Source organism: Lethenteron reissneri, unplaced genomic scaffold (assembly GCF_015708825.2).
Source record: "Lethenteron reissneri isolate LAM-NWPU_2019-01 unplaced genomic scaffold, ASM1570882v1 scaffold_641, whole genome shotgun sequence".
Taxonomy (NCBI): Eukaryota; Metazoa; Chordata; class Hyperoartia; order Petromyzontiformes; family Petromyzontidae; genus Lethenteron; species Lethenteron reissneri.
The window spans coordinates 1-53,953 of NW_026892163.1; the positions used below are offsets into that span (position 1 = coordinate 1).

At 51.7% G+C, this 53,953-nt stretch overlaps 2 protein-coding genes across 2 annotated transcripts; one reads left to right on the forward strand and one right to left on the reverse strand.

Annotated features, from left to right (window-relative positions):
* Positions 1–12,266: 12,266 nt before the first annotated feature.
* On the forward strand, positions 12,267–14,619 carry LOC133340017 (protein Wnt-5a-like). The gene is made up of 3 exons (XM_061548108.1): positions 12,267–12,362; positions 12,822–13,014; positions 14,522–14,619. The coding sequence occupies exons 1-3, from the start codon at positions 12,267–12,269 to the stop codon at positions 14,617–14,619; spliced, it is 387 nt and encodes a 128-aa protein (XP_061404092.1).
* A 306-nt stretch (positions 14,620–14,925) lies between these two features.
* On the reverse strand, positions 14,926–24,004 carry LOC133340018 (protein LSM14 homolog A-A-like). Its single transcript, XM_061548109.1, has 7 exons — positions 23,884–24,004; positions 23,208–23,365; positions 22,234–22,342; positions 20,662–20,886; positions 19,994–20,087; positions 18,762–18,907; positions 14,926–14,984 (listed from the first exon to the last, which is right to left on the reverse strand). Exons 1-7 carry the CDS (start codon positions 24,002–24,004, stop codon positions 14,926–14,928), a joined length of 912 nt encoding a protein of 303 aa, XP_061404093.1.
* Positions 24,005–53,953: the final 29,949 nt, after the last annotated feature.

A 53,953-nucleotide genomic window follows, 5' to 3' on the forward strand; every position in this document is an offset into this window, starting at 1 on the left:
GGTAATGACAAGGGAGTAAGCCTGCAGTGTGAGTGGACTAGTGGTCATGGGAGGTGATGACAGTAGAGTCAATCTACGGTGTGAGTGGACTAGTGGCCACGGGAGGTAATGACAGGGGAGTCAGCCTGCAGTGTGAGTGGACTAGTGGTCACGGGAGGTAATGACAGTAGAGTCAATCTACAGTGTGAGTGGACTGGTGGCCACGGGAGGTAATGACAGGGGAGTCAGCCTGCAGTACGAAGGGACTAGTGGCTACAGGAATGATTGAGGATAAGAGCGTGGCCAGGTGACGGAAGAGGACGGTGGAGTCTGCTGGTGGAGCGAGCGTCTAGAACCAGCGAGAAGGTTCGGGAATGGGGGCGTGGCCTCGGACCGTATATAATGGAGATGCACGGGAGACTCGGGGCTGTTGCAGTGGGGGTCTCCGCCTGTTCGAGTGAACGTGTCTTCAATCAAATAAACCATCTCAAGAAAGTGTATCAAGCCGTCGTTACAAATTGGTGTGCTAAGGGCCTTTGCCCATAACGTCGCCTTATTTATATATTTCTTCCTTTATGGCTAGAGTGTTCGTAACGAATGTGTTGAGTTTTTGTTGTGATTCATTATTATCTCGTCAATAATCTACATAGGCTGTGTCCGCAGCTGGAGGTTTTGTTCATGAAATTAAAGGCGATAATGTTAATCTATTTCTCTCTATACATGACGTCACTGTATATGTATCAAAAACTAGCAACGTTGTGCCACCTAGAAAGGGAGTGAAGTCAAGGATGTAATCAATGGAGAACGGGAAAGGAACGGGAGAGGGAAGAGAGCGAAGAGAAAGAGTGGAGAGTGAGAGGAAAGGAGCGGAGAGACGGGAGCAGAGGGCTCAGGAGAGGTGATGCCACCGCATGGCCGTCACGGCGTGCCGAGGGCTCCACCCAGCAGCGGAGAGATCTTGACCGATGGCAACTGTCATGAAGAAGATGAAGATATCCATCAGTACATTGGCGTGGCTGTACATTCTTATGAATGACGATCATTTTAAAGGGGGGGGGGATGTCCCCACCCCTCTGCTCCATCGCCCCCCCCCTGTGGATAGAATGTCTGGGGGAGGGTGGCTCGGTGGGTGTTCAGTGACTGAGGCCGGGTGGTGGTGGTGGTGGGTGGTGGTGGTGGTGGGGTGGTGGTGGTGGTGGGGTGGTGGGGGTGGTGGTGGTGGGGGTGGTGGGTGGTGGTGTGGGGTGGTGGGGTGGTGGTGTGTGGTGGGTGGGTGGTGGGTGGTGGTGGGGTGGTGGTGGTGGTGGGGTGGTGGGTGGTGGGTGGTGGTGGTGGGGTGGTGTGGTGGTGGTGGTGGTGGTGGTGGTGGGTGGTGGTGGTGTGGTGGTGGTGGTGGGTGGTTGTGGTGGTGGGGGGGGTGGTGGTGGGGTGGTGGTGGTGTGGGGTGGTGGTGGGTGGTGGTGGTGGTGGTGGGGTGGTGGTGGTGGGGGTGGTGGTGGGTGGTGGTGGTGGTGGTGGGGTGGTGGTGGTGGGGTGGTGGTGGGGGTGGTGGTGGTGGTGGTGGGGTGGTGGGGTGGTGGTGGTGGTGGGGTGGTGGTGGTGGGGTGGTGGTGGTGGTGGTGGGGTGTGGTGGTGGTGGTGGTGGGGGTGGTGGTGGTGGGGTGGTGGTGGTGGTGGGGTGGTGGTGGTGGGGTGGTGATGGTGGTGGGGGTGGTGGTGGTGGTGGGGGGTGGTGGTGGTGGCGCGCGGTGGTGGCTCCGCTGATGCTCGTGGCTGTCTGTGATCCAGCATTGTGGAGGCAGGAGCAGCAGCAGCAGCGAGGGTTGGTGGGTCACCGCAGGAATCTTGTGAAACTCCCTTCTTCCCGTGGGCGCCGAGGAGGGACCATTCCCCTGGCTCGCCAGGTAGGAAGGCGGAACAGCACCTGGACTAATCACCGTCTGTTGCAATCTGTACGGGATAGGAGGGTTGTCATCTCACCACGTGGTATAAGAAACACAAGCTCATCATTAATTGGCTGAAAACATCTTACAAATAACTAAACAAAAACACTCGTGAGAAGCAGCAGCAGCAGCAGCAGCAGCAGGACTCTCCTGCAAATAAAAAACAGTCACACGACTCAGTGCTGCTGTCCTGGATAGATGATAGATAAATAATTGTAATAAATAAACATGGCCTGTGCCTGGCCGAGTTGTCCGCGTTGGCTGGAGTCTCTGCTGCAAGTGGTTTGCACTGCCGCCCTCCCCCCAGCGCTCATCTCCTCGCTACGGCGCATGGCGCGGTGTGGGGGGGGTCCCTGTTCCGTGCCGAGGGGGCCCCGAGGCGCTGTCAGACCCACGGGCTGAAATCAATTTCCTTCAGGAAAGAATAAATTCAAAGTATTGGGGGTCTTTTATCTTTGCGGGCCGCGCCTGCAGGCAATCTATAGAAACTGCTCTAGAAAATGTTTGATTAAGGCCAAATGCACTGCCGGTGCTGTCACTCATTTTGCTTCGTTAAGCAGTTTTTCTCTCTCTCTCTCTCTATTCCTCTCTCTCTCACTCTCTTTATTTCTCTCTCTCTCACTGACGCTCTTTCCCTTCCGTGCGCGCGAGGGCTGCACGGCGCAACTCCCTTCCCGACCCCGCGTCACTCCTCCTGCGAGGCACACTGCCTGAGCCGCAACACTCTTAGCCGGATGACTTCGCCGGATGACTTAGACGGACTAAATTTCCACATCACTCGTCTCACTTCAGCCACAATACCGACCCGTCTCAGCCTCCAAGGTTCACGGTTAATAACATCATAATTAATAATCCCTTTTAAACCCTTTGCTACCCCCACGCCCTGTCATCGAACCATACTTTACCACGCCAGTGAAGACGGGTGTTAGCTGTGACCGGGATTGGAACTTGGGTGAATTATGTTAAGTCAAACTAAAATCGCCATTAACTGTGAACGACAAAATCTTACCTCTACCCGACAGCCTTGATGGGCATTGATTTACTTACGAACTGATAGGCTTTTAATTGAGCGTCTCCATCCAAGTCGGATCAAAGCGGCCTCGCGGGCGGCTAAACAGCGACGCCCGAACGCTCCGTGACACCCCCTCCCCCACCTCCCCTGGCCCTACCACTCCCATCTCATCTCAGCGCCACCACCGCATGCGGACACTGTCCCTGTGCCTACTCGCGCCCTGCGGCGTCTTGGCTCGAAGTGTGTTTCTCTGAAACCGAGAGCGGCAACGCGCAGTCTCGACGCGTGACCTGCAAACCCATACGCATTGCCCCGCATTAATTATGATTATTCTATAAAGAGGTAGAGATGCACATTGTTTGCCACGCAGCGTCTAATTAAGATTGTACACGCCACTAAGTCAATCGCTGCTCATGACATCGGCACGCGGAGTGTCTGGGACGAGACCAGCTGAGCCACGGGGTCTTGGGAACGGAAAACACCCCTCCCCCATTACCCCCCCCCCCCCGCCCTTCTACTGTGGTCCTGGTCTGTGAGTGATTGAGAGAGTTGCCGCGTGTTGAGTGACAGCGGGACACAAACGCGCGACGCTGCGGATATGCGGGTCCGTGTAGATACGGTTACCTCCTGTGTGTGGCAAGATAGTGGCGTCACGCAATTCTCGTGCCCACCACAAGACCATTACCCCGATGGTACGCATACATTCACGGTGGCCTGGTATACAGGAGGTCGTGGGCTCGATCCCGACCCTCACGTCCCGATATTTGTTCTCTTCACCCCCCGTGGTCGCGTGGATTGTTCTCCAGATCCTCCGGTTGTTTTCTCTCCAAATTCATCAGCGTGCGTTTTAGAGCATTTGGTTGCTACTACAAATGTCCACGTGATAAGCCACTTCGGTGAGCGATCATTTGTGCCCAGTTCGCTTCTGAAAAGAGCTCTATAAAATATCGTGTGTTTAGCACGGAAGCTTTCGCGACCAATACATCTATTTACGTGATTTAACTCCAGAAATTCTCTATTATGGAGAATATAGTTTATACCATCTTTAAAATGGCTTATGAATTGTTGATGCTTTCCCGAGTAATCATCTGCCCAGCGTGTTTCAAGGTTATTTGCCTTGTTCATTTAATAATGAAGCATTGCAAATCCTATGATGCACGCATTGCAGACGGATGGCTTGGCAAATGAGTTGTATAGGGGTCGAGGGGAGAGAGTGGCAGACTTGTGTTCAGGTAGCGATGGGCAGGCTAAGAGCCTCCCAGTTCAACCAGTCTACACAACAAAGGCTCATTCCTAGCAGCAGTTTCAGCCGCACCGAACCTCACAATGGCTCCTCCCACCCTCAACCAGTATATATACAAAGACTGTTTTCTTGGAATTTCTCTCACTTGATACAGCTGTCGTGCTGTGACGGTTCCACCTGAAGACAGTAGCTTGTGGTGCCTCCGAAACGTCGTGATTTTTATTTTATTTTACTTTTATTAATTTTAAATTTTTACCTACCTGGTGACTTTACCGAAAAACACATAAGAATAGGCTAAGAGCGCTCACTGCATTGTTCCAAAACACCTCCAAGAGTTGTCGAATGTTCACGCGAAAGAGAAGAAAGGCACGATCACAAAACGATCAAAACCATCTGATTCGTGATGAAGCTGACGAGTACTAAACTGCGAGTTGCTATCAACGCTGATTAAAAACGGCACCGGCTTTTAACGGGATGTATTCATTCTAATAAGCAGCGTCTCGTGGCAGGATGTCAACTCGTGTGTTCTCTCACTGCTCATCAAATACTATTCAGAGCAGCTCCTCTGGGTGCACAATTAGCGCAGAAATATCGAGAAACCAAAGGGGGGGGGGTTGTATTCTTGGCTCTTTCGGTAAAGTCACGTAGAAGGGAAATACTAAAAATAATAAAAGTATTACATAGATAAATAAAATTAAAAGTTCATGAATTTGTATTTAATTATTCCTTTTTTGTAAAATTTAAATATCAATTAAAATAAAATCGAAACTCAAGGGGATTTGCTCAAAGCGTCTGCCGTGCATAATTCTCACATTAGGCGGGACATGTTATTGTTTTCGCCCGGCATTAGCCATGAACATGTCAAACGCGAGTGACATTTCAGGTGACTGCTGCACACGGATTCAAGGCGAGCTGCAGTAACAATCATCCTCCACCAAACGAAACATTCAAACAAACTCCAAGTCACAGTGATCGGGCAGGATGCCTCTTGTTTGCGAGGGACGCGCGTGTGTGGGATTAGATCATCACGGGAGCACGTGGGATCTGACTCATCACAAGCAGCACGCCCTGCTGACTCATCATGACTAATACAACAACAACAAGGCTACCCACTCGATAAAAGAGCTTGCCACAGACACTGCAGTGGTGGTGGGGAGTTCATTCCTCACCTTGTGCTGCCAGCCAGCCTGCCTACCTGTATACCAGCCTGCCTACCTGTATACCTGCCTGTCTACCTGCCTGCTTGTCTACCTGTCTACCTGCCAGCCTGTCTACCTGTATGCCTGCCTGTCTACCTGTCTACCTGCCTGTCCTACCTGCCTGTCTACCTGCCTGTCTACCTGCCTGCCTGGGTCTACCTGCCTGTCTGACTACCTGTCTACCGATGCCTGTCTGTGTACCTGCCTAACCTACCGACCTCCTGCCTGCCTGCCAACCTGTCTACCTGCCAGCCCCGCCAGCCCGCCCGCCTGCCAGCCTGTCTACCTGCCCACCTGCCTGTCTACCTGCCTGCCCGCCTGCCAGGCTGCGTGCCTGTCTGTCTACCTGCCAGGTGAGATGGTGCCGACGACGGGGAAACTCGTTTGCGATCGCCGTCTATTGATTAGGAATGGGGCACATTGCGGATGCGGTTTCTTTTCGTCTTCACGCGAAAGGATTCGTTCCCTTAGCCGCTTCGCCCCGAAGGTACGTTGTGTGTGTATGTGTGTGTGTTATAACACTGTGTGTGTGTGTATAACACTGTGTGTGTGTATAACACTGTGTGTGTGTGTATAACACTGTGTGTGTGTATAACACATTACCAGTGTTGTGTGTGTGTGTGTGCAAGTGTTAGGTTCGATTCCCGCTCATGGCCAACACCGGTGACGATTATCTGAACCGGTCATGGGCCTCCCCTAGGTCTACTCGGCCTCATGAGTGCCTGGTACGCCACTGGGTGTGTGTGTGTGTATAACACTGTGTGTGTGTATGTGTATAACACTGTGTGTGTGTGTATAACACTGTGTGTGTGTGTATATAACACTGTGTGTGTGTGTGTATATATATAACACTGTGTGTGTGTATATATATATATAACACATTACCAGTGTAATGTGCTATTCAGTGGCCTAAAATAAAATGTTTCGCTCCGGATGATCGCTGCAAAGTATAACCTGTGGTTTTGATTTAGTGTGCTGATCTTAAAGGTGCATTGAAAAATGTTGATACTCCGATTGATGCTGCTGCTGTTGTGGAGTGACTCATGCAGCAGCCAGCTGTGGCTGCAGGGTTCTGGTGGTACATGTTTATGTCGTTTACTAGCTGTACTACCCGGCTTCGCCCGGGACTTGTATCCACCACGGCCGGCCGCCTTTGTCTCCCCCAGTGGCGATGTTAATACGCCACACCAGTTACTCGTTTTTGCGGCTGAGTCCCCTCCCTCACCACTCTCCTACCCTCACCACTCTCCCTCCCTCACCACTCTCCCTCCCTCACCACTCTCCCTCCCTCACCACTGACGCACGGCCGCCTTTGTCTCCCCAGTGGCGATGTTAATACGCCACACCAGTTACTCGTTTGAGGCTGAGTCGACCTAGGGGAGGTTCAAATAATCGTCACGGTGGTGGCCGTGAGCGGGAATGGAACTCGGTTCGCCGGGTTGGTAGCGCAGCGTAGCGTTAACCACTACACCCACCGCTCCTCACAACACCACACACGCACAGACACACACACAGACACACACACAGACACACGCAGACACACCACAGACAGACACACACACACAGACACACAGAGAGCACGCTAACCACTACACTAACGCTCCCCACACACCACACACGCACACACACAGACACACACACAGACACACATACACACACATACATACACATACATACACACAAACACATACACACACATACACACACATACATACACAGAGACATACACATACACACAAACACACACATACATACACACAAACACATACACAATACACACACACATACATGCAGACACACAGACAGACACATAACACACATACATACACACACATACATACACAGAAACACATACACACATACATACAAACACACATACATACACACAAACACATAAAAAAAACCGACATACATACACACACACATACAAACACACAAACACATACACACACATACATACACACATACATAGAGACACACAGACATACACATAAACACATACACACATACACATGACCCGGCTTCGCCCGGGACTTGGATCCACCACGCCCGGCCGCCTTTGTCTCCCCAGTGCCGATGTGAAAACGCCACACCAGTTACTCGTTTTGAGGCTGAGTCCCTCCCTCGCCACTCTCCCTCCCTCGCCACTCTCCCTCCCTCACGACTCTGTAGAGGACGTGAAACTTTTATGAATTTACCTTAGATTCGCGTGGTGGGTGTCGAGGCCTAGCACCGTGCAGAGCCTCCCGCCTCGCCTGATTTTCCCACCCGGCTGACGCTGGGTACGGGTGCCGGTCCCCCCCCCCCTAGCGCTCGAACAATACTGAGTAATGGCTATTATTTAATTAATTACGGAGCCTATGAAAGTGGCGAAGGCGTGGCTAGCCATTGGCAGGGGCAACCGCCGTCCAATGAAACTGCAGCCCTTGGCGAAGGCGTCGCTAGCTGTTGCCAGGTCCAATGAAAGCGGCGAAGGCGTCGCTAGCGTTGGCAGGGGCAACCGGCGTCCAATGAAAGTGCGTATGGTCCGGAGACACACAGACACACAGACAGACAGATAGACAGACAGATTCACGATTTATATATATAGATTGTGAAAATTCCGTCACAGTTCCTATGATCACTGTTTCATTGCTTTTATTTTGGTGATTTCGAAAAGTTTACTGGTTTGACCACGTTTGTTGTAGTACGGAGTAAGACTGATGGCCTTAATCTAAGTTGTCTTGTGGTTGTTGTTGTTGTTTGACTTGCATCCCACTGGGATGTTTGCACAGCGTTGGTGTAACGGTGTTTTTCTCTGCAACATTTTGCTGTCGTTTCTTGGATTTTCTGTTTGCACTTAGTCACATAGTCACTTTAAGATGTTTTCTTGTTCATGTTTTTGTCTTTTGTTTGTTGCGGTTGCACCCAATTCAAGAGCCGAATGGCTCACAGCGCTACACCTAGTACTTGAACTTGAACTTGAGATGTTAACTCCTTGCCTGGTACGCAAGCGGTCGTGGGTTCGTTCCCACGTACCACACGGGGTCATTAACATCTCCCAGCCACCGTTATGATGATGACGATGACGATGAGCGAGACATGAAAACTAAAAAGATACGGCAGCAGGCATCGTCAGGGTCGGGATCGAACCCACGACCTTTTGCGTACCAGGCGAGGATGTTAACATCTCCCAGCCACCGTTATGATGATGATGACGATGATGATGAGTGAGACATGAAAACTCAACATATACGACAGCAGGCATCGTCAGGGTCGGGATCGAACCCACGACCTCTTGCGTACCAGGCGAGGGCGTTAACATCGTCACGGCCCGCGTCTCTTCTGCGCAGCGCAGCTGACCACGGGGATTGCGATGGGCTCCCTGCACTGCATGGACTGCTGCCCTCTGCTGGGTCTCTGCGTCTTGACACAGCTGTGGGCAGTGGGCAGCTCCTCTTGGTGGTAAACGCGAGACGCCAACGCTGCTGTCTTCCGCCTCACTGCTGCGACGATCGCACAAGTTTCGACGTTAAGCAACCTTCTTATCTCGCCAATATGTTGCACACCCCATACGGTTGTTGTACGGGAATGTTTGTTTTATCTCGTGCGCGTGTGTGTATATACACTAGGTACACAATGTCTAGCGGGCACCACGGTGGCTAGGAGATGTTGACTACCTCGGCTGTTATGCAGGAGGTAGTGGGTTCAATTTCGACCTTATAACACGCCGTATAGTTGGAGTTGCTATGTTTTCCCCGTGATCGTATAAGCTTTTTTTTTTATTCTGTGGTCCTCCGGCCGGGTACGTGTACCCGTTTGCGACCCTGGTGCGGCTGAGTACGGGTACGGGTAGGCCGTGAGTCACTGGTGAGTCACCGTTTGTCACTCATTTCCCAACGTCTTGTCTCTTCTCACAATTCAAGTTCCTGGAATCAACCCACCCGCGCCTGCAACATGGCTTCATCCCAGAGGTCGCAATCGGGTATCCGTACCTGTACCCTACCCGGCCGGGTACGGGTAGCCGGGTATCGGGTAGGGTACGGGTATCGGGGTACCCGGTTGCGACCTCTGGTGTGTGTATACATGGCGTAATAATATTCACATTTAAAACCTGTAGAAATTCCACAGATAGCTCTTTGACATTGTATATTGTAGCTCTCTCTCTCTCTCAGGAGTGGTCTGTCTGTCGCACATTGTAGCTCAAGGGAGTGGCCGATATAAATGACCACGTGATGATGATGATAGCGGCAGCCGGATTAGCCCCAAACGCGTAGAGACGTTGATTCTAAATGCGAAGGAGGAGGAGGAAAAACCAGAGGGACCTGGAGAAAAAATCCACGCGACCACGGGGAGAGACACACAAACTCAACACGTACATGCAGCAGCAGGCATTTTTAAAAATCCTTTATATTAAGTTCGCGTGCTTGCTTGCGTGCTTGCTTGCTTACGACCGTGCAAATCTTTCGCTCGTTTTTGAACCCACTTCCCGTGATCCAATCGAGCTGACATTTTCCACACAGACTCGTTGTGTGTGACAAATAATTTTCGTGAAAAAAATTTTCCAAAATTTTACACTGTTTAGGGAAAACAAATTAAATATTTAATTACCAATTGCTTAATGGTGGCAGACAATCATCTGACCCATAGGTGGCAGCCATCTCAAGCCAGAGGACGAGAAGACTCTAGCCGCCACGCATATAAAGGATTTATAGTGAAAAACTTTGTTTTTACGGGTTTACTTGTAAGGGGTTGGGATCGAACCCACGACTGCCTGCGTACCAGGCGAGGTAGTTAACATCTCCTAGCCACCGTGATGATGATGAGAGAGAGACACGCAGACTCCAAATATACAGCAGCAGGCGTCAGGGTCGGGATCGAACCCACAACCTCCTGCACACCAGGCGAGGTAGTCAACATCTCCTAGCCACCGTGATGATGAGAGAGAGAAACACGCAAACTCCAAATATACAGCAGCAGCAGGCGTCAGGTTCGGGATCTAACCCACGACCTCCTGTACACCAGGCGAGGTAGTTAACATCTCCTAGCCACCGCGACTCCCACCCCTCTGCAGGCCGCTTGCGCAGTGGGCCCTCCACTCTAACACCACCGAGTATCGGCCGCTGTGCATCGGGGCTCCGGGACTATCCCCCGTGCAGCGCAAGATGTGCCTGCGCCGCCTGGACCACATGCACGCGGTGGTGCAGGGCGTCCGCCTGGCGCTGCATGAGTGTCGCGACCAGTTCAAGGGCAAGCGGTGGGACTGCACCGTGCCTGGCGCGGAGAACGCGCCGGACCCCGAGTCAGGTAAGGGGACCGTCGCCCCGGGTCGGAGCCTCCGCCGGCAACAAGCGAGTTTCCCCTCGACGTTGACGTTTGTTCGCCCGCCACGTCCACTCGCACCTAGGGTCTCCTGCCGCTTCCCCGAGGCGCACACGAGCTGCGTGGGGGGGTGAAGGGGGGGGTCGTCCAGCTCCCCATCGCAACTCTCCACTTCAGAGTTGCCGCGTCCCTCCTCCACGGGGGTCCCCCTCCCCTACGCCACTCGGCTTTTGGTGGTGGTGGCAGTGACTTGACGATGGTGGTGGTGGTGGTGACGATGACTGTGGTGGTGGTGGTGGTAGTGACTTGACGATGGTGGTGGTGGTGACGGTGGTGACGATGACGGTGGTGGTGGTAGTGACATTGACGGTGGTGGTGGTGGTGGTGATAGTGACTTGACGGTGGTGGTGGTAGTGACATTGACACGCTGCTGACAGGCAGCGTAAGAGGGATAGACAGAGAGAGACACGCGCAGCCACGTGGCAGCCTGGACCCCCGTTCTTGCGTGGCCCCCTTCCTCCGTTCGTTCCCGTTCTGACCACGTGTTGTTCGTCTCCACCCCTATTTAATACCCGGGTCACGTGGTACGTTTCCACCAATCCCGGTTAGCCTCCATGGAATCTTCCAGACTCCATCGTAGGCTCCCGGGACCACGCCCCTGACTCGTCTCCCCATTGGCTGTGGCCAAAGCCAGCAGGGCCAATCATCTACAAACAGCTGTCACCTTGCCATGACGTCAGGGCCACGCCCCCAGGCTTCCCCCCATTGGCTATGGACCAGGACCGGCAGAGCCAATCATCGTGACGAGTTGTAATCCGTCAACGACCCGGATGTAACCTCACGTTACAAATAGCCGACGTTCCCCCCTACACCTGCTCGGCATGTCCTCCTCCTCCCGCCGCCCCGGCAGGCTTTACGCGCTACACCACGGGAGTGTTCCCCGGCGTGTCCCCCGGCTCTCGCGAGGATGCGTTCCTCTCCGCCATCGTCGCCGCCGGAGTGTCCCACGTGGTGGCGCGCGGCTGCCGCCAGGGGCAGTTCCGGGGCAGCTGCTCCTGGGTCGTTCCCGACGCCATGAGGCTACCGCCGCGTGCTCGGCGGGGCGGCTCATCGGACGACGTCGAATACGGATACCAGTTCGCCAAGTGGTTCGTGAATGTGGGCGATGGCAGTCGTAGCAGGCAGAGAGGGGAGTCTTTGGCGATGAATTTGCACGACAACGAGGCGGGTCGGCTGGTGAGTGTGTGAACGGGGTGGTGGGTCGTTGTAGATGTTGTCTTTTTTTTTTTTATAATAAAAAAAAGTTACTCCATGCTAATTAGGTTTGGCCTCCTTGCCTAGGGTTGTATTACCAATCGTGATTAACGCAATGGTTCTCGCTTGAACTTCTACCGGTAATGTTTTAGCGTAATGATGTCTGGTGGTGGTGATGACGGTGGTGGTGGTGGTGGTGATGACGGTGGTGGTGGTGGTGGTAGTGACATTGACGGTGGTGGTGGTGATGTCTGGTGGTGGTGATGACGGTGGTGGTGGTAGTGACGCTGGTAGTGGTGGTGGTGGTGCTACAGGCGGTGTACAATCTGGCGCACATGGACTGCAAGTGCCACCTGCTTTTTGGCCGCTGCATGCTGAAGATCTGCTGGCAGCAGCTCGCCGACTTCCACCAAGTTGGGAACTTGCTGAAGGTGAGCTGCTCACAGCTGCTGGGTGGGACTGCCCCCAGAGGGAGTGTGGGTGTGACGAGGATTCATCCATTGGGGGGTTACAGGCGGGGGGGGGGGGTCCCTAACAGCTAAGGGAGCTCCCCGCATTCACTCGACAACCACCACATCCCCCGATGATGGTGGTGATGGTGATGATGGTGGTGATGATGATAATGATGATGGTGATGATGATAATGATGATGGTGATGATGATAATGATGATGGTGATGATGATAATGATGATGATGATAATGATGATGGTGATGATGGTGGTGATAATAATGATGATGGTGATGATATTGATGATGATAATGATGATGACGATGGTGATGATGGTGGTTGCAGCACAAGTACGACACAAGTTCCGCCATGCAGCTGGTCCGCCACAACAGCAGCAGCAGCGTTGCTGGTGCCACCCGCTGGTCCCGCTGGCGTCTGGAGCCGGTGAACGAGCGCTTGACGGCGCCCACGGCGAGCGAGCTGATGCATGTGAGCGCCAGCCCCGGCTACTGCGAGCGCAACGACGCCAGCGGCATCCCCGGCGCGGTGGGGCGGCGGTGCAACGTCACCTCCGAGGGCAAGGAGGCATGCTCCGTCATCACGTGCTGTGACAGAGGATACGACATCTCACAAGGTGAGCCCCTCGCCCCTCACCTCTCCCTAACCCCCCCCCCGAAAATTAACTAAAACTAGTCATTAAAAATTAACCCGTAAAAACAAAGTTTTTCACTATAAATCCTTTATATGCGTGACGGCTCGAGTCTTCTCATCCTCTGGCTTGAGATGGCTGCCACCTATAGGTCAGATGATTGCCTGCCACCATTAAGCAATTGATAATTAAATATAATTTTTTTTCCTAAAAAGTGTAAAGTTATGGAAAAAAAATTTCACGAAAATAAATTGTCACGCACAACGAGTCTGTGTGCAAAATGTCAGCTCGATTGGATCACGGGAAGTGGGTTAAAAAACGACCGAAAGATTTGCACGGTCGTAAGCGCGCAAGCAAGTGAACTTAATATAAAGGATTTAAAAAGCAACAACTATTTCATATTTGACCAGGCAAGGGCCAGTGAGCTACAGTGAGGGAAAAAACTATTTGATCCCCTGCTGATTTTGTACGTTTTCCCACTGACAAAGAAATGATCAGTCTATAATTTTAATGGTGGGTTTATTTGAACAGTAAAAGACAGAATAACAGCAACAAAATCCAGAAAAACGCGTGTCAAAAATGTTATAAATTGATTTGCATTTTAATTGTCTCCACGCATGCACCAGTCTCTCTCTAATCACCCTGTCCCTATACCACTTCACACTGTTCTTCACCACTATACAGTACCGTACACCCACGCAATCACACCGTCCCTATACCACTACGCACAGTCTTCACTACTATAAGTACCGTACACCACGCAATCACACCGAAAATGCATTTCTGTAGAACTGCTTTCCGTGATCCTTAGGTCGCTCGAAGGGATCTCGTCGGCAGTGGCTCTGCGACGGCCGCTTCCCGCGGGTCATTCGCAGAGGTCGCAAACGGTTCTGATTCCTTACCCCTCGTACCCGGCCGCACCAGGGTCGCAAGCGGGTACCCGGCCGTACCCGTACCCTACCCGTACCCGGCCGGGTACGGGTAGGGTACGGGTATCGGGTACCCGATTGCGACCTCTGGGATGAAGCCATGTTGCAGGCGCGGGTGGGTTGATTCTAGGAACTTGAATTGTGAGAAGAGACAAGACGTTGGGAAATGAGTGACAAACGGTGACTCACCAGTGACTCACGGTCCACCCGTACCCGGCCGCATCAGGGTCGCAAACGGCTATGGGTATCGGGTAGGGTACGGGTATCGGGTAGGGTATTGGGTAGGGTAGGGTACGGGTATCGGGTAGGGTACGGGTATCGGGTAGGGTATTGGGTAGGGTACGGGTATCGGGTAGGGTACGGGTATTGGGTAGGGTACGGGTATCGGGTAGGGTACGGGTATTGGGTAGGGTACGGGTATCGGGTACCCGGTTGCGACCTCTGGTCGTTTGACAACGTCGGGAGGAGAAGTGCGCGGAGATTTTGTTAACCTCGACGTTAACGGCGGTCGCACAATAGCGACGATCTCGTGAGCTCTCTCCCCTCTGCTGTTCCCTCCCCAGTCACGCTGGAGACGCAGTGCGGATGCAAGGAGCAGCTCAAGGAGAACGTCAAGTGCAAGCTTTGCCCGTGGACCGTCGATCAATTCGCTTGCAAGTAGCCTCCAGCCCCAGTCTAGGGGGGGCCTCGACTGAAATCGCGACCCCCACAAAGCTGTTTAGGGCATCGACATCCAGCGTGTACCCCTCACTACGAGCTGCGTTCTACTATATACACTTCACTCGCGTGCGACACGCCACAAGCTACACTGCACTATGCACTACCCTACTACACACTCTGCATGCGCTTCATCTTCATGATGTGGAAGCGCCGTTGTTTTGTGACGTCGCCACTTGAATGCGCTTAGCGACCAAGTGCCGTTGTTCCGTTTATTCCGTTGTTCTCGTTAACGCCGCGTTTGCCAAATCTAGGCAACGTTCACTCGGCGCTTGTTGGGATTCACAGCGAGGTCCGTCGCACCCTTCCCTGCGAGCCGCGTCACACTGAATCTACTACTTCACACGACTTCGCACTGATGAAAAAAAATCAGTTTCCTTGTAATTTGTCTGATGATAAAACAAAAGATTCGTAATTAGTGCAGATTAAACATTTGAGTAAATAGTTTAACCCTGCTAAATAACCACCCACTCACTCACCCACTCACTCACTCACCCACTCACTCACCCACTCACCCACCCACTCACCCACCCACTCACCCACTCACCCACTCACTCACCCACTCACTCACCTACTCACTCACCCACTCACCCACCCACTCACCCACCCACTCACTCACCCCACTCACTCACCCACCCACTCAGTACACACACAGAGTAGACACACAAAGTACAGACACACAGTACACACACAGAGTACACACACAGTACACACACACAGAGTACACACACAGTACACACACACAGACTACACACACAGAGTACACACACACACAGTACACACACAGACTACACACACAGAGTACACACAGTACACACACACTATACACACTAGCAATCTAAAGCAACGCAGTAAATTCAAAGAAGCAATGTTCTAAAGCCAACAGCCGGTCAACTTTAATCTTCGCCAGACACTTCACCACGGCCAATGCGCCAATATAAATCCCGCAACATTTAATGCTGCCTTGTGAAATACAAACACAACTCAATTAAATTGTCATGTCCATGCTCATTTCAGATTAAGACCGGTCGCACAAAAGCACCCATTTCAGGAGACAATTTAAAGTCCGACTTAACAGACATGTTTTACCTTCACCCATTAGACTAAAGTTCAAAACTTTCTTTAAAATTATAAACGTCTAAAGTGTTCAACCAAACGCGGTGTATACCTTGTGTACACACCATAAACATTGCAAGAATCGCGTATCAATTAACAAAACCCACATGCAGACTTTTGGTTCTTCCGGTAAAGTCACGTAGAAGGGAAATAATAAAACATTATAAATTACAATTCTCACCACATTTCGGCCACAACGCAAGCAGCCGTCCTCAGGTGAAGAACAGGTCTGTCGGAAAGACAGCGTCTGAATGAAACACCACCAGGTTTGGCAGCGTATATTGCTGTGTATATTGCTGCCAAGCTTGGTGTGTTCATTCAGACGCTGTCTTTCCGACACACCTGTTCTTCACCTGAGGACGGCTGCTTGCGTTGTGGTGAAGAACAGGTCTGTCGGAAAGACAGACGCTGTCTTTCCGACAGACCTGTTCTTCACCTGAGGACGGCTGCTTGCGTTGTGGTGAAGAACAGGTCTGTCGGAAAGACAGACGCTGTCTTTCCGACAGACCTGTTCTTCACCTGAGGACGGCTGCTTGCGTTGTGGCCGAAACGTCGTGAGAATTGTATTTTATTATGTTTTTATTATTTTATTATTTCCCTTCTATGTGACTTTACCGAAAGAACCAAGAAGATGAATCCCTGCAGTCACGAAAGAATCTTTAAATCGAAACCCACATGCAGTCCTTAACGTAACGTTTCTTCAGACCCAACACTATTTTTTTTTTTCAAATCAAACAAACCCCCAATATGTGTACGCTCTGGGTGGGAGCTGTGGTTCTCTGCAACCTGCAACAACAACAGCAGCAGCAGCAGCAGTGAGCGGCATTAGCGACGTCAAGAAGCAACACGACAGATCGTGGTCAAACCCCGCAAAGGGCTGGATTGTCACTTGGAGAATTGCCGATTGTGGCCGACATTTCTCCGCGCCATCCAATCTCTAACGTGGGGCACGAGAGCGTTGACAAGCGACTGCCGTTTGAAACAAACTCCTCCACATCTTTGTGTGAGCGCTCGTTGATTTAGAAGAGTTGTTCACGATGCAATACACAAATTGTATCGCACTGGTCAACAAACAAAACAACAACATGTAGTTCTGGCCTGGACTTTTGCAGTTGTTCTGGACTAATTTCAGGGTGCCGATTTCCAAATCTGATCTCAAGATTTGCTCCATCACATCTCATTTTTAAATCCTTTATATTAAGTTCGCTTGCTTGCTTGCGTGCTTGCGTGCTTGCTTGCTTACGACCGTGCAAATCTTTCGGTCGTTTTTTAACCCACTTCCCGTGATCCAATCGAGCTGACATTTTGCACACAGACTCGTTGTGCGAGACAATTAATGTTTGTGAATTTTTTTTTCCAAAATTTTACACTGTTTAGGGAAAACAAATTAAATATTTAATTACCAATTGCTTAATACTGGCAGACAATCATCTGACCCATAGGTGGCAGCTATCTCAAGCCAGAGGACGAGAGGACTCTAGCCGCCACGCATATAAAGGATTTATAGGGAAAAACTTTGTTTTTACGGGTTATACTTATTATGCTATCGGCATACCCCATGAAATGGTCTCTCTCTGATCCTCCACGGAGCAGCGTGTTCTCACGGGGAGAACCTCACAAGCAACATCAACAGACTTCCGTTATCGTGTTGCAGAGAGCCGCCCTCACCTGCCGGGAAGACAGCGTCTGAATGAACACCGCCAGGCTTTGCAGCGTATATTTAAGCTGGGTTAGAGGAGGAGAGCGCCTTGACAAAGGGACTCACATAACAGAGGAATGTAGTTTATTTGTGGAAAATTCCGATATGGGATTAGTCACTACTTGTGGAATGTGTAGGAGGTGGGCGGGGGGGTTTTCAAAGTCATATTATGCAGGATTAGCAGCATCGAAGGGAGGGAGTAGGGGTAGCATTAATAAAGGGAAGGAATCATATTCTTAGGTTTTTTCGGTAAAGTCGCATAGGTAAAAAAATTAAAATTATAAAATAAAAATCACGACGTTTCGGAGGCAACACAAGCTTCCGTCTTCAGGTGGAACCGTCACAGCCACGACAGCTGTATCAAGTAAATGTAATCTCGTAAATGTAATCTCTCATTTACTTGATACAGCTGTCGTGGCTGTGACGGTTCCACCTGAAGACGGAAGCTTGTGTTGCCTCCGAAACGTCGTGATTTTTATTTTATTTTACTTTTATTAATTTTAATTTTTTTACATACGTGCCTTTACCGAAAAAAACCCAACAATATGAATCCTCGCAGTCACGAAAGCTTCAAATCTAGAAAGGGAAGGAATGTTAATAGTACGGTAGCTGCAGCAGCTAAGCTACCACGTAAAAAAAACGTAAATTTAAACTACATCAGTGTCATCAATATACTAAATATACTCTCCAAACAGGTCCCTGCGGGGTGGGCTGGTAGGAGCGAACAAATACGATACGAAGGGAGAGTTTGAGGCCTAGTTCTAGGCTTTAGGCCTAGCTGTAGGCTTTAGGCTGCTGTGAGTTAATTTTTAATTTAAATGTTTTAATTAAAAACTATCTCAGGGAATTATAAGGGAATGTTACACTTGTTTAGCCAGGAAAGCCTCACTGAGTCTAAAGGTTTTTGTAGGGTCCTGCCAAGTGTTTGCAGTAGGGGGCGATGTTGCTACACCTAATCGGACATCGGACGGACGATATAATCTATTGTAGGCTGGTCCACTTCGTTCCTACCAGTATAAGCCGAGCTACTGTCACCGTCACCGTGGTCGTCACCTGTCTAGGCTGGACCTCGGCCGGCGGAGAAGGAGGAGGCTGCCCCCCCCCTCCCCCCCCCGGCGGCTTTGGGCGCGACCGTAATTATAAACTACATCAGTATCATCAATATACTAAATATACTCTCCAATAAGCTGAGCTGCTGTCACCGTCACCACGGTCGTCACCTGTCTAGGCTGCACCTCGGCCGGAGGAGGAGACTGCCCGCCCCCCCCCACCGGCGGCTTTGGGCGCGCACGGCCGCCCGTCCCCCCCCCACAGGGCCCCGCATCGGCGGGAGCGGCGAGCGAGCGACATGGAGAGGTCCGCCCCGAACGTCGCCACGTTCAGGCGCCACTGCTCCGCCAACGTCACGCGGCAGTTCCTGGCGGGAGGAGGAGGAGGGGGGAGGGGCGGGGGTGGGGGGGTGAGCACGGCTGGTCAGAGGTCGCAGACGGGTTTTGATTTCTTACCCGTACCCGGCCGCACCAGGGTCGCAAACGGGTACCCGTATCCTACCCGTACCAATACCCTACCCGTACCCTACCCGGAATGAGTGACAAACGGTGACTCACCAGTGACTCACGGCCTACCCGTACCCGGCCGCACCAGGGTCGCAAACGGCTACCATTGGAACCTCATTTGCCAGCAAAAAATATTATAATTGTTTTTTTACCCTTTTATCTGGCAACAAAACTGACACCTTTATTACAAGGAGTCATGTTTGCATAGACCACAATACCTGCAGCCGTAATGCGTCATCTGTTCCAACCCATGTGAGACTAGGCTCTAAGGAAAGCTGTCTCGGGTATGGACCAATCAACTTCAAGGACAGTGCATATATTATCATTCTGACCGCAGGTATTGTGGTCAATGCAAACACGACTCCTCGTAAAAAAAGGTGTCAGTTTTGTTGACAGATAGAAGGGTAAAAAAAACAATGATCATATTCTGCTACTGCTGACAAATGATATTCCAATGGTCTAAACCCGACATCAGAGAGGTCCCTGCACGGCTCCACGCCATCCTGCGTCTAGACAAATGTTCGTCTGGTGCCCAGTCAAACAGTTGCACGTCCTTCTCTTATTCTCGGGGCTGGGATTTTTTCCGAATCAAGTGCAACTACGCAATTCACGCGGCGTGCATTTGTTTTGGCGCGCCGATTCAAGTTAACGTCGCGCATTTTTGCGACGCCCAAACTTTCCAGATGTGCCAGGAACGGCACAAACAATTTGCCCAAGCTCTGTCATCCTATATTGGGATGGTTAGGCCAACTCCGTTTGTGAGTTTCTATACACGAGGTGGGGGGTGGGGGGGACAGCAACACCATCTCCGCACAGACGGAGACGGAGCCCGCTTGCTGTACTGCCGCCTCCCCCATCGCCTCCCCCAGCAGGCGTTGCACTTGAAGGCGAGGAGATCCAACAAGAACACACACACACCACGAGCGAGCGGCAGAGACGGCCGTTACCTGGAAATGTTGTCAAAGAAGCTCCTGGTTTTGTCGTAGAAGCAGCCGTCCAGGAAGACGGGGGAGCTCGTGCGGGGACCCCTCAGCTTGTCCGCTGCACAAGGGGAGACGCAACAGCAGAAGTGAGGGGGTCGCCTGGACAATTAAACACACAAAGATCCGCCCCCCCACCCAACCCAGACTCCACTGGTCAACACACATTCAGGCGCTGTCTCCTCGACAAACCTGGTCTTCGCCTGAGGACGGCTGCTTGCGTTGTGGCCGAAACGTCGTGAGAATTATTTTATTTCCCTTCTACGTGATGACTTTACCGAAAGAACCAAGAAGATGGTCAACACACTTTTCCTGGCATAAGGTATTCCAACGATTTTAAGGTAATTTAGTTAGTCAACATCTCCTAGCCACCGTGATGATGATGATGATGAGAGAAACACACAAACTCCAAATATACAGCAGCAGGCATCGTCAGGGTTGGGATCAAACCCACGCCCTCCTGCACACCAGGCGAGGTAGTTAACATCTCATAGCCACCGTGATGATGACAAGTTTGCAGTCGGTACCACATTGGGAAGTGTGTCAAAATTGAGTGACAAGATTTCTATTTTGCCGATACAGCAGCGGAGGAAGTGAGTTGTTGGGTGGCGGCAGCGTGTGAGTGAGTGCCCCACCTTCTCTCCGCTTGGCCTCCCTGCCCCGGAACTCCCTATCCAGCGCCGCACGGTCCAGCCGAGCGTTGGCGCTCGCAAAGTCAAACTCCGCGTCCAACTCAACGCACGGCTCCGGGGCCCCACGGGGAGTCTGGGCGGCAATCCGCTTCGTGCTCTGACACCGTCGCTGCTGACGCTGGGGGGACGTCTGCACCCCCCGCTCCACCGTGGCGCTCTTCCTCGCGGCTGTAGGAGATAGTGCAGCTGCGTGTGAGTGTGTGTGTGAGTGTGTGTGAGTGTGTGTGTGTGTGCGTGAGTGTGAGTGTGTGTGTGAGTGTGTGTGAGTGTGTGTGAGTGAGTGTGTGAGTGTGTGTGTGTGTGAGTGTGTGTGAGTGTGTGTGTGAGTGTGTGTGAGTGTGTGTGAGTGTGTGTGTGTGTGAGTGTGTGTGAGTGTGCGTGTGTGCGTGAGTGAGTGTGTGCGTGTGTGAGTGTGCGTGTGTGCGTGAGTGAGTGTGTGCGTGAGTGTGTGTGTGAGTGTGTGTGCGTGTGAGCGTGTGAGCGTGTGAGTGTGTGAGTGTGTGAGTGTGTGCGTGTGTGCGTGTGTGCGTGTGTGTGAGTGTGTGTGAGTGTGCGTGTGTGCGTGAGTGAGTGTGTGCGTGTGTGAGTGTGCGTGTGTGCGTGAGTGAGTGTGTGCGTGAGTGTGTGTGTGAGTGTGTGTGCGTGTGAGCGTGTGAGCGTGTGAGTGTGTGAGTGTGTGAGTGTGTGCGTGTGTGCGTGTGTGCGTGTGTGTGAGTGTGTGTGAGTGCGTGTGTGCGCGTGTGTGTGTGTGCATGTGTTTTTCACTATAAATCCTTTATATGCGTGGCATCGGTTTTATTTTATTATTCATTTCTGTTTTTCTTGAGTAAGAGTTTCATTTTTATCACATTGGTATTTTAAATTAAATATGAATTTTTTTTTACGAACATTAATTGTCACACACAACGAGTCTGTGTGCAAAATGTCAGCTCGATCGGATCATGGGAAGTGGGTTAAAAAACGACCGAAAATTTTGCATGGTCGTAAGCGCGCAAGCAAGCAAGCTAACTTAATATAAAGGATTTAAACAAGTATAACCCGTAAAAACTAAGTTTTTCACTATAAATCCTTTATATGCGTGGCGGCTAGAGTCCTCTCGTCCTCTGGCTTGAGATGGCTGCCACCTATGGGTCAGATGATTGCGTGGCAGCATTAAGAAATTGGTAATTAAATATAAAAAAAAATTTACCTAAAAAGTGTAAAATTTAGGAATTTTTTTTTCACGAACATAAATTGTCACGCACAACGAGTCTGTGTGCAAAATATCAGCTCGATTGCATCACGGGAAGTGGGTTAAAAAATGACCGAAAGATTTGCACGGTCCTAAGCGCGCAAGCAAGTGAACTTAATATAAAGGATTTAAATAAAAAAAACATCGGATTTCCGTACGACGTCAGGATAAGCTCCGTTAGCGAGCACCTGCAAAGGCTGCTGGCTGCAAGAGGGGGGCGGGCGGGCAGGCGGTACAACGCCCGGCCACCTTTGCATCCCCAGCGTTTACCGCGCCGCCCGTACCTGTGGCTCCTCCGTGTGCAGGCCGCCGCCCGTCCGCCGTGTCCCGCACGAGCCGGCGGGCTCCGCGCTGCGTGTCCCGCAGGGGGCGGGCGCCCCGTGACGAGGAGGACTGGACGGGGGCGAGGGTGGGTGGTCACGCAGCGACGGGATCAATCGTAGCGTGTCCAGTAACAACAAATATGATAATTGGTTTTTTTATCCTTTTATCTGGCAACACAACTGACACCTTTTTTACAAGGAGTCATGTTTTGAGTTGTGCGCCTTTTGGCGTCATCTGGTCCAACACCATGTGAGACTGGCCTCTAAGGAAAGCTGTCTCGGGTGTGGACCAATCAACTTCAAGGACAGTGCACATTATCAGAGTTATGTTTTTGTTTGCATTCCAACTGCAGGTATTGTGGTCTATGCAAACATGACTCCTTGTAAAAAAAGGTGTCAGTTTTGTTGCCAGATAGAAGGGTAAAAAACCAATTATCATATTTTTCTACTGGCAAATGAGGTTCCAATGGTGTAAATGCTTTACCCCGAGCTCTCATACTCTGATGGTGCATTGTCTTTGAGTTGTGCGCCTTTTGTCGTCATCTGGACCAACTCCATGTGAGACTAGGCTCTAAGGAAAGCTGTCTCGGGTATGGACCAATCAACTTCAAGGACAGTGCATATATTATCAGAATTAATAAAAGTAAAATAAAAGTTTTTTTTATTTTACTTTTATTAATTTAAATTGTATTTTTTACAGTCACCAAAGCTTCAAATCTCGAATCATTATCAGAGTTGGGTGTTTTTGTTTTGCATTCCGACTGCAGGTATTGCGGTCAATGCAAACACGACTCCTCGTAAAAAAAAGTTGTCAGTTTTGTTGCCAGATTACAGGGTAAACAACCAATGATCAGAGTTAAATATCTCGGTGGGATCCTGCCCGCTAAAGTAACCAACCAGTTTGGCGGCGAAGAGAACGGCTGCCCCCCTCTCACCTGCACGACGGCCAGGTGGGGGTGCAGAGCGGAGAGCGGGCACCCCAACGCCGCCAGGTCCTTGATCTCGCTGGCACGGAAGATGATGTAGTCGTAGATCTCCTCGCGAGGGGCGACGGCTCGCTCGGCGGGGCGACCCTCCGTGCCGCACACACGCACTGCGCACGCACAAAGACGACGCTAACGCCGCTAACGCTGCCGTGGTGGTGGTGGGTGTGTGGGCGCCACCGTGGTGAGAAGTGAACCACCTCGCCTGGTGTCTATCGGAGGTCGCGCTTTTCATCCCAACCCTGGCGTCGGTTTTTTGTCCATCACGTCGGGTTTTTGAGATGATGTCAAATATTGTTGCATTTTCAATAAAAACTTGCGGAAGAAAAATATTAAGTGAATGTGGATATCTACGTAAAATGATATTGTAAACACACTATCCTAAAAATACAGCACCGTATTTTAACACTAAAGCAGTCACTGATTTTTTTTCGATTTAAAGCTTTCGTGACTGCAGGGATTCATCTTCTTGGTTCTTTCGGTAAAGTCATCACGTAGAAGGGAAGTAATAAAATAATAAAATAAAACATAATAAAATAATTCTCACGACGTTTCGGCTACAACACAAGCAGCCGTCCTGCTGTTTAAGCCCTCACCCCCTTTGACCCGTGACCCTCCCGTGCGTGACCTTTGGCCAAGGCGACGGTGCAGTCGTCCGAGTTGACCCCGCTCAGGGTGCCCTCGTAGCGGATGCCGGCCATGGAGATCAAGCTCGTCCTGCTGCCCAAGCACAGCGTCCACGTGGGCATGATGCTGCTGCTGATGATGCTGATGATGATTCTGCTGATGATGATGCTGATGATGATGCTGCTGATGATGATGCTGATGCTCACTGATGATGATGATGCTGATGATGATGCTGCTGATGATGCTGATGATACTGCTGCTGATGATACTGCTGCTGATGATACTGCTGATGATGATGCTGATGATACTGCTGATGATGATGCTGCTGATGATGATACTGCTGATGATGCTGCTGATGCTGCTGATGATGCTCCTGCTGCTGCTCCTGCTGCTGATGATGATGCTCCTGCTGCTGCTGCTGATGATGCTGCTGATGATGATGCTGCTGCTCCTGCTGCTGCTGCTGCTCGTAGCCGCCGCCGGCTCGAGCTACGGGAGACGACGAGAGGGGAGGGTGGGGCCGGGCAGGAGGAGGGGGGGTCATGGTGGTGGTGGTGATCGTGGTGGTGATGATGGTGGTGGTGTTGATGGTGGTGATGGTGTTGATGGTGATGATGGTGGTGTTGATGGTGATGATGGTGGTGGTGTTGGTGGTGATGGTGGTGGTGATGATGTTGTTGATGTTGGTGGTGATCACCACCCACGATGCGTCCCGCGTGTTCACGCCGTTTGAACTGAGCTGCTCACCGAGTCGCGTCGTGCAAAGGGCGCCAAATTGTGGGGGAGGGGATTTATTTCCCTCTTCCTGTCAACGGGGGGTATTATTTATTTATTTGTTATTTTATTTTTTTGTATTTTATTAAATTTTTATATTTTATTATTTTTATTATTAATATTGTGTTCCCTATCTACGCGACTTTACCGAAATAAACAAAGAATTGCGCTCAACGTCTGTCGGGTCACTTGAGTTCACCCTCAAACCCGCCCCCCTCACCCCTCGCCCCGCCCCCCTCGCCCCTCGCCCCGCCCCTCTCGCCCCTCGCCCCGCCCCCCTCACCCCTCGCCCCGCCCCCCTCGCCCCTCGCCCCGCCCCCCTCGCCCCTCGCCCCGCCCCCCTCACCCCTCGCCCCGCCCCCCTCGCCCCTCGCCCCGCCCCCCCTCGCCCCGCCCCCCTCGCCCCTCGCCCCGCCCCCCTCACCCCTCGCCCCGCCCCCCTCGCCCCTCGCCCCGCCCCCCTCGCCCCTCGCCCCGCCCCCCTCGCCCCTCGCCCCGCCCCCCTCGCCCCTCGCCCCGCCCCCCTCGTCCCTCGCCCCGCCCCCCTCGCCCCACGACTTGCTCTTATCCACTTCCTGCCCTCCGCCCCCCTCCCCCCTCGCCCCCCTCCCTTCACCCCTCGTGGTGGTGATGATGATGATGTTGATGATGAGGATGTTGGTGATGATGGTGATGTTGATATTGATGATGTTGATATTGATGATGAAGATGTTGGTGATGTTGATGATGATGTTGGTGATGTTGATGTTGCTACAAGAGCTAACGCGTGATGCTTATCAGTGTTATGGTTTACACTGCCCTAGACTTATCAGTGTTGTGATTTACACTGCTCTGTACTATTTGAACCCGAATAAACTACGAGTGGAGACCGCCAGAGGCTCCGCGTGTCTCCGCCTCCCCCCCCTTGTCCCCGTGTCTCACCCCGTGTCTCCCTACCTCGCCCGTGTCTCCGTGTCTCTCTCTCCACCCGTGTCTCTCTCCCCGTGTCTCTCTCTCCACCCGTGTCTCTCTCTCCACCCGTGTCTCCGTGTCTCTCTCTCCACCCGTGTCTCTCTCCCCGTGTCTCTCTCTCCACCCGTGTCTCTCTCTCCACCCGTGTCTCCGTGTCTCTCTCCCCGTGTCTCTCCACCCGTGTCTCTCTCTCCACCCGTGTCTCTCCACCCGTGTCTCTCCACCCGTGTCTGTCTCACCCCGTGTCTCTCTCCACCCGTGTCTCTCTCTCCACCCGTGTCTCCGTGTCTCTCTCTCCACCCGTGTCTCTCTCCCCGTGTCTCTCTCTCCACCCGTGTCTCTCTCTCCACCCGTGTCTCCGTGTCTCTCTCCCCGTGTCTCTCCACCCGTGTCTCTCTCTCCACCCGTGTCTCCACCCGTGTCTCTCTCCCCGTGTCTCTCTCTCCACCCGTGTCTCTCCACCCGTGTCTCTCCACCCGTGTCTCTCCACCCGTGTCTCTCCACCCGTGTCTGTCTCACCCCGTGTCTCTCTCTCCACCCGTGTCTGTCTCACCCCGTGTCTCTCTCCACCCGTGTCTCTCTCTCCACCCGTGTCTCCGTGTCTCTCTCTCCACCCGTGTCTCTCTCCGTGTCTCTCTCTCCACCCGTGTCTCCGTGTCTCTCTCTCCACCCGTGTCTCTCCCCGTGCGTCTCTCTCCACCCGTGTCTCTCTCTCCACCCGTGTCTCCGTGTCTCTCTCTCCACCCGTGTCTCTCCACCCGTGTCTCTCCACCCGTGTCTCTCTCTCCACCCGTGTCTCTCCACCCGTGTCTCCGTGTCTCTCTCTCCACCCGTCTCTCCACCCGTCTCTCCACCCGTGTCTCTCTCTCCACCCGTGTCTCTCCACCCGTGTCTCTCTCTCCACCCGTGTCTCTCCACCCGTGTCTCCACCCGTGTCTCTCTCCCCGTGTCTCTCTCTCCACCCGTGTCTCTCCACCCGTGTCTCTCCACCCGTGTCTCTCCACCCGTGTCTGTCTCACCCCGTGTCTCTCTCTCCACCCGTGTCTGTCTCACCCCGTGTCTCTCTCCACCCGTGTCTCTCTCTCCACCCGTGTCTCCGTGTCTCTCTCTCCACCCGTGTCTCTCCCCGTGTCTCTCTCCGTGTCTCTCTCTCCACCCGTGTCTCCGTGTCTCTCTCTCCACCCGTGTCTCTCCCCGTGTCTCTCTCCACCCGTGTCTCTCTCTCCACCCGTGTCTCCGTGTCTCTCTCTCCACCCGTGTCTCTCCCCGTGTCTCTCTCCACCCGTGTCTCTCTCTCCACCCGTGTCTCCGTGTCTCTCTCTCCACCCGTGTCTCTCCACCCGTGTCTCTCCACCCGTGTCTCTCCACCCGTGTCTCTCCACCCGTGTCTCCGTGTCTCTCTCTCCACCCGTGTCTCTCTCTCCACCCGTGTCTCCGTGTCTCTCTCTCCACCCGTGTCTCTCCCCGTGTCTCTCTCCACCCGTGTCTCTCTCTCCACCCGTGTCTCCGTGTCTCTCTCTCCACCCGTGTCTCTCCCCGTGTCTCTCTCCACCCGTGTCTCTCTCTCCACCCGTGTCTCCGTGTCTCTCTCTCCACCCGTGTCTCTCCACCCGTGTCTCTCCACCCGTGTCTCTCCACCCGTGTCTCTCCACCCGTGTCTCCGTGTCTCTCTCTCCACCCGTGTCTCTCTCTCCACCCGTGTCTCTCCACCCGTGTCTCTCTCTCCACCCGTGTCTCTCCACCCGTGTCTCTCCACCCGCGTCTCTCCACCCGTGTCTCTCCACCCGTGTCTCTCTCTCCGCCCGTGTCTCTCCACCCGTGTCTCTCCACCCGTGTCTCTCCACCCGTGTCTCTCTCCCCGTGTCTCTCTCTCCACCCGTGTCTCTCCACCCGTGTCTCTCTCTCCACCCGTGTCTCTCCCCGTGTCTCTCTCTCGATGTCTCCGCTGTGTCCGCTGATCTTCTCCAAGTCATTAAGGTTTCGAGGCTGACGTTTGGCAACTCGAACCTTCAACTCCCTCCACAGATTTTCTATGGGATTAAGGTCTGGAGACTGGCTAGGCCACTCCAGGACCTTAATGTGCTTCTTCTTGAGCCACTCCTTTGTTGCCTTGGCCGTGTGTTTTGGGTCATTGTCATGCTGGAATACCCATCCACGACTCATTTTCAATGCCCTGGCTGAGGGAAGGAGGTTCTCACCCAAGATTTGACGGTACATGGCCCCGTCCATCGTCCCTTTGATGCGGTGAAGTTGTCCTGTCCCCTTAGCAGATAAACACCCCCAAAGCATAATGTTTCCACCTCCATGTTTGACGGTGGGGATGGTGTTCTTGGGGTCATAGGCAGCATTCCTCCTCCAAACACGGCGAGTTGAGTTTATGCCAAAGAGCTCCATTTTGGTCTCATCTGACCACAACATTTTCACCCAGTTGTCCTCTGAATCATTCAGATGTTCATTGGCAAACTTCAGACGGGCATGTATATGTGCTTTCTTGAGCAGGGGGACCTTGTGGGCACTGCGGGATTTCAGTCCTTCACGGCGTAGTGTGTTACCAACTGTTTTCTTGTTGACTATGGTCCCAGCTGCCTTGAGATCATTGACAAGATCCTCCCGTGTAGTTCTGGGCTGATTCCTCACTGTTCTCATGATCATTGCAACTCCACGAGGTGAGATCTTGCATGGAGCCCCAGGCCGAGGGAGATTGACAGTTCTTTTATGTTTATTTCATTTGCGAATAATCGCATGAACTGTTGTCACCTTTTCACCAAGCTGCTTGGCGATGGTCTTGTAGTCCATTCTAGCCTTGTGTAGGTCTACAATATTGTCCCTGACATCCTTGGAGAGCTCTTTGGTCTTAGCCATGGTGGAGAGTTTGGAATCTGATTGATTGCTTCTGTGAACAGGTGTCTTTTATACAGGTAACAAGCTAAGATTAGGAGCACTCCCTTTAAGAGTGTGCTCCTAATCTCAGCTCGTTACCTGTATAAAAGACACCTGGGAGCCAGAAATCTTTCTGATTGAGAGGGGGTCAAATAATTATTTCCCTCATTAAAATGCAAATCAATTTATAACATTTTTTCCTGGATTTGTGTTGTTATTCTGTCTCTCACTGTTCAAATAAACCTACCTTTAATATTATAGACTGATCATTTCTTTGTCAGTGGGCAAACGTACAAAATCAGCAGGGGATCAAATTTTTTATCCCTCACTGTATGTTAACCACACTGTGTGTGTACACCTATGTTAACCACATTGTCTCAACGTTGCATGTGTACTGGGTTTTAATTAAAATTTAGTTTTCTTGATGAAGTAATTTCTGCCCCTTTATATTTTTCAACGCTTCTCACTTCACGTGATATTCCTCTGTTTGTCGTGGCCAACATCTCGTAACAACATGTTTAGTCTACTTCCTGTTGTCCAATCCACGAGACTGTGTGCTCACTGTGACAACGTACTGCCCGCACACCAATCAGACGCCACGTGCCTCAGGCTCACCTGCGTCGAAGTGCGTGCATCACTCTAAATAAAAAACACCTATTTGATAAAGCAATCAATAAAAATCGGCGTCAATCACTTAAGCGTCTCTTTAAAAGCGTGGACGTCTTATTAATTAAATATCTATTTGCCCGCCGGGAATCGAGAACGCCGCGGCCCCTGAGCTCTGGAATCGCGTCGCCCACGAAGCTTCTCAACACGCGGTGAGCGCCGAGCGCGTGTCGCGCAACTCAAAGTTGTTGTTTTATTATTCAACTTCATTCGTTCCTCTCTCTCTGTGTGTGTGTGTGTGGCGCGCTCAAGGCTCGTGGTCGAAACGTCGTTCACTTCCACGTTGTCCGCTCGACTTCTTAAAAAAAAAAGTACAATTTTTTTAAATAAAAAAAAGACATTTGTAATAAAAAAATTTTTTAAGGAGTTTCTTTTAGTGGGTTTACCTATACAATGCATGTGTCTCCTTGCATATCTAAATTATATTTTATTATTTGGTTCTTTCGGTTAAGTCACGTCCAAAGATAAAATAATAAATTAAATAATAGCATATTACGACGTTTCGATCGCAACACGAGCAATCATCATCAGGCATAATGAAATAGCGACATAAAATCTAACCAGAAAACTATAGACAGACATATTAGTAGACAGATATCACCAAGATATGTCTGTCTATAGTGTTCTGGTGAGATTTTATGTCGCTATTTCATCACATCTGCAGAACTTCAATTTGTGTCCCCCCATATACTACGAAAACAAAGATCTAGTTAAGTCCGTCAGTCTATTGGCTGAATGCATGTGTGTTGATGACAACATCTTCCTCGACACAGTGAGGTGGCTGATTGAAATAATGGCAAGATAACGTGAATGAAGCCAATTAAGACTGTCACGCAGTAGATTGCATGTTGTGCTCAAGGAAGCTACCATCTTCGATTATTCCTCCGAATGTGATTTGCCGAAATTGGAAGAGAACCAATTTACATAATAATAAAAATATACTAATATAACAAGCAACCCCTCGGACATAGCCCTAATCACGTGTCGTGTTACGGTGGACTGCAATGCCATAAACACACGTTGTGCATGGCCGTGTTTCGTTTATTTTTGCACACCGAGTGAAATGTGTATCTTGTCACATCCATCAAGATATCTGCTGATGTGTATCGGCAACACACCACACTGCATAGGCAACTGTTCATCGACTAATCGTTTACTAAAGTATTCCTATGCTAAACTGTTCCCTCTGGAAACATGTTTATAATATAATGACCATCAGGCCACATCGAGTAAAGCGCAGTTTCCAACCCTTATTATCCACTCTATTTCTCTGGTCCCTCCATTTATGTTCTATTGCCTGAAACGTCACATAGTTTATGAACTTTTCCTTTAAGACAACCGTATTGTTGATACATTCGTTGAGTTGTTTTGTTATTTGTGCTCGTGCACCGATGCCCATCACCGAATAGAGTTCAGTTCAGTGTTCATTCTACACAGTCCTGCGTGTATTTGTTAAAAATGTTAAACATTACTTCTTTGGTCCTGAAAGTTCCGTATTCTGGGTCACCTGTGTGTTTTATGGGAATTTTTTTTCCTCCCTCTCTACTTTTTTAAAGTTGTTGTTATTAAAAACAGAATTATTTTAGGAAATGTTTTACAAGTAAAGAAAGGTTCAGTTAAAGTTGTTGTAAATGTGTATTCCTTGGACGAATGCCAGAGTTTAGTTTCCACAGACAACAATGGATGGTAGAATTGATTCATCATCGAAATGGAATTTCTTGAGCGGGAGCTTCGGGAGGTGTGGTGGCTGTGGGGTAAAGCAGCTTAATGATAAAACCAAGCAAAACAAAAGTTGGTGGAAAAAAACCCTCCCCACCGTGTTGATTTATACGTCTGCTCTTTTCCGAGTTAATTCATTTTTGTTTGGGTCTGTCGCTCATTTCGGAAAGGATTTTGCCGCCACCCAAATGATCTGGCCAGATGGCCCCTCCCGAGCAGCCGACTCAACTCTGAGTTTGAAGGTTGCGAGTTCAAATCCCTGTCGAAGGTTGACGCAGCCCATCGTGTCTGCAATGGAACTGTCGAAAGTCGGACCAATGTGGATGGACTGGTACTGTGCGTGGAAATGTGGAATTTCCAATGTGTGCTCAGGGCCAGCGAACATGACTATGTTACGAACGTTGAGACAGAAGACAACTTGACTTGAGGCTAAACTTCGCCCTCAATATAAAATCAAAGTTAACCCTTACGTAAACAAAGTACACAGAACTCTGTTCACCTATCCACATACAAATTTAATATTGTGTAGTCTCTGTGCCTGTGAACTTTCCAGACCAATATACACTTATTACCCACAATAATTTGCAACAGTGCACAATGGGCTATTATCACATGTATCGATACATATTGTCTGCTCAATGATTATTTCATGTGATTTTTATTACAGTTGCAGAGTTTGGTCATTTATTTAATAATGCACGTGATTACGTAGCAATGTGCCTTCACTGCACCTTATATCTTCCAGTTATCGCAGCTCTGGACGCAATATTCAGCTGGGTTCAGCTACGGGGCAAGGCGCTGCTGGGATCTTTCCCAATGCCCTTTCAAAGGGCCCCATCCGATGAACAAGAGAGCACCCTCTGTAGATCCAGATAAAAATCTCTGCTGGTAGCTGTTTATACACCGCCAAAGCCAGCCGTAGCAATAGCCACAGTATCCTCTTTAACGCCCTGTTTAGTACCATAGCGAGACTACATGGTAAAGTGTTCCTTTGCTCAATGGGAATTCCACGTTCCTGTAGTGAGTGCCAGTCTCTTTACAAGGTAGCCACTCGCTTTCAACTCCCCATGTAGTAGTGCTTAATTTATTGACCCTAAAGAGGTGATGGTTTTATTGTGAGTTGAATGTGTGAGCCAGTCCCACCAGGCCAGGTGTTTTTGTCCTCTAGGACAGTTTGATAGGCGACGAGGATGAACTTGAAATTCATGGTTTTTGTCTCGCATTTGTTGAATTGCAATTTTACATAAATGGGTCATTCTTTCACCTCTTTACATGCTTCATGTCAGTCAGCAATCTTATCACACGATCCTTACTGTGTTTCTTCCCTTTCGCAAACCCCCATTGACCATTATGGTGAAGTATGGTCAGCCAAGCCCCGATAACCGCCACGGTGTGTATATGCTTTCACCTAGCATTCGATTGACCAAAGCATAAATAGTTGTCCTTAGCATTATATATACTTAATATTTGGAGTATTTGAAAATCTATCATATTTAGCAAAAATAAACCTCTCAATGTGAAATCGAAAACGTAAATAATATAGCACTACACGGAACTCCTCTTATCCACGCCTCCTATTTTCCTCGCCATTTTTGTTGCGAACAATTTGTATCAATTGACAGATAACCCCGAGGATAATTGGGTCTGTGATATGCGTCCCACTATAGGGTCTGTAATATGGGTCCCGCTATAGGGTCTGTGATAAGGGTCCTGCTATAGGGTCCGTGATATGGGTCCCACTATGGGGTCCGTGATATGGGTCCCACTATAGGGTCTGTGATGTGGGTCCCGCTATAAAACGGAAGTGATGCACACGTGAGTCACGTCACTCATTTCAATGCGTTCTATTTCCTTAACATTTTAAGTGGGGGGGGGGGGGGGGGGGAGTATTAAGATTAAATCTTAAGGAACAAAAAAACCATCACAAACAAGATTATACAATGTTTTTTTTTCTTGTAGACCAACATTTAGATGTGAATTTACGAGTCCTTATAGCGGCCTACGGCTCACGGACCAATTGTAGCCGAGTTGTTATTTGTTGAAAAGAATGTGCAGTCCAATACAAAACAAGCCATCGGGCTCCAAGGAAATCCTTGACCAATTGCCTAAGGTAACTTCGAGTGGCGCAGTAACTTAGAATCGAAAACTAATTATTTTCATAGCCACTCGCAGCAGAAGCCTTACCGTCAAGTTTACCAAGCAAATTAAGCGATCTTATATTTGATAACCGAAAGTATGTCGCATTTTCCGCTAGGCTATTGACCCCAAGCGAATCTTGGAGATAAAATTGTGGAATCCCGTGTATTTCAAGCTTCCTGCGAATTCCTCTACACATAAACACTTCTCATAAGTGGTACCAAGTCTAATGGTTTTGCCAATATTCTTGCCAAAAGCACATGCCATATTTGTGCTGGGGATTCTTTCTTTCCATAAAATAGTTCGCTTATGAAGAGGTTAATTTTTTTTTACTTCGTGCACTGAGCTTTGTGCCTGTGTGTGTGCTTTGTGTGTTGCGTATGTTTGTGCTTGGCCCGTTTTCGGTCGAGAAACTAACATGGAAACAATTTAATGAAGCACCGAGCCACTTTTATCATGCAGTGGCGTGTCCAGAGATTATGAATTCGAGAGTGCCAAGGGGTAAACGGTGGGAGAGGAGGAGGGGTACGTCTTTGGCCTTTGGGGAGAGGAGATTATTGCTGGGAAGTTGACAGCGCGTTTATTTCGTCTACACCATTCCTCGGTCAGGTACGCAACACACAGAGACATCGTGATGAATTCAATCACTGGTGGATGGTCATTTCAGCCCATCAGCCTTCCTGGTGGTTCAATTAAAATAAGTACCACCTTACTGGAGAGTAAGCAGTGGTTGCCCTATGGATAACTTAGTTCCCACCACCAGAATGTGATATTTTCACCACTGGTCCAGGTTTGCGAAATATCTATACTGATTTGAGCAGAGACAACTTTTCTTTTTACCTTCCGAATATTGCCAATGAAACGTCAAGGAGAGCCCTGCTTGGGATGTTTTACAAATAGCTGTTTTCAATTACCGGAGAAAACTCGCACACCTACAAGGATATATCTAACCTATAAACTCTGGACACGTCGGTATGGAAGCTACTTGCTCCACTGCCTGCTACATGCACCTCGTTTTCATGCAGGTGGCTGTCTCGCACACATTCTCTACGCGGATGACGTCCTCCTCTCAGATGAAGAGAGAGGAGAAGTGGAAAGACAAACGCGCCTGTGGAAGGAACGTTTGGACGAAAACGGGATGAGGTTCAACATCAAAAAGACGGAGTATATGGAGTGTGGCCCCCAAACCGACGGCACCATCAGTATTGACGGAGAAGATCTGAAGAAAGTGACGGACTTTAAGTACCTGGGCTCCACCATCAGCTCAGAGGGTAGCATCACGACTGATGTGAGGTCACGAGTCAATGCGGCGTGGATGAAATGGAGGCAAGTCACCGGAGTCCTCTGTGATCGGAAAATGCCGGATAGGCTGAAGGGAAAAATATACAAGACCATCGTCCGACCGGTGGCACTCTATGGATCCGAGTGCTGGCCAGCCACAACTGTACACGAACAAGCTCTCCACACTATGGAGATGAGGATGCTCAGATGGAGCCTCGGGCTCACTCGATGGGATTGTGTCAGGAACGAAGACGTTCGAAAGTGACTTGGTGTGGCCCCCATTGCGGACAAGATGCTTGAGGCAAGGCTTCGGTGGTACGGCCATGTGATGCGAAGTGAAGAGTCATCAGTGGCCAAGACTGCCGTGCGTATTGAGCCAGAGGGCCGCCGTCCACGCGGACGTCCGAAGAAGCGATGGATGGACCGAATAAAGGAAGACATGAAGACGGTCAACGCATCCCCTGAAGATGCCCTGGACCGAGCCAAATGGAGAAGACAATGCCGAAAAGCGGACCCTGCGCCACAGCGGGAACAACGCTAGGAAGAAGAAGGCTGTCTCGCACACATTACAGCTCCATCTTTGTGCGCTCCACCAATCCCGTTGCAGTATTTCTGGTCAGATTTGGCGTGCTTTTTTGTCTTCTCCTTCAAGGAATTCATATCTAAAATGTTTGCACAAGCAGCACATCGCTTCCAACGCGTGGACTACCATCGTATCTTTCACCCACCTGCGGTGAGCTGCATCCACTCCTGTCCAAGCGAACACTTCCTCCAGCTGATTCATTGCGGCATATTGCTTGTCTCCAAATCTATGTATCGCAGCTCCTCAAGTGTTTTTTCGGTAAAGTCACGTAGGTAAAACATTAAAATTAATAAAAGTTAAAATAAAATAAAAAATAAAAATCACGACGTTTCGGAGGCAACGCAAGCTTCCGTCTTCAGGTGGAACCGTCACAGCCCGACAGCTGTATCAAGTAAATGAGAGATTGCAAGAGCTACCACTCCGTATATATAATGGTTGAGGGGGGGGGGGAAGGGGCAGGAATGGCCCACTTTTTTATTATGGTAAGATGCGGTTTGAGACTATGAATGCTATCGTGCTGTGACGGTTCCACCTGAAGACGGAAGCTTGTGTTGCCTCCGAAACGTCGTGATTTTTATTTTTATTTTATTTCACTTTTATTAATTTTAATGTTTTACCTACGTGACTTTACCAAAAAAACCTAAGAATATGAATCCTTGCAGTCACGAAAGCTTCAAATCTAGAACTCCTTAAGTGTGTTTGGTGATTTGCTATAAAGAGCCCACGGGTCTCACAAGTATAGACTTGGCTGCCAGAAAAGCATACAGTAAAGCTTCACGGGTATTGAGAATTAGATGGTGTCCAGTAAGTGTCCTAATCCTTTAGCCGAGTCAATATTAGCTCGCTGGAAGACGAGAAGTCCATTATAGAAATCAGATGACATCAGTAAGCCTCTGGCAAATGATGTAAGGTCTCGTTTTTAGCACCACATTTATAGTCGGTATTCTGCAAACGAATTGCATTTCATAATATTACTTTGGAGGACTAATCGTCACCGTAGCGTTTTAGTACGGTACATGTAATAGTGTAAAGGTCACTATGCTGTTATGTAACACTTGAAAAGTTGTACAACGCGGCACTCATTTTTTTAAATCAACCTCAGAGGGAAGATGGGTAATGTTCAGCTTTAACCGAGATTTGAACTTGCAACAGCTCAATGTTGAGTTGCGTGTTCTAACCCACAGTGCCACCGTTAAGCCATGGAATGTAAACATTGTTCTGATGACCTCTCCCAAATTCATTATTACAGATATTCATTATTACAACTTGCGCACTTTTGTTGCAGCCTCAAGACAGTGGTGAATTCTAGGCTCGTTTGTGCAATGATGACAAGTACAATTTACCATGCTCAGAAACCTACGTTGGATATTCTAAGCGACGAGGCGGCAGTGATAGTTTCAACGAAAGTGATTGCAGTGCCACCTGTCGGCTCAGCCGTGAGACAGAGGCCGGCACCCTTGGTGCTGAGTGTGCCATTCCATTCGACCCTTGTCTCTGTCACCACATTGTGCCACCCTGCTTGATGCTCAGGGCGAAGTCTGCTGATCCCCGCGGTCCCATGACCTCATCTTATTTAATCCACTACGACGAAGCCCAGAATGCGATTGTGGAGACGCTGAGCAAGCAGTAGAGCACATGCATTGCGAACCGCAGGCCACACAGCGAACTATACAGCGAACCGCAGAGCTCATCGCGAACCGCGCCCCGCAGTTTCTGCGGTGCATGTTGGGATGAGACCGCCAGGCGTTGGCCCTGGGGTTAGGGTGCGGAGGAGGAGGGGGGGAGGCCTGGGCGTAGCGTGCCCATGGTAACGCCGCGTCCCTTTTCAAACCTCCTCTGGCTCGTGTGGTGCTGCCAAGAGCTGATTCAAGTCGAGTGGCTCTCCGCCCTTCTGCAATCATCCCCACTTCACCCTCCATTGGTGCCACCTACGGTAGTCTCTCTCGAGGAAGGCAATAGGCTGCCTCTCTGGATCAGGATTCACGCTCGTTCACTTCAAAAGATAGGGATCCACTCGAATGCCTGCCTTCTGCTTCACACAATCACGCAATTCTTGGGAAGTGTCTGAATGATCTGTATGTGTGTGTGTGCATTTAGGGTGGGAATGGCACGCTTAAAGTATAGTAGTTGGTAGTATTGCCATGACATGATTATACATCACTGCAATATGTTGTATATTCTTCCTGGACTAGACGAGTTGAGTAAGCATTTATCCTATTATCTGCATCTTTCCGCAGTGCTTGAATGCATGGTTCCTTTTTTGCTGGAACATTTTTCACAGATATGTGGAGTAAAAAAGGCAGGCAACATTTGGATAATATGATCTGTGAAGTTCCTCCCACACATCAGCGTGGAAAAGGGGAGATCCCCTGTACTGCACGTCAATTCAGGCAGTGCGTAAATTTTGTCACCACTATGTAGAATGCATATGCTGTGTTATTCCAATACTTGAATAAAACCGATTTCTCTTAAAAGTCTGGTACAAACACTAGCGTTGCGTTTTCATTTGAACAACTGCACCATGTACAATGCTTGCAGCATGTGTGTGTATGATTATTGAAAAGAGTCCAATGCGTCTGCACATACCCTTGATGTTCCCATGAAATTCCACGAGCCTTCCGTTAGCAACTGGTGTTTGAAACATTTGAGTGTTGGAGTTGATATTGGCAGCATTTGCGCCGGAGAAAATTTCACTTGGGCTCGTCTACAGAGACAGCTTAGCAAAATGTTAGCAGGTTAATGCAATCCATCCCGCACGATGGCATATCAGGCACCGTACCAAATGGCCCCACGGCTGCTACTAACGCATCACTGCGGAAAACCCAAAATAAATTGACCTTTTTTTTCCCCCGCCACCACAGTTTTAGTTGGGGCGCGTGCGCGCGCATGGCTCTCTTCCGGAGTAAGTTCCGCGAGGCTCATTGCTGGGTCCCCCAGACTCTCTCTCTCCCGGCGAACCCGCGGAACGCAGGGGGCCATGATTGATCGGGTGGAGCGCGTCCGCGCTGGGTACGTACGAGCGCAGATATTTTAAGCAACACAGGATGTCTGGCGTTTAGGGAAAATGCGGGGTAAAACGTTACCCCCCCCCCCCCCCCCATTATTTTCCTGGCAAGCGATCGCAGAAAACCGAGGAGGGAAGTGTGCACGCAGCTCTCCCGGATCGTCTGCGTCGCCTCGCAATGAACAGAGACGAGCTCGTCGGGCGCTCGCCGAGACGATGACCGCTGGCGACCGCATGAGTCGGACATTGGGAGGCGTCCTAATGACTTGACAAAAGTAATAATCATTATTATTTTATCCCACCGCGCGTTCGGAAGGGATGCTGCTGCGGCGGAGATGGTTTCGAGGACCGGAGTTGCGATGCAGAGGTTCGCCGGTTCCGTCTCCCGGCGCTGCAGTCGAAAAAGCGGTGCAGGTTTCCTGAATCCACCCCAACTCTGCCAGACCAGCATTACAAATGGGTGTGTAGTGACAGAACGGTCACTACTGTGTTGGCCCGTACGAGGGCTGGGGGCCCCAAGGGGGTGCCTGGGGGGTCACGTGCTGGAGGGATCCGGACCTTCCAGAGGTGGGGGAAGTGAGGCGTGGCCTGGGAAGTGAGGCGTGGCCTGGGAAGGGAGGCGTGGCCTGGGCGGAGCCGGCCACGCCAGAGAGACGAGATATAAGGGTGGTGTGAAGGCAGAGCAGGGCTGTTCCTGAGAAGAATGAAGACACCTCGTGAAGATGCCAGAAGAGAAGACCTACAGTGAGCGGACTGCCAGCAGCCACCTGGCTGGGTCATGCTGGAGCGGCTAAAATACAATGGTGTGTTAGCTAGTGTAGGTCGGTGGTCACCACCCTATGTGTAGAGTAAGAGTAACTGTTGGGTAAACGTTGTGTTAATTAATAAATGAGTGTTGCCTCCCAAGAAGTGTGTGCGCCTAAATTGAACCCATTACAGGTGCACCACAGTTTAGTAATTCGACATGTTGCGCGTGCTAGGGCAAAGTGCGGGGAGGGGGGGGTTTACTCTCTCACCTCTTCCTAGACTTCTGGCCAGGCTGGAAGAGTAGGCCAAATTTACCCTCCAGAAAGAGCTCTAGTGCAGAGGCACTTCTACGAGCAGTGACGTTGAACCATTTGCCCTTTCACGGGGGCCTCGTCATTGACAGATGTTGCAGCATTAAAACGTCCACATTATATCAATAGAGCTGCACGTGCGGCGACCACTCCGCACTATTTCTTTGTTATCATTTTCCCCAAAGGGGTTGCCGGGCATCTGTGTGTGTGTGTACGCTTGTTTGTTCGCCTTTTTAAATCCTTTATATTAAGTTCGCTTGCTTGCGTGCTTGCTTGCTTGCTTAGGACCGTGCAAATCTTTCGGTCGTTTTTTAACCCACTTCCCGTGATCCAATCGAGCTGACATTTTCCACACAGACTCGTTGTGCCAGACAATTAATGTTCGTGAAAAAAAATTCCCAAAATGTTACACTTTTTAGGCAAAAAAAATTATTTTACATATATTCAAATAGAACTCATTCATGGCTTTGGCTGAACGTCAGAGTGTAGGAGCCCAGAGCGTAACCCCTTCACAGGCCGTGGCGGAGTAGCGCAGTTGGTAGCGCCCTCGCTTCCCATGCCAAAGGTCGCGGGATCGATCCCCGCGTCCTCCACAGGCGAATATATTTTTTAAATCCTTTATATTAAGTTCGCTTGCTTGCTTAGGACCGTGCAAATCTTTTGCTCGCTTTTTAACCCACTTCCCGTGATCCAATCGAGCTGACATTTCCACACAGACTCGTTGTGTGTGACAATTAATTTTCGTGAAATTTTTTTTCCAAAATTTTACACTGTTTAGGGAAAACAAATTAAATATTTAATTACCAATTGCTTAATACTGGCAGACAATCATCTGACCCATAGATTGCAGCCATCTCAAGCCAGAGGACGAGAGGACTCTAGCCGCCACGCATATAAAGGATTTGGAGTGAAAACTTTGTTTTTACGGGTTTACTTGTTATACACGCGCTTGTGTGTGCGGGCGTGAGTGTCTGTCAACGCGTTGCTTACGTGCAGGTTTGTGTGCGCGTGTAGTGCAGTGGTTAGCGCTACGCTGCACTACAAACCCGGCGTCCCGAGTTCTATTCCTGCTCATGGCCAACACGGGTGACGATAATCTTAACCAATACTGGGCCTCTCCGAGGTCGACTCGGCCTCAAATGAGTACCTGGTGCGGTGTGTAAACATTGCCACTGGGGAGATAGAGGCGGTTGGGCGCGGTGCTGGCTACCCACCCCCTCGTGTACCGTTGCGGCCTTCATAGGTGCTCGCTAACAGCACTTGCCCCTACAGTCTGGTAAGGCTATATGGGGGATCTTTGTCTTTTGTGCGTGTGGGGAGCGGTGGAATAGTGGTTAGCGCGCTGCACCACGAACACCGGTGACCTGAATTCGATCAGGGCTCACGGTGAGCAACCAGTGATGGATATCTGAACCGGCCCTGGGTGTCCCCTCGGATGAATGAGCCTTGACTGTGAACCTGGGGCGTTGTGTAAACATCGATGTTGGAGAGACAAAGGCGGCCAGGCGTGGTGATGCCCATACCGCCCCATCGTAGGTGCTCACTCATGGCATTTTCCCGAACAGCCTGATAAGGCTATTTACAGGAGGTGTTTGCAATTGTGTGTGATTTAGTTTGTGTGTGACGTATGTGCACTTGTACGTGTGCCGAGATCGTATGGGAAGCGGTGGCATACTGGAGGGTGAAATGAGCCACGATTCCTGCCCATCTGGGTTCAAACTCGATTCAATTGTTATTCGTTACACGGAAAATCCCGTCTCGTCAGTTGCCCAGCTAGTTCGCAAGGATACAGATAGGTCCGTGGTAAAATTGGCATCTGCATCTCTGTTGTGTGGCTTTGTGTGGTGCTGCGTTCACAACGGGGTCTGGGAAGTCAATGGTGGGGTCAGGTGTCCGTAGTCATCTCCCATATCTATATCGGTGTTGTACCATGCTCACCGTAACAGGCACTCACAAACGGCACTTTGCCCCTAAAGCCGATTGTGCGAGACACGGGATCTCTCTCCTTGTTATTGCCTGCTGTGGGTGCGTGTTCAAACACACAAGCATGCGCGTTTGCATGCAGGCGTGTGGAAGCACTATTGTACGTGCACAGGTTCACGTCTGCAAGAAGGTGGCATTTAAAGTGACGGCACAGTGACATCTTGTAACCAGACAAAGCGAGAAGAAAACACGGTGCCCTTGTTGAAACCCAGACGTTTATGTCCTCCGAACACATGCAAGCTGGTTAAACATGAACACCTCCACGCAAAAGGCAATGTTGTTGATTTAAGGGTTGCGATATTGTTGATACGGATTTATAAAGACATTTCGACCTTTGTAATGTTTACAAATGCATATGTCAACATCGTTTATTGCACTTTTAATGCGTGGGTGGAAAAACACATACAGGAGGTCATTTTGTTTAGATTTATTTTGCTTTAGTAATTTGCTACTTTGTTTTGTTTTTCTCAAAGTTGGCTGGGATGTTGTCAGTGGCCAGTGACCCTGGCACTGTGTTCGCCTGCTCGGAGTCGAACACCCCGATTGCCACAGCCGACTATCACTGCAGCTTCACCAGGACATGAATGCATTGCCACGGAAGTGAACCCTGTTCTTGCAATCACGAGGGTAGACTTGGGTATCATCATCATGATCAGCCATGCTCAACCCTCTGCTGGATGAAGGCCTTCTTAGGCCAACGCCAACTCTCATGATCCTCTGTGATAGTCCACCTCGCACATGCACACAAACTGGTTTTGTCGTTCCATCTCCGCGTTGGACATCCCCTTAGATGCATTCCATTCCTTAGCTGTAACTCCTTTAATTATTCTTGAAAATCCTACATTCCAGTGAATTGACCTGCCCAAGGCTGCTATGGGTGTTTTGTTTATAGTTTTAATGACTATCATATACCAGTGTCATCATCTAAAATCACAAGTTTTCTGACCAATCTCTACACATAGTATCTCTGGCGTGCACTCATTTGCTTCGTGTTATCCACTTGTTATTCTTTTTTAATCAGGGTTGTCCAGATTAATCTTGCAGACGAAATAATTGGCGAGGAATTGATCGAACATCGCAAGCAAGGCTCTCCTGAGGAACAGTCTTGAGACCCGGCTGAGGCCTTGCGCAAAAAATGTATTATCAAATCGGCTATGAATAGACGGTGGAAAAAACGAACTAGCAGGTCTTACGTAACGATAGGTTCGTGAGTTTCACACGTTCCTTGAAAGGAAATAATTACGTCAATAGGCTCTCACCTGGGTATAATGTACAGGTTAGTAAAACAAACAAAACATATTCGCGTAAGTCTTAATACTCGTGTTGTTCCTAATTCTTACGGCAATTCCCACAAGAGTTTCACGCCACATATTGTCGTCATTCCGATCGCTGTGTTCTTGGCTCTGCCTCTCGACTCGAAGCAGACTTTGTGTACCGGTTTAAAGATTAACCGCGTCCCACTGCGCCCCCGACAACCCGTGCCGCGTTGAAGGCTGCCCGTGTTTGCGAAGCGTTGCGCGCTAATCGCTCTACACACGCGCGCACGTTCCGCGTCTCTCACTCCAACCACCCAGCCCATACGCTCCCGCGCTGCGGGGTGGCTGAAAAGCCAGGCGCCTCATGGTGCGGCCAGGTCCGAAATCGCTCTCTCGCGCACACAAGGGAGGGAGGGATGGAGGGTTCGGGTGTTTTGGTCAATCGCAGTTAGCTGGTCACAGACCCACGAAATGGCCAGCGACCAGCAACAAACCGCGTACTCTTGAAGGTTGCAAATAGGCTAAGTCGATACATTTCGCGAATTGAGCCAGTGTGTGTTTTTATATATACGTAAGAATTTGGTGTGAGTTTAAACAGAGGCGGACACGACCGCCCACTACTGCTCTGTTCTGAAAACGGGGGGTGTGGGGGGGTTGATGAAGACCGATGGTGCTGGAATTTCATTGCCACAGTTGCACTCGTAATTGACGTCATCGGGTGCGCGGTGATTAATGTTAATTGGACAGCTGCTGCCGCCGCCGCCGAGCGTGTCGCAAAAGGTTGGGTTATCTCCTCGCCGTCAATGCGTTCAGCATCGGGGCGGGTGTTCCCTGAGGTGCGACAATTTCTGGGTGGCGCAGTGGTAACAGTTGCGTCTCGCAGCAAGGAGGGCCCTGGGTTCGAATTCCTGACACGGGCCACCTTTTTCTGCGTTTCGCGTGGGTTTCCTCCCATAGCTGAAAACATACAATTGTATGTATGTTGATCTTCTTTCGCACTGTACGTAACCAACCGTGCTCATGGCATGGGTGTTGGCCACACATCCCGATGCAGGGACCCTCTGGAAAAATAGTTTTTGGACTCCACGTGGCCTTCCTGGGTAAATAAGTAATTCGTTCATTCAACCCCCAACGCCCTCCCCTTTTTACAATTCGCCGTCAATAAAACGATCAATTTATAAAAAATTTTAAATGTTGCATTTATTCTTCACGAACTGATACGCCGCTTTTCCCCAACATTTCACTGTCATAGCTTGTGCCCATCGATAAGCTTGTTGGCGTCTGCATGTGTACGCCGTGATGGTTGCGATGGCTGACGCTGATGGTTGTGACGCTGATGGTGGTGATGCTGACTGTTGTGACATTGTTGTCGTCGTTCTTGTTGTCTTTACAGATCTATGCCCCCGGAGCCCTGAGTGGCCGCACGTGAGCCCCGGGTCCCCATGGCCTGCCGTGTCATCGTGCCGTGCCTTCTGGCTGCTGCTTCTCTCTGCATCGCACGCGCCACAGGTAGTGACATCGCTACACCCAGCGGCAGCAACTGTGGGTCCCCTGAGAGCTCGTACACCACATGCCAAAGTGAACTTTTTATATATGTAGGACTCGTACTCGGCTGGTTTTGTTCTCTTTATTTTCCACTTAAGAGTCCACCTCCGCCGCGCCACCGCTCCGCGTCTCTCCGTGCCCTCACTCCGCTCCGCGTCTCTCTCTCGCCGCGTCTCCTCCGCGTCTCTCTCTCTCTCGCTAGGTCTGTTGACTCCACTGCTACTCTACACTGCATCTTTCAGATGCATGGCTACCCCTGTTCGCACACTGCGTTCTCGCTGTCACTGTCTCTCTATACTCTACTCTGTCTGTCGCCACTAACCCACTCTTTCTCTGCTCTACTACCGTCACCGCCTGCTCTGCGATTCCCCGGGCACCGTCGCTGCAGCTCCATCCAAGACGCCGACCAAGACGAGAAGCCCCTCTCTCCATAGCGCTGTGGCTTATGTCCCCATACCAATTAATCCCCATTAATTATCTCAACCCCCCGCTTATTACTCGCCCCCTGGCCCCCGGTCTCACGTGACCTTGTTATTGCCGCCAGAGCGACGCCAGCTAATAACCAATTACCCTCTTAGCCAATCGCTGGCCTGTGTCCCCCCAGCGACCCCGAACACCTGTCTCAACACTTAACGACCCTCTCACCTAATGCCACAACAACAACCGTGTCCTCGCATACCCCCCACTGTACTCTGCTCGCTGGCATAGCAACAGTGGAAGAGAATGTGTGGGGGTCGCTGGCCCCCGAGAACCCTCCCTCTGTACCGCTAACGGTCGGGTTAACCTCATTATTAACTTCATTACTCGCCCCCTCGCTACTAGGCGAACCGCTGTTGGGTTCTTCACCCATGGGGTGAGAGCCGTCGCTCGAGGATTCCCCTCCCCCGGGTCCGCGTAATAGGCATGGTTAATTACGTACGCGCACACCCACACACAGCTCTGCGCGGCACTCACTCAATACCGACCACTCACGTTAGGATCGCGCACCTGTATTATACACGTAGTGAACGTGCGCGCGCACACGCATACAGCTCCACACGCGATACCCACTCTTGCGCCGCTCTGCGCAGCGCTCGCCGCCTGCTGGCCGCTTACGTTATGATCGCGCACCTGGGGTACGCCGATTACGCACGCCGCGAGCTTACGCACACACAGTACCACACGCGTTCCCACACGCTCACACTGCACGACAAGATCACGCGAGACCACGCTTCGCTATTAATGATTTATTACCTGGTACTAATGTTGAATCAGTGAGTCGACGAGGCTGGCCTATTCCCCTAAACCGGCACCTATTCCCTATTTATCGGCTATTATCTTACTTCACCTCCCCACTCACTGTTTGGCGCCCGCGGAGGTTCGCTGCTCCCTGCGCTAACAACGTACCTCGATGCGTCTCACGGACGTCCGGGTCGCTGGCTGGAGCTGCTGCTGGTTCGCTGGCCTGGAGAGAAGAGAGCGATTTCCCCTCTCCGCTCCTCTATTTATCCTCCCATCAAAGGGGATGCTGCGCTGAACAATGGGCTCATGCACCCCAAGCCCGCGCACGGCGGTTCCGGGCGCTTGTGATCTGCTAATCAGTGAGCTGCGTTGGCGGCATACATCCTAATTACTCCCTTACCCTGCGCGCTCAAGCAAAATTATGCTGTCCCTCCGCTGCCGGTGCGGGGGTGCCTGATTATGCAGTTCAGATGCGCTGCGTGTTTTCTAACGATGCTCCTCCATTACAATGCTTATTCCCTCTGCCTGCCCCGTCGATACTGGCGTGTGTGGGGGGAAATGCGCCTCAACCGCGGTGGCCGAATGCCCCACGCCGCGACCACCCCATATTAAGGCTGGTCGCAGCGCCGCGGCGCAACGTAGCACGGGGGAGGTCATCCAATTCCCTGATCGCCGGAAACCGTGAGAGTTGATCCCGAGAAGGGTTTCTCGGATAAAAACCGGTCGGCCAGGCGACCTCCCCTCGGAGCTCTATGGGGGGGGGGGGGGGAATGAGTGCGGGTGTGTTCATGTGAGGTGAGGTGAGGGAGACAAGGGGTCGGCTCCGTTGCTTGGTGGTTGCGAGGTCGGAGCTTTGGCGCCTGCCGAACGGCTTCGTGGCGGCGGCATCACATAGCCCCCCGAGGTGCCAGTCCCCGTCCCGGGTTGACTGGAGCATCTCGCTTGGGCCGCGCCCACGAGGAAACGTTGCGGGGTCCGGGGGATCCGTCCGGACCTGGTGGCTGGCCTCGGGGCGGGTGGTTCCGTCCTCTGCAGCTCCTGCGGCGGCCTCCTCCTCCACTCCAGCGGCTCTCCCCGTCCTCCGGCACCTGTGGGCTGGGGCACAAACTCGGCAGCGGAAGGGTCTAGGGCCCGTCGTCCGCGCCGTCTCCGGACTGGATCGGGGCGTCTCGGGGGTCCGGCGGGGCCCATGTAGTGTGCGAGGCCCCCCACGAGGGGTGCGGGTACTCCGGGATTTCGGGGCCTTCGGGTGACGGGGTCTCTCTCGCCGGGGCCGCTTTCCACGGTTTTAAGCGGCGGACATTGACCACTGTCTCTCGACCCCCCTCCCCGCCATAAATTAGTACCGTCCAGGGGGATATCTGCCGCACCACGGTCCAGGGTCCCCGCCAGTAGGTCGTCAGTTTCCCCACCTGCCCGGCCCCGACGCGAGGAGTGTGTAGCCACACTTTAGCGCCTGTCAGGAATAAGGGGGGTTCCATTCGGGGTCGGGTGCCCTGTTCCTGCCGCCGATGTGCGGCTTCCCCTTGCGGGTATGCTCGGCCTCGGGCTTCTCGCAGGGTCTCCAACAGGTGTTCCACGGGGCGGCTTCCCTCCTCCGGCTGGGGGGAAGGGACGCCGAATAGCAGATCTGCGGGTAAACGAGACTCACGGCCGAACATCATTAAAAACGGGGTTTGTCCCGTCGACGTGTGTACGGTGGTGGCGTAGGCGAAAAGGGCGTAGGGGAGGTGTTCGTCCCAATCCCGTTGATTTGCGGCCGCCATACGTTTGAGTTTCCCCGCTAGGGTCTGATTCATGCGCTCTACCATACCGTTCGCTTGGGGGTGATACGCTGTGGTTCGGTCCTTCTGGATTCCGAATTCTCGGCACAGTGCCTGGAACAGCTCGGCCTCGAACTCGCTACCCTGGTCGGTGAGGACTCGTTCCGGGATCCCGTGCTTGAGTACGTAATGTTCTACGAATGCCCGGGCCACCACCAAGGCCGTTTTATCAGGGATGGCCACTGCCACGGGGTAGCGGGTGAAATACTCTACTGCGACTAGAATATACCGGTTGCCTCGATGGGATCGTGGGAATGGCCCCTGTAGATCGATCCCGACCAGCTGATTCGTGCGGCTGACGCGGAACGGCCTTAGGGGTACCTGGTATCGTGCCGGTTTCGGCCCGCACTGCTGACAGGCGCGGCAGCCCTGTACCCAGGCCGCCACGTCTTGTGCCAATTTGGGCCAGAGATACTGGCGACGCAGGGTCTCTCGAGTGCGTCGTTCCCCATCGTGGCCCCCGAGTGGGTGGTCATGCACCAGCCGTAGCAGCTGGGGTCGCACCTGGGCAGGAACACAGATGCACCCCGGCTGGCCGGCCTCGGTTAACTCCCGTACCACTCCGTTCTGCACACACAACCGGGCATACAAACCGCTCCAGGGTCCTGGTAGGGCGCTCTTTTCCTCCCGCAGTGCCGCCTCCACGGCCGCCAGATCCGGATCTCGCTGCTGGGTCTGTCTCAGCTGCTCGTCGTTCAGGCCCGGGAAGGCGCAGCCGACGTCCTCCTGGATCCGTCAGATCGGGTCCCGAGCCGCGGGTCCCGCGCTTGCCGGGCGGTCGACGGGATCCTCGGTGCCACCTGTGAGGGTCTCTGTGGCGCACACTGCACTCTCTCTCGCTGGGGGGGGGGTCAGTGGCCGCGGCCTCTCGGGGGTCCGTTGCCTGCAGGTGACGCACGTCGACCCCGATCGTGCTGCAGTGCGCTGCGCTCACGAGCGAGGCCACCGCCCCCGTGTCCAGCAGGATTCGGGTACGCACTCCGTTTACCTCCCCTTCCACCAGCGACGTGGCCCCCGTGATCCCCGCCACCAGCTCCCGTAGCCAGTCGCCAGGAGTCACCGTTTCTGTGGGCGTTGTTGCTGGAACCTGTGTGGAGATCACTCGCTCGCCATTATTCTCATTATCGTCTATTTGTATCGGGACCGCGTCGATTGCACCCCTAGTTGGTCCGCTTTCTAGGGGGCGTTGGAGTTTAACCCCCGTCTGTCTAGCTCGGGTGATTTCAGGACAGTCTCTCACTAGATGCCCTCGGCGGTCGCACATATAACATGCCCGGGGAGGGGGGGCGGCTCCGTAGCGGGTCCCCTGTCCGCTCCCTCTCCCTCCCCCAGTACGCAGTTGTCCCACATCGGACTCTAATTGGGCTACCCTCCCGGCCAGCCCCCCTACGGTCGAGCGTAGTTCCCCCATCTCAGACTGGAGGGTCTTCATATTTTTATTCGCTTCCTCGCGTACCTGGGTTACCCTCTCCCCTACTTGGGTTACCTTACCGTCCATTCGGTCTACTCGGCCAGCAATATCTCCCATGCCGGTCTGTAACCCAGCTACCCAACCCGGGGTTGTCTCGCGGGGTTTCTGGGCCTCTCTTGCCCGTCTCCCTATGGGGCTGGCGGGCTCATCCTCATCCTCCTCCTCGTCAGGGATCAGGCTCGCCACGGTGTACTCCTGCCCCGACCCTCGGAGCTACGCGCGTTCACTGGAGAGCTCCTCACACTCAAGTGCTTGCTCGACTAGGGTATCGAAGGGGAGGCCTGCGCTACCCCTTTTGGGCTGCCACCACACGGTGCGAGCTAGGTACTTGAGTAGCTTGTCTGCAGCTAGCGCGTCAATGACCTCCTTCGCGAACTCTGGATGGGCGATCCGGGTTAGTGATCGCACGTCCTCGGCGTAGTTTCGGAAGTCCTCGCAGGTTAGTGTCGGCGCGGCTCTAAGGCCGTCTTTGCCCGTATCGCGTTGCGCATGCCGAAACGCAGGTCTAATCTACGGATTAGTTCTTCTAGTTGGGTTTGCGCGCTTTCGGGTAGTGCCTCTACAAAGTCGGCTGCTCGCCCATCTAGGTTCAACGTAAGATGTCGTAACGTCTGCGCGTCCGACCAGCCATTAAGCTCTTTAGCCCCTATGATATTGCGGGAAAACGCTTTCCATGTAGGGGTCCCCTGGCCAGTGAACACATGCCTTACCTTTGCGTGGAGTAGCGTGCCACCTTCCCGTGAAGATGTGAGGGTTCGTACGACTTCTGACACCAAGTTGTTGGGGCCGCTGGTCCCCGAGGTCCCTCCCTGCTGCGTGCCGATGGCAGGGGCTCCGCCGTTTGCCGACCCCTCGCTACTCTGCGACCAGCTGCTGCTGTCGCTGGGTTCATCGCCCGACGGCTCCCCTCCCTGGTCCGCCCCTCCGCGAGCTCGTGTGAGAAGCATAGCTCGCCGCCCGCTCGCGTTCACCTGTAAACGCTGCGTTGTCTCTCCACCAATCCCACGCTTTGAATGGGGGTCAGGGGTCGGAGGGCGGATAACGCTGCCCTCACACTGCGCGAGTCCCTGCGGTAATAGACGGAGCGGGTACCTGTGGACGCACCGACCCCCCCCCCCCCACGCTACGAGCGCACACACCTGCACACAGCATCACGCACTTCACTCACACGTAAGACCACTCGAGGCTGCGCTGGGTTATTAATGGTTTATTCTCCGCGACTACGCTTTACTGTTGGGTCGGTATCGATCAGCGTGGCAGGCCTACGTTATCGTCCGTGGGTCTGTACCCGATCTATCGGAGGGATATGTTCTCGGTGGCTCTGGACTCTCTAGTCTCTTCCCCAATACTCCCTTTCCATACTCTTAGGTTTTTTCAGTAAAGTCACCGTGTAGGTAAAAATTTTAAATTAATAAAAGTAAAATAAAACAAATAAAAAAATTTACGACGTTTCAGAAGCAACACAAGCCTCCGTCTTCAGGTAGAACCGTCACAGCCACGACAGCTGTATCAAGTAAATGAGAGATCACAAGAAATACTACCCCGTATATATAATGGTTGAGGGGGGAAGGGCCAGGAACGGTACACTTTTTTATTAATATGGTAAGGTGAGGCTTAAGACCAAGAATAGACTGCATAACAAAGGACTGAGCCTTTGTTATGGAGAGGTGCGGTTTGTAACTAACACATGGCAAACATGACAAAAGTGTGAAAAAAGAAAAGCAAGTAAAAAACTATAACTGGTAAAACAACAAACTGGCTGTCTATCAATGCCCTGTAATAGTTGTCTGTCAAATAAGATGGTCCAAATAAGTGTAGTTACATCTTTTTTGCATGGTTAATCACATCTTTCCAATAATTACTCAGTTTGTAACCCTCATCACGGTTGAAATTATGTCTGTGTTTGTATATTTGGATGGCTTCGTGTACAAACCTTTGATGGTAGCCAGTAGGGTTGCAGAGCACCTTGGTCTCGGAAAAGACGATTTCATGAGAGCCCACAGAGTTGTAGCAATGATCGGCAACAGCCGAAGTATCAGTTCTGCCGTGTTTCAGATCTGACTTGTGCTCGCGGACACGATCAGAAACATGACGTTTCGTTTCTCCAATGTAGCAATCACCACAAATGCAACTCAATTTGTAGACTCCAGGATACTGTAAGTCAGGAACGACATCCTTCACAGATGAATCAGATCACGGATTTTATGCACTGTACTGAATCAGACTTGGATCTTATGTTTGTTTAGAATTTTGGAGATCTTTTTGGTCACGCCTGCTATGTATGGTAACGTGATAGTTTTGGTCAGTTTCATGTGGCTGTTTCTGTGTGGTGGGAGAAACAGCTTGGCGTATGGTGCGGTCAGAGTATCCGTTCATCCTGAGGGCCCGATGTATATGTCTGAATTCACCGGCCAGGTGGTGTTGGTCAGAAATGCCATGGGCTCTGTGGTATAGCGTTTTGATGAGAGAATTCTTTTGAGATGGGTGGTGGTGGAAATCCGGTTTCTAGTAGGAATCTGTGTGGGTGGCTTTCCCGTACACAGAATGTCCCAAGGATCCGTCAGGCCTCCTCTCAAACAGAATATTAAAGAATGGTAGTTTACCGTCTTTCTCCACTTCCATGGTGAATCTGATGGATGGGTGTCTGGAATTGATGTAGTCCAAGAAGTGGTTCAATGCTGGGAGGCCATGTGGCCAGATGACGAAAGTGTCATCCACATACCTCTTCCACAGGGAAGGACGCAGGGTGGATGTCTGGATGGCGTCTGATTCAAACTTTTCCATGAACATGTTAGCTATCACTGGTGACAAGGGGAGCCCATAGGGGTACCCTCATTCTGTTTGTAGAAGGTACCATTCCAGGTAAAATAGGTGTTGGTGAGGCAATGCCTAACCAGCGCAGGTACATTAGAATTCAATCCATGTTGGACTAAGTCCTCAATTATTGTTAGGGTGTCTGGTACTGGGACTTTGGTAAACAGAGATACTACATCAAAGCTGACGAGGATGTCATCAGGAGATAGTACCGTGTCCTTAACCATAGAGACTATTGGGTTGAGTTGAGTACTGCCGACGAGGTCTTGCCTGTGAAGGGAAGCAGAGTATCTGATAGAAACCTAGTTTGTAAGTAGGGGAGTTTATCGTCGACACGATGGGTCGTAGCGGGGTGCCTTCTTTCCACTTACTCACGATTAGGTGCCCACGGCGGTCCGCTGATCCCGTCTTCGCAGCGTACCTCGATGCGTCGCACGGACGTCCGGGTCACTGGGCTGGAGAGCGTCTCGTGGCCTGATACTGGAGCAAGAGAGGGATCTACCCGTTTTCGCCCTCCTTTTATCGTCCCTACATCAAAGAGATGCTGCTCCGCCTGTGTCGTGCCCTCCCAGTTTTTCTTTAACAATGGGCGCGCGCCAGTCAGGGCGCGTGCGGCGGTTCCGGGCGCCTTTGCTATGCTAATCAGATGCGCTGCGTGTTGCGGCGCTTATTCTAATTATGCTCCTCCATCACAATGCTTAAGCGCGGCGCGTATTCAAATTAGTCTTATACTTATGCCCCTCTGCCTGCCCCGTCGATACGTGCGTGCGTGGGGTGCGTTTCAACCGCGGTGGCCGAGTGGCCCCTCGCTGCGACCTTGCAATCTTAATGCCGGTCGCAGCGCCGCGAAGTAGCATCGGGGGAGGTCGTCCAATTCCCTGGTCGCCGGAAACCGTGAAAGTTATCCCGATAAGGGCTTCTCGGATTAAAACCGGCCAGCCAGGTGACTTCCCCTCGGAGCTCTATGGGGGGGGGGGGGGGGGGGAATGCGTGCGGGTGTGTTCATGTGAGGTGAGGTGGGGGGACGCGGGGGTCGGCTCCGTCACTTGGTGGTGGCGAGGTCGGGGGTGGGGCGCCCGTTGAGCGGCTTCGTGGTGGCGGCATCACAGAGTGATGACGACGACGATCTGCCACTTTGTGTGGACTATCATTTGTGGCTGGCCAGGTGGCTTCATTTCTATAGCACTATTCGTGCAAAAAATGCTTTGCGAGCAAATGGATGTGGGATCTGTGTGTGGGCGAGTGAGCGAACGGATGTGGGGTCTGTGTGTCTGTCTGTGTGGTAGCCCATACAGTCTAGGTGGTTTTGAAGTCCTTGGCTTAATTGGGAATTGCTCATTCTTCGGGATTGATGAATTTGCAATGATTGCAGTAGTCCAGAGCTGCAGATTCCGAAAGGAAAAAAAATCCTTTCATGGAAATATCCCCCCCCCCCAACCTTATTCCGCTATCCCCCTCCACCCCCCGATCCCCCTCTACCCCCCTCCCTCATCAGCCCCCCTCTATCCCCCTCAACCCCCCTCTATCCCCTTGTACCCCCCCCCTCCCCATCAGCTCCCCCTCTACCCCCCACCTCACCGCCCTTTGGGGTCAATAACCCGCGACCGTCGGCTGCAGGGGGAGAGGGAGGAAGGGCGTCACCTAGGAAACCGATGACCCCTCGAGTCCCCTCGGCTAGCCACCCCCCTCCACCCCCCCCCCCACATCCACCCCCTCGCCCCCTAATCTTCACCTCCTGACCGCGGCTCCCACAGCGCCAAGACCCCCCAGACCAACCCACGTGTTCCCAGTGGGCGGCGAGAGGCTGCGGCTCTCGCTGCCCCCCCCCCCTCCGCCGTAGCTCCGGTGGAAAGGGCAGGCCGATGTGTTTCAGTTTCATTTATTCGGTTCTTGAATCGGGTGGCAAACGCAACAAGCAACAAACAAGAACACGAACGAGAACGAACATCTTAGAGCAACTGTGCGCAAACAGAAACATCCAGGAATAAACAGCAACACAAATCTTCCAGAACAAGCGCCACTGCACCGGCTTTCATCACGGATCGTCGCGCGGGACGATCCGTGGCACGATGACGGCCACGGCGGTGATGGCAGGCCGGGCTGAGGAGGCCTTCATCCTGCAGCGGATTGGCCACAGCTGACGACGACGGCGATTGGTCTGTGGTGTAGTGGTGATGTGGTGACGTGGTGACGTGGTGTAGTGGTGACGTGGTGACGTGGTGACGTGGTGTGTGGTGACGTGGTGACGTGGTGACGTGTGTTGTGGTGTCGTGGTGACGTGGTGACGTGGTGACGTGGTGTCGTGGTGACGTGGTGACGTGGTGTCGTGGTGTTGTGGTGTATGGTGACGTGGTGTAGTGGTGACGTGGTGACGTGGTGTAGTGGTGACGTGGTGTGGTGGTGTGGTGAGTGGTGACGTGGTGACATGGTGTTGGTGACGTGGTGTAGTGGTGACGTGGTGTCGTGGTGACGTGGTGTAGTGGTGACGTGGTGACGTGGTGTCGTGGTGTCGTGGTGTAGTGGTGTGTAGGGTGACGTGGTGACGTGGTGACGTGGTGACGTGGTGTGCTGACGTGGTGACGTGGTGTAGTGGTGTAGTGGTGACGTGGTGACGTGGTGTAGTGGTGTAGTGGTGACGTAGTGACGTGACGTGGTGACGTGTGACGTGGTGACGTGGTGACGTGGTGACGTGGTGTTGTGGTGACGTGGTTTCGTGGTGTTTGGTGACGTGGTGTAGTGGTGACGTGTAGTGGTGTCGTGGTGTAGTGGTGACGTGGTGTCGTGGTGACGTGGTGTAGTGGTGTCGTGGTGTAGTGGTGACGTGGTGTCGTGGTGACGTGGTGACGTGGTGTCGTGGTGACGTGGTGACGTGTTAGTGGTGACGTGTGTGGTGACGTGGTGTGTGG

What these genes read in the sequence shown, in the direction of transcription:
- LOC133340018 (XM_061548109.1), bottom strand. Translation starts at nt 24,004, where the DNA reads ATGCCCACGTGGACGCTGTGCTTGGGCAGCAGGACGAGCTTGATCTCC. An exon ending in CCCACCTGGCCGTCGTGCAG is followed by an intron (nt 22,343 to 23,207) that starts GTGAGAGGGGGG and finishes GCCCCCGTCCAG; the next exon opens with TCCTCCTCGTCACGGGGCGC. An exon ending in TGCACACGGAGGAGCCACAG is followed by an intron (nt 20,887 to 22,233) that starts GTACGGGCGGCG and finishes TATCTCCTACAG; the next exon opens with CCGCGAGGAAGAGCGCCACG.
- LOC133340017 (XM_061548108.1), top strand. Translation starts at nt 12,267, where the DNA reads ATGGACTGCAAGTGCCACCTGCTTTTTGGCCGCTGCATGCTGAAGATC. An exon ending in AAGTTGGGAACTTGCTGAAG is followed by an intron (nt 12,363 to 12,821) that starts GTGAGCTGCTCA and finishes TGGCGTCTGGAG; the next exon opens with CCGGTGAACGAGCGCTTGAC. An exon ending in AGGATACGACATCTCACAAG is followed by an intron (nt 13,015 to 14,521) that starts GTGAGCCCCTCG and finishes TTCCCTCCCCAG; the next exon opens with TCACGCTGGAGACGCAGTGC.